Source organism: Helianthus annuus, chromosome 5 (genome assembly GCF_002127325.2).
Source record: "Helianthus annuus cultivar XRQ/B chromosome 5, HanXRQr2.0-SUNRISE, whole genome shotgun sequence".
NCBI classification, from domain to species: domain Eukaryota; kingdom Viridiplantae; phylum Streptophyta; class Magnoliopsida; order Asterales; family Asteraceae; genus Helianthus; species Helianthus annuus.
In genome coordinates, this window is record NC_035437.2 from 156,638,688 (window position 1) to 156,710,776 (window position 72,089).

At 37.7% G+C, this 72,089-nt stretch overlaps 3 protein-coding genes and 2 long non-coding RNA genes across 5 annotated transcripts; 2 read left to right on the forward strand and 3 right to left on the reverse strand.

The window, feature by feature from the left end:
* Nucleotides 1-7,075: 7,075 nt before the first annotated feature.
* On the reverse strand, nt 7,076-8,503 carry LOC118492369. The gene is made up of 2 exons (XR_004893385.1): nt 8,004-8,503; nt 7,076-7,920 (listed from the first exon to the last, which is right to left on the reverse strand). It is a non-coding gene; the product is annotated as an uncharacterized LOC118492369 (long non-coding RNA).
* A 4,330-nt stretch (nt 8,504-12,833) lies between these two features.
* LOC110941769 lies at nt 12,834-16,001 on the forward strand. The gene is made up of 4 exons (XM_035990027.1): nt 12,834-13,566; nt 13,648-14,091; nt 14,158-15,530; nt 15,603-16,001. Exons 1-4 carry the CDS (start codon nt 12,834-12,836, stop codon nt 15,930-15,932), a joined length of 2,880 nt encoding a protein of 959 aa, XP_035845920.1. The 3' UTR covers nt 15,933-16,001.
* Nucleotides 16,002-16,551: 550 nt separating this feature from the next.
* On the reverse strand, nt 16,552-21,548 carry LOC110943895. Its single transcript, XM_022185625.1, has 3 exons — nt 20,843-21,548; nt 18,759-20,528; nt 16,552-18,668 (listed from the first exon to the last, which is right to left on the reverse strand). Exons 1-3 carry the CDS (start codon nt 21,546-21,548, stop codon nt 16,552-16,554), a joined length of 4,593 nt encoding a protein of 1,530 aa, XP_022041317.1.
* Nucleotides 21,549-28,784: 7,236 nt separating this feature from the next.
* Nucleotides 28,785-31,145, forward strand: LOC110943896. Its single transcript, XM_022185626.1, has 4 exons — nt 28,785-28,938; nt 29,086-29,258; nt 29,335-29,799; nt 29,880-31,145. Exons 1-4 carry the CDS (start codon nt 28,785-28,787, stop codon nt 31,143-31,145), a joined length of 2,058 nt encoding a protein of 685 aa, XP_022041318.1.
* Nucleotides 31,146-34,100: 2,955 nt separating this feature from the next.
* LOC110943899 lies at nt 34,101-34,629 on the reverse strand. The gene is made up of 3 exons (XR_004893386.1): nt 34,415-34,629; nt 34,268-34,342; nt 34,101-34,117 (listed from the first exon to the last, which is right to left on the reverse strand). It is a non-coding gene; the product is annotated as an uncharacterized LOC110943899 (long non-coding RNA).
* Between the last annotated feature and the right edge of the window lie 37,460 nt (nt 34,630-72,089).

A 72,089-nucleotide genomic window follows, 5' to 3' on the forward strand; every position in this document is an offset into this window, starting at 1 on the left:
GCTCTTCGGGTATTGCTTGAAGTAGAAGTGCAACTGCCATGTCATCCTTTTTGGCCTCTACCTCTTCTTCACCTGGTTCTAAAGCTTCTGTATTCCATAAACCTTGAATATCGCTTTGATAAGAATCGTCCAGATGTTGTAATTAGTTTCTGTTAATATTGGACATTGTAAAGTTGTGGTACTTTGATCCTTAACCACAACCAGTGGTGGTCTATTTCCGTCCGTCATTGATTTCTGAACAACTTTTTAGAACCGAACACGTTTGCTCGCAGAAACCTGGTCACGAATACCTCTCGAAAACCGAATAACAATCAAACCTCAAATTGAACCACTTGTCCAACCCAAACAACGTTTAATGATTAAAACCCAAACTTAATTTAAACCAAAAAATAATAAGAATAACCTAACTTGTTATAATATTTTTTTTTGTTTAAGACGTTGTTCTAAAAAAACAATAAATCAATAAATCGTTTTGACTTTTAGTTTGTTTCTATTCTCCTTTAATTGCTTAAAAAAATATTCGGCTTGTTGTTTCTTTGGATTCTTGAGGCAGCCACAAAATTACACCAAAGCCCAAAGAATCAAATAGAAACTTCATGAGACCCTTTTCTTCTTGTTTAGTCGCAAAACAGAGAACAAAAAACAAAATACAGCTTCGATTGTATTTTCCGATCACAGCTTTGATCGGCTTGTTTATATTCGATGATGTCTTTGATTAGTGTTCAAGTTACGAATACCTTTCGTATAAACCGAATCCGCTGTTAACCATCAAAGATGGAAACCAACTTGTTTTCAAGTTGTCTCCGCACGAACAACCTACTCGCTGCCTGTGGTCGTAACAGTACCACGCCACTCCTCCGACGAACTAGTACCGCTAATCTTGACCTTCCTGATCGCCGACCCGTTAGACTCCTTAGTCGCCGATTAAGAACTCGAGTACCCGTTTGATAACGACGATTGAACTTAGCTCTGATACCAATTCAAGTCCCAATCGAAAATCAAACCGAAGAGTACGAACACAAATGGAATAACTCTCCAGGATCTTTTATTATTACCAAGAAAATATAACTCAAAAACTTGATTACAATAACTTATAAAACCATAACTCGGTTTATCTCTTCTCTTGTCTCTTAATAACGTCTAACCCTACCTTCGTTTATATAGGCTTACCCTAACTTAGTGACCAAGACATTACCATATAACCCTAACTTGGTGACCAAGACATTACCAAATATAAATATAATGTAATTAGGAAACTTAACCATTTATGACCAACTTGTCAACATTGATCCCTCAAGTTCACCGACTTATGACTTGAACTCCTTTGTTACCTTTAAAATCACCGACTTGTGATGAGTCGAGAATTACCGCCAACAAATAAAACTTTTTATGTCTTGGGAAGATACCAGAGTTCAATTTCTAGCATGAGATGAATTTTGTGTAATTTAGTAGTGATTATGTAACTTTTGCCGTAAAAAAAAAAAAAAAAAAAAAAAAAAAAAAAAAAAAAAAAACTTTTATGTCGTCTTTGCAAGTTTTGTTGTCGTTCAGTTGCCTACAACAAAGATCATGACGATATTCACAAACCTCAAGATTGTTGAACACTACAAAACATATAAAAGCTCATATAATATTTGTAAACAACTAAAGTTTTTATACATAACCATTTATTATAATGGGTGAAGATACAATAGAAAGTTTATTTGGCTAAGAAGGCTAGGAAGTGATCTTGACCATCCATTTAATTAATCAATGGCTAAGATTAAATGATGGAAATTTAAGGGAAGAAAAGAGGCGCGTGAGTTTGTTTAGTGGCATTCTAATCAATCTCAATCCAAGGCAATAGTTTCTCTCTCCTCCAATCCCCCCCCATTTTTTAAACGTTAATAACTCTTTCATACGACATTATCTTTTATAAAAATTGCACAAAAAAACGAGCGTTTTTTTATCCTTAAAACGAGTATACTATTGCTATATTTTCAAAAAAAAATTAAAAACCCAGTTGCGTAAAACGTAATACAAAAACCCCCAGTTACGTAAAACGCAATGAAAAAAAACCCAAAAAATGACATTTTTCTAAAACACAATGCACCAAAAACACAAAGAAATGTCTTATTTGTAAAACGCAATGGCCAGAAAACACAAAGAAATGTCGTATTTCTAAATCGCAATAGCCTAAAAACTCAAAAGAAAATGTACTTTCTAAAACGCAATGGACTAAAAACAGATAAAAATGTGTTTTACCTAAAACGCAATGCACCAAAAACACAAACAAATGTCTTATTTCTAAAACGCAATGGCTAGAAAACACTTAAAATGACTGTTTTCTAAAACGCAATGGACTGAAAACACATAAAAAAGTGTTTTACCTAAAACGCAATGCACAAAAAACACAAAGAAATGTCTTAATTGTAAAACGCAATGGCCAGAAAACACTTAAAAATGACTCATTTCTAAAACGCAATTGACTAAAAAACAAAAGAAAGTGTTCTCTGTAAAACGCAATTGACTGAAAACGCCTAAAAAATGTTTTACCTAAAACGCAATTGCCTAAAAACACCAAAGAAAACGCATTCAACCCCAGCCAGGGGCTCTGCCCCTTGGACCCCGCCAGGGGCTGCCGCCCCTGGGACCCCGCTACCAGGGGCGCTGCCCCCGGACCTCCGCCAAGATCGTAAAACGCAATGACTAAATCAAAAACCCAGATCGTAAAAATGAAATTAAAGAATTTCTTACATGGATCGAAGTGATTTCTTCAACAATTGACGAATTTTGAATGATTGAAACACTTATCAGCGCTCGAATCGAACGGATCGAGTGATTATCTTCAAAATCACCGGAAAAAAACGAGATTTTGTATGAAATTAAACTGGGTTTTCTTCAAAAAAGCTGAAGAACACGTTGATCGGGTGTTTGAATCATTGAATGGTGATGAAAATCGCATTATAATGTAGTGATTATTGAGATAGAAAGTGAAGAAATGGTTGAAGATGATGGGTTTTGAAGTTACTGGGTTTTGAAAAGGAAGAAGAAATGGTTGGATTGACTAAAATACCTTTTTTCTTTATTTTAAATGTTGTCACATGTCTTAATTCTATTGCTTCCTACACTTTCTAGCCAAAATAAACTTCCTATTTGATCCTTTCCCTTTTTATAATATCAAGCTTTTACAAAAATACTGAGCCATATATTTATAGAACGAAGAAGAATAATATTTTCGAATTACAAACTAAGTTAATAAGGTGAGCTTATCAAATGTTGAAGTGGCCAACACTTCAAGAAGAAAACGAGACTTCTTTTCTTGGTGTAAAAAAAGATGTTTTTACAAATTAAGCTATGGTTCCTCTCACATCATGCATAAAACACTGGAATACTTGACTCGGAACCAGTTCCTACCTCACCTGACCCGTGGGTACATGCCAGTTTCAGACCCGGACTTGGAAAAAAACTGAACCGGTTCCACCTCTACCCGATCAAAACCCGGACCTGCACCGGCCAAAACCCGAAAATAAAACCCAGGCCAAAGTGATCAAAACCCGGTCAAAAACCCGAACGTAGCCAGAACCGGTTCCTACCCTACCAGATTACCAGTTCTTGGAAAAACCCGTTTTGTGCACCTCTACATTATGTATCAATAATTCATCTAATGTGAATGATCAATAATTGAGGTCTAAGTTTAATCTTTTAACTAAATATAATTGTTACGTTAGATTATTAGTTTCCTGTTCACAATCACAAGCAGTATATGATAGGCCCATCAAATAGGCCACTACATATTGCAAGCCCAGTTCATGTCTTGTTTTTCAAACAGGTCCAATCAAGTAGCCAAGCCCGCATATCTTCAAGTTCAGGCTTTTTTGCTTCGATAAAACAATTGTTTCCAATCTATATAATATGACTATATATTGTTAGGGGAAGTTTCAAATAAAAACACTTTTTAACGGGAAAATTAATTAAAAAAGTCTAAAAAATATATCAATTTTTTTTACAATTTTTTATTAAAAATTGTTATTTTTTATATATAAAAAAAAATTTCTTAGATTTTTTTTTTTGTAATGCACATGTGTAGTACACATACACATGTGTACTATTACACATGTGCACTACAATTTTTTTTTTGAAAAAAAGTTTTTTATATATTCAAAAAAATAGCAAAAATTGGTTAAAAAAAATTTGGTATGTTTTTTAGGCTTTTTTAGTTAGTTTTCGAGTTTTCGCATTAACTAGTGGTTTTCATTTGAACCTTCCCCTATATTGTTATTCTCGTATATTAGCTACCTCAACATACAAAAAAAAAATAGCAAAAATTGGTAAAAAAATTGTATGTTTTTTAGGCTTTTTTAGTTAGTTTTCAAGTTTTCGCGTTAATTAGTGGTTTTCATTTGAACCTTCCCCTATATTGTTATTCTCGTATATTAGCCATCTTAGCTTAGCCATGAACACATCCATATTTGTGTTTTTATCATCTCACCAAGTCAACTCTAGTGAAAAAGTTTGGTTTAAGGGATTGTTGTGGGTTTTAATCAAGTTGTACGGGATGCAGGCTTTGCTCAGCAGTTTAGAGAGCCACTTGTTATTTTGTTCTCTTACGAGCGGTTTCAAGCGTGTGGTTTTCATGTAGCCATCGACCAAGGCTGACCCGACATTAGAAAAAAAAAATCTGAGCTTTGGTTCTTTTAATCAATCAGGGCCGACCCATCAATCAATCGGATTTTTTACTTTAATTTTTAATTTCTTTTAATTATAAGGTTCCTATGTAGTTTGTGAAGCTACATATACGTAGCTCATAAATTTATATGTATGTGTATCTCATATGTACGACATATAGTTGTTTTTTGTTTTTTTAAAGACCAGTAACATGAAAAAAGGAAAAAAAAATCTTATTTACAAGCGAATTTTTGGAACTTTTCTTATGATATCTTCTCTCTCCCTCTCTCATTACACACACATATATAAGCACACCTCAATATGCGAAGAGTAACAACAAAGTGCCTGATATATGGAACGAGGAATCTTTGAACATGATAACTCGAACATAAGAAACTCGAAAAGTAAAACATGGAGTAGGGTTTACGACAACCCGGGTTTGTGGTGGCATTGGTTGCGTTGTTCATATCTGAGTGGAAGTGAAAGTTAATATGGGCGGCATCAGGTCTAGACCAAACATGAGACGGTTTAATGGTTGTGAAGAGGTTGCAATGAAAAATCTAGAATAGGAAACACGTGGAAGCAGGTGTGGAACATGTGGTCGCAATGGTTTTATACATGCGACAACTAGGGTTTGTGTTGTACCAAGAACCTTAGCTCTGATACCATGTAAAATGAACTGAGATTAATTATAATGGAGAGGATTTACTCAATATAAACAAGAAAATAACTCTAGAAAACCCTTTCCGAATCTCGTGAATAATATAAAAAAAATCTGAATAGTAATAGTAATAGTAATAGTAATAGTAATAATAATACAATAACTATGTTTAACATGATCAAACGAGTAAATAGAAAATCTCATTTATAGTAACACTTTTTATTCGCGTCACTAATAGCTTAGTCACAAAAATGATTCTTTCTTTGTAGTGATAAACTTAAAGAATTAAAGGCTATTTAACAACATACTTTGAGCTTGTCACACTCAAATCTTTTACCATTGTAGCTCATCGTTTTATAAACCAACATCCTTTTAACCTAGAGCAAGAAGCTCTTTTCGATTTATTATCCACTCTTTAGTCTTTATCATACAAGCTTCGTGGCAAAATATCTCTTTGTGATTCAAAATCGTCGGTCCCGTATCTATTTAGATCAACCTTAAAAGATAAAGCTCAATCATGTTCGTATGGTTAATCATTTTTTATTATTAAAGTTTGATTACCAAATGAAACATATGTGAAGTTTCATGGCAGCAAATGGTTGAACAAGTGTCCATCATGTTTGATTGGCATTTCCCACTCAAAAGTTAAATACAAAGTAGAAAACATTTTCCAATTGATATAGGATATCTCAATGATTATGATTGAAACTTTCTTGTTGGAACCTTTTTTTAATCACATACTATTGTTTATTTTATATTATTATTATTAGAGAAATGCATGTCGATTTTAGCCCTGCCGGATTTCGCAATGCGGCAGTAGTTGTATTTTTTTCGACTTCGTAACCCACGATTCTAACACACAATGCTAAACATAAAAACATATCATTGAGCTATTAAAAATTACAATAGAATTACAATCAACGATTACTAAAACACATAGCGCCTAAACATACTAACCCCTATGAACGTTGTTAGGGTCTGCGCAACGATGATAAAGCACGTGATTTCAAGTTGCAGCGCGGCTTGTTTCTCACGGATCCTTGACATCCTTTTAGTTAGCTCCGCTAATTTTTCGTTTATCCTATGATCAGAATTGACTACTTCTTCGAGAATATGTCCAAGTTGTTCGAAAACTCCTCGTTCAACTTTGTCATTTATTACCTACGAATTGATGTATAAGTTAAAGTTCAATTTAATTTTTTAAATATATTAAGCCAAAATAATATAACTTATTGTTTATTAGCTCAAGTTAGGCTCATACACATCACATTAAGCATTAAGCTGGTTTGATGTTACTTGTCATCGCCCGTAAAAAAGAAAAAAAAATGATATAAAGGAGACACAATAAAACACACTATAAAACTCTGAGACAACCGTTAACGCGATTAATTTTATCATATTTACAAATTAGGCTGAGAAAATCTTACGTAAAAAGGTTACTTGTAATAAGCCCTCACAGTTTGTAAACAAAGATATAATCCATCATTGCCTTTTTACGCGTAATATTAATATACAATCAATTAACATGTTAAATGCACATGAACACGACTCAGCTGCAATATATATTGCCATGCCGTGCCATATGATGCATAACTTCATGGAGTACAAACTGAGATAATATAGTCGCTACAAAGCCACAATGACCCAAATTCCTTGTCACAAAAACATCGCAGCCAAAAAAACAATAATCCCATTCGAAAAAGCATATCGGTCTCACAAAAATATGGTACCAACTCCAAGTAAGTCCAACAGCCAGTGTCAACATGAAACAACCCAAGCCACACAAACACTTTAAATACCCAAGGAGGTTACAACACACCAAAGCCAAGTTACAACCCAATCAAACACAAACAACACAATAAGCCTACTACGCAAAAGAACCAATGCAACAATATGTTGCTTGTTAATAGTAGACAAATAACCCCAAATCCAGTACAAAGAACAAATGCACAAGCATGTTGCTAATTGATAATACATAAACAAACTATAACTAGACAAAAATAAAGCTCAACAATTTCAGTTGGTTGAATCAAAAAGTGTCGAGCCCAAACCGAAGCACCATCACAACCACACTCTTAGATGACAATCAAATCATCGTCATCGAGCAAAAATTAACTTGCATCAAACCGAAAAAACTGTTTATACACATACAAAAACTACACAAACCCTGATAAACAATAAAAGAATCATCTTCATCGACATTAAGCCTCAAATGAACATCAAACCCTAACTGTAAAAACATGAAAAAAGATGTAAATTAGAAAGCTTTGGATGAACACAAAAGCTTCATCTTCATCAGCATAATATCCCTTTTAGAAAACCAAATCTCCAAACGATCTTAAACAGAAAACTGTAACCATAAAAAGGGAATAGAAAAATAGTACATCAAGAAGCCTCGGATGAACACCAAAGTTTTATCTTCATTGGTATAAGCCCATCTTAAACAAAAAAAATCTCCAAATCATCCCAAAAAACCAACGTGAAAAAAGATCAACACTAAAAAAGAGCATGCAAGAACATCAAAGGCCCAAACACAGAACAACATCGGATAAGAAAACAGTAAACAACAAATCTCTTTGGGATTGGTAGGAAACGACGGAAAAGCAAAGCACCTGTGGACATAAACCAACAAATTCAGCCAAAGATTCCATCAAAACCCTGTCAAATAGACAATAAAATCGTCGAAGTGTATTACCAGAAAGCAACGACACGAAGGAGGGGATGTGGTACTGCTACTGCGGTGCGACGACGAAAAATGAGGGAGCCAGTGGAGAGGTGAGAGAGTGGGGTGCTTCAAAATGAAGCAACCACACACACTTACACAACTTAAATACCCAAGGAGGGTACAACACTGCAAAGAGAAGTTACATCCCAATAAACACAAACCACCCAATCAACCTAATTTACAAAGCAAAAATGCACAAACATGTTGTTAATTGATAGTATATAGATTTGTAACTCCCTTTCCTTTTGTGACAGGTCTGTTACCGGCTTCAACAGTCGCTTAGACTCTGATGGTAAATTACTTTTGCAACTATTTATGACCGGTTTTGTAACCGAAAATTTACCGACCAAATTTGTGACCGAATTGTTTTTAGACCAATTTTGCGAGCCAATTGTCATCAACCGCAATTGAGAGCAATTCAATTGTGAAAGTTCTAGAAATATCTAAGATAAATAGAAAACCCTAAATTTGAAGTTGTTATCGAGCCCAACGAGCCAGATGGCGTAAAAGCAATGGTTCCACAAAGAAATGTTCCAAAACTATTTTAGATCATGTTGGACTTACCTAATGTGTTTCAAAGTGTTCATATGTTACTTTCCTTCAAAGTGTAGGATTGGCAGTGGCGTACTCCTTCAAACTACGTCACATCCTCTTCTTTTACTTTATAAAAGTTTCTTTTTCGACCGCACAAATTAGAGCATTGTTCAAATACTCCGCACCAATTCGGTTGCGTAAATCCATCTTGATAAGCTTCATTTTAGAAAAAAAAACATCTTTAAACAGTTGCGGTTGCAGCCGGTAAAACCAACGCTAGCTTCAATGTTCGATAAACCAAAGGAAAAGTTACATTTTTTCCGGTTTTCATCATTACACGAGCAAGGTCACTCAATCCAGTCAATTTTGCAAATTTATCATCTTCTTTTATAGTGTGATAAAAGGTCAAAGGATCACCCGCAAGACACCCTCTTTCTTCTTTATTAAAGTCATTCGGATACATCTTAGAAAATGTCACTATCTTAGATATGTCAAACTTAGTAAACAAATCACAAGGATTTAAATCCGACATATTTTCTATCAAACTAGTTGAGACGTCACTAAATCGGTTTCCAAGTCCTTGAATTCGCATATCCAAAACTGTATTAAAAACTTCAACTTCAAAACAATGTTGATTAGGAATGACATACTTTCGGTTTATTTGATTACCATAACTTTCCGCCATATCTAACATCTTAATGTTGTTTTTTTTTTTCACAAAAAGATGTCACTTTTGCCAACATCTTTTCAATATGTTGCTTTTGGTTCAAGAGATATTCACATTTTTGCACCGGCTTATCATGTAAACTGTTAACTAACCCAACATGTTTTTTTAAGACACCCGGTTTACTCCAGTTACAAAAGCCTCCACTTACAAAACTCTCTCTTCCACCTTTATTAACAACACTTTTATTAAACAAGTAACAATATAAACAATATGCTTTTTCTTGTTTAGTGCTATACTCCAACCAATGATATTTATCAAACCATTGTACATTAAAACGTCTCCGACCACTATCATAGTTTGTCCATTTAAAGTCATGACCTCGTGGTTGAAAAGTCTTTTTAACATGATACGCTCTTCTTATATCGTATATTTGATTAGGATGATAACTAGCAATAGGTGGTCTATCAAAGGGATCCGAAGGAAGATCACTCAAATTGGTTTTATTTTGTGTTGAAGGACTTGAAGCCGAAGTAATATTTGGACTTGGAGTTGGACCGATATCTTCATTTTTTTGCATATCAATATCATTATTTGAACTTGGACAGATATCTTCAATTTCTTGCATATCATCAACAATATTTGAACTTGGAATTGGACCCAAATCATCATTTTCTTGGATTTTTCGTTTAAAAAGATTATTAATAAGACTTTGTTTTCTCGTCTTCCAACTTCCAAATTCCCTAATTTTACAACATACATAAAATTGAACATAAGCCCTAAATCATTGCACATAAATCCTAAAAGGCTATAACCAATCGCACATAACTATGACTAGATGAAAACAATAATCGATTGCAATTAAACAATTCCAAAATATTGCATAAGCCATAAACAATAAGAAAAAACCTAAATAAAAATAGGAAATATCCAAATTGGATGAGAGTAGAGTTGAGGAAGAATGAGGAGGAGGTGGGGTGGCGGACGACACTCACAACCCAGCAGCAGCAGCAGCGTCGTGGTGACAGTGGGCGAGGCTGGAGGTGGGGCTGCTATGCGCTGAGGATGGATGGAAGTGAATGTCGCTGCTGGCTGTGGTGCTCTTCTACTCTTTTTTTTAATTAAAATAATATGTATCTGGTTGGGTTGGGCTAATAACTAATTGCATTGGGCTTTGAAAGGGGTAATATAAATTTTCTAAAGGGGTAGCGAAATCGAAAAGAGCGTTAATTTTTTTACACTATCGTGGGAGCGTCAAGGGGCAGCGGAGACTACCCCTTGAACTATGGTATATCCGCCCCTGGGGATTGCTCTTGCCTAATTGGGGATTTTGGACTAAGGCTCATTTTCACCTTGAATGAACACTTGAATTAGTGAGAAGTTAAGGCTCATTTTCACCTTGAATGAACACTTGAATTAGTGAGAAGTGGCGGAATATGAAAGAAAATCAGTGGACCGAACTTTTAAAATCCAATATTTTATACTACAAAAAGAAAAAGTTTCAGAAATTTTTGGTAAAATTACTTACGAAGCGAAAAAACAAGGAGGCCTGGGCACCTCCTGTCCCCAATGAAGCTTCGCCCCTATTAGTGAGTCTATATTCAAAGAATTAATTTCAAACAATAATGCTTTGTTTCGTTTATATGTTTTTAAAACATTTAACTAATGGTACTTTTGCCAAAAAGATATTTTTCACACACTTTCTAAACTTATTCTTAAACCTATATCAGTGTTTATCATTATATGACTAAAACAGAAAAACCCTCAACTACATTGGAATGATTACTTTTACTACACATTTGTTACTCCTGTAATACAAACCCTTTATTTAATATATAACTTTTACCAAGTGTTGAAACAATGGTTAACACAAAGGATAACCAAGGGGGTCGTTTCACTTATAGGGTTCAACCTCTTCTCTTGCTCGTATCCAAGGCTCGAGATCTGCAAAACAGTAAACACCGTTAGTCTCGTTAAGAGGGGAAAGGGAGGTTTTCCCTCTTAACCAGGCTCCGGCGTGAGAATAAGTACTGTTCCGAGATGAATAAAACAGTGTGTGTATAGAGTGAGTAAAGAGAGCGAAGATCCTTAACCTGAATGATGAAGGGTTCTATTTATAGCCGGAGGGTGAAGAAGGAGGAAGCAGCTGTGCCAGCTGTGGATGTGCGCCAGCTGTCCGACCAAGGGGAATATCCTCTTGGTCTGCTCTGTCAGGGACGGCATAGTGGTACACGTGGCGTCCCCGCATTCGACGGTGTTGGGCACCTCGTACTGGTCATGTCAGCCCTGCTCCCTGGATTGTCGCAGGCCCATGTGGCTTCTTGTGTATGGTGCCACGTATTGTCCTTGATGTTGGGCGAGGCATCTTTGATGCCCGCCGGGCCTTATCCGGTTGTCTTCTGGAAGCTTCTAGAAGATCCAGATGATGTGGATGCCTTGTGTGCACAAAAAGTGGTGTGGTCCCTGCCATGTAGGCAGGGAATTGGGACCATACCTCTTCAAGTCCCCCCAGTCCAGTGTGCCTTCTAGTTGAGTTGATCGTCTAGGAGGGATTCTGGACTTATGAGAGTTGTGGTTTTTTATGCATCGCGTTGGAATTGGTGAATATAAATTGAGCCGAGTGGACGCATGCCGCGTGGGTCTTGGCCTTTTGAAAAAAGTGAGCCAAATGGACGCATGCCGCATGGGTTTTGGCCCTTTGAAAAAGGTGAGCCAAATGGACGCATGCCGCATGGGTTTTGGCTCTTTGAAAAAAGTGAGCCAAATGGACGCATGCCGCATGGGTTTTGGCCCTTTGAAAAAAGTGAGCCAAATGGACGCATGCCGCATGGGTTTTGGCTCTTTGGAAGAAGTGAGCCAAATGGACGCATGCCGCATGGGTTTTGGCCCTTTGAAAAAGTGAGCCAAATGGACGCATGCCGCATGGGTTTTGGCTCTTTGAAAAAAGTGAGCCAAATGGACGCATGCCGCGTGGGTCTTGGCCTTTTGAAAAAAGTGAGCCAAATGGACGCATGCCGCATGGGTTTTGGCCCTTTGAAAAAGGTGAGACAAATGGACGCATGCCGCATGGGTTTTGGCTCTTTGGAAGAAGTGAGCCAAATGGACGCATGCCGCATGGGTTTTGGCCCTTTGAAAAAGTGAGCCAAATGGACGCATGCCGCATGGGTTTTGGCTCTTTGAAAAAAGTGAGCCAAATGGACGCATGCCGCATGGGTTTTGGCCCTTTTGTGCTTTCTTCTGTTTGAAGTTTGGTGGTTATGGGGAAGCGTTTGGTGTGACCGTCTGACATCCCTGTCTTTTCGGAGGTGAACAGTTGCTTTTGCAGTGACTTTCTGTCACATCAGCAGACCCTGTTGCCCATGCTTCCCGAAAAATGAGGCGACGTCTTCTCTTTCCTCTGACGTGTCGGCCATCTATTGGTTACTTTTCCTGCCTCCTGATGTTCCACTATCTCTCGCATTTAATGCGATGAGTATAAATAGCAGAGCGGTTATTCACTTTCTTCGTTCACTTTCAAATTCTCAGGGCAATTTCTCTCTATCTTCTTCTCCTTTGTTCTATCTTTCACCTTTATTCAAGTCGTTTTCTTCTTGATTTTTATCATGGCTGATAAGAATCCTACTCAAAAGAAGAGGAAACATAAGAGTAGAGCACCTCCTGGTCCTGACCAGGCCCAGATTAACTGGAAAGAAGATGAATTCCAGAACCTCGTTAGAGGACATAACTTTCGATCTGAGTGGGGGGCTCGATATCCTCCGTCTGGATCTACTGCACTGGATGCCCCCCCTGGTTTTATCACTTTATATGCTGCTTTCTTCCGGGAAGGCAATTTTAGGTTGCCCATTACTAAGTTTGTTGCTGACGTTCTGAGAGGTTATGGTCTTCATATTTCTCAGATAAATGCTATTGGGCTCCCCCGGATTACTCACTTCGAGTTTGTTTGCCGGTCTTATCGAGTTGAACCGACGTTTCCAATGTTCAACACTTTTTATAGTGTTTCGTATTCCAGTGGGTTCTACTCTTTCCAGGCTAGGATGGGGGTCGCTCAGGTGTGTTCGGTGCCGATAAAGGGCATTCATGACTGGAAGCAAAAGTTTTTCTATATCCGTCGCGGTGTGATTCCGACGGATATGTCGTATAGGCATGTGGAACAAGGGGTTCCCAGGGTGGATGTTCTTCCCGACTATGGTGATCAAGACTGGTTTAAGAAGATAACTGCGAAGCCGACGGCTATTTCCCAACTGGATGAGATGGCCTTGGTTGGTGCAGGGATGAGTTTGTTGTGGGTTCCTAAACATCCGTTGGGTCAGCCTGCGTATAGCCACAAGGGCAGATGTATTGTTCTTTCATGTCTCATCCCTTGATTATTTCCCTTTATTTTTATTATGTGTCCTTATTTTTGTTTCCGCCTTGCAGTTGGTTATAGTTTGCTGAATGCCTTGGACCCGAAATCAGCGGGTGCCATGGTTGAAGCTATCCAAGCTGATGGGAATCCAACGTGGTTGGAGCAAATACATGACCGTTTTCTTCATCCTACCGATGCGAGTTTGAGTCGATACGCCAATGAAGTTCTTGGTGAGGATGATGAGGATGACTTGGTCGACTCTGGTCGAGAGGAAGTCGTTATCCTTTCTAGTGGAAGTTCTGACCGGGATGTTGAAGATCTAATATCTCATTCCGCGCGTGCAGGTACCACGCCTGGTGGTGTTGCTGAGCCGGTACATGGGTTTGCTGAGGATGATGACGATGCGGAGGCATCTGTTGATCCGTCTGCCCAGTTGGAGACGAGGAAGAGGGCAAGGACGGAGAAATCTGTAAGAAAGGAAGGGAAGAAAGAGGGTGGAGCTGCTGGATCTTCTCGTAAGCAACCTTCTACTCTTCCTTATCTAGATTATGTGGTAGTGTCTGATACATTGTCTGGCCTAGGCCCTGGGGAGGTGCGTCAAGGGTCTGATCCTGACGATAAAGCTACTTTAACTGAGCACATGAAGAAGAAGGCTCTTGATGATCATAAGCGTCATCTTGATGAACAAGCTGCTGCCCTTCTTGCGGCCAAGAAGGCCAAGCTTCAGAAGGATGCCCCCCCAGCCCCTTCTGAATCTGAGGTTGATTTGGGTGTATTTAGTGGGGGTCGAGGGAATTTGTTGGAGAAGATATTTGAGGCTTCTGCTCCCCGGCCTGGTAACTTAGTTTCTGTGTATGTTTTTGTCATCTTTTATTTTGTCTTTTTTGCTAATTGTAATTTTGTGGCAGAATCTAAGACTAGCAAGAAGCCACGGCCAGTGGATATTTCTCAGATTACTCCACCTACCTCTCCTCCTTCGAGGACTGTTGGCTTGACCCCTCCTCGAGATGATGCTGATGTAACTGTGAAGGGCGGTGAAGGGTTTGAAGGTATATTTGAGGGAGGTGACGCTGCTGGTGGTGATGTTGGCGGTGATGCTGGTGGAGTTGATAAGGGTAAAGGTATTGAAGTGGAGATGGAGTCTAGTGAGACTACTCCACAACAAACCATTTACACAAAACGTCCTCCCGTTGAAGGTGGAGCCACTTCTGGCTTTGTGCGGAGTCCGCACTTTGAACAGAATCCTGGTGATTCCTGGGGTAACCCGGCTTGCGATGATTTGCCGCACGTCCCCCGTTGGGGCCTTACTCAGGGCTCCCGCATGAATGACTTGCAGAACTGTCAGGAGTTCTTCTCATTATCCCTTCCCCCTGCCGAGAGGATGTTTCAGAAAAACCGCAGCCGCTTTGCCCTTATAGATGATCATGTTACGGCTGGGGTTAACTTCTTTGCCACCTCTCAGGAGATTCTTCGTGAGTGGCGTTCTATGGGAGAAGAAACTATGGCGTTTGAGGAGGCCAAGAAGGCATTTGCTGAAGAGAAGGAAAAATTTAATACAGAGCAGAAGGGTCTTCAATGGCGGGTTACTGAGGCTGAGCGGAAATTTGAAGAGCAGAAACAGTTAAACGAGCAAAAACAAAAGGATTGGGAGTCGGCCTGTGCTCGTACGAACGCGGAGATGCAGTCGCAGCGTGATGCTATTGTGCGGCTGTCTGGTGAGAAGACTGCTCTCGCGGAAGAGGCTCATCAAGCGCGTCTTGCGGCGGAGAAGAAGGAAAAGGAGTACATTGCGCGGATAGATAAGCTGGAGCTTCTTGTGCAGGCGAAGACTTCGGAGTGTGAGGCTGCTCAGCGTCTTCTTGATGAGAAGGCGGCGGAGTGCCGTGCGTCTGAGCTCCTTGCTGAGGAAGCTTCAGCTGATAGTAGGTGGCTGCTATCTCGCGGTGTTCCATTGGTAATGTTCTTTGCCTGTTCTACTTTTGTGTAGTTTTTTCTGCTATCTTATTCAACCTTGTTTTTCATGTAGCTTGCTGATCGTATCTTGAATTCTCCTGAGCTTGCCCAATACATGTTTGAGTTGGGTGGGGCAGGTTATAATAGTGGCCGCAAGAATGGATATGCTGAAGGCAGGTGTGCTGCTGCAAACAATGAGAAGGATTACAAGTTTGAGCTGTATAAGGCTGATTGCGATAATGCGTATGCGAAGAAACGGCGAGAGTTTGCAATGCTTGATTTTGCCGTAGTTAAGGCTGCTGGTAAGTTGGCCCTCAAAGCGGATGGGGTAGCTTTGTTAAAGAAGGCATTGGGAGAAGATGATGCTAGCGGTGCGGGTGGTGCTGGTTCCAGCCGCACTTAGTTTGGGATTTCCGGCCTGTGTGCCGCGTACAGCCTTGTATGGGCTTGTAATGATGTTTCAAGACAATTTCTTACTTTGTACTTTTGTGTACTTTTGGCGATTGTTTGTTGCTCTGATTGTGTTTATGCAAATTTTGAAATCGTCATAATATGTGCATGTTTTAATTACTTTGATTAGGTGTCGCGAATGAATGATGGCGCTGACAGGTGATGTTGTGTTATGACAACGTTTTTATTCTGTCGTTTAAGTATGCGCGCTTGTATGTGATATACGAAGTGATCGAGTTGCAGGTTATTGTGTGAGCTCGGCTGGGATTGCAGCCTTGGGAGCGTTACAATGTTTAGTTGCCTTGCTATCGATGTTTTCGTGTTTATGTGGGCACGAAGTTGTGTTTTTTGGCGTTTTGTAGGCTTTGGTTGTGTTTCTGACCCGGCTGTTCACTTGGTTGTGACGAGCCTTGGAGGTCTACAACGTTTCCTATGGTCGAGCCATTGATGTTTTCGTGTACGCCCGAAGTAATAAATGCAGTTGTGACAAAAAATTTGCATGAAATAGAGGTAGCCAAACACTTCTTGTATTAAGTAAATGTGTCGGCGATTCGCCTTATACGATTACATGTTTATATGTAGCATTTTCGTAACTGTTGGGCGTTCCAGGTTCGCGGGACCTCTTTGTCGTTCATGGTGCGTAGCTTGTATGCTCCCTTGCCGAGGACCGCATCAATGATGTATGGGCCTTCCCATTTGGGAGCCAGTTTCCCTGGTTTTTCTGTGTTGGATGCTTCATTGTCCCTTAAGACATAATCGCCTGGGTTGAAGGTGCAGATCCGGACTCGGGAGTTGTAATACTTTTCAAGCTTTGATTTGTACTTGGCTTCATTGATTGCAGCCATCTCTCTTCGTTCTTCTAGGAGGTCTAGATCGATCCTCCGTTCTTCTTCGTTATTGATCAGATTCATGGAGAGCATTCTTGGAGATGGGAGTCCGATTTCTGCTGGGATCACAGCTTCGGACCCATAGACCAAGCTGAAGGGTGTTTCTCCATTGCTTGTTTTGGGCATTGTTCTATGGGCCCATAATGTGCTTGGTAGCTCGTCGACCCACCCTCGTCTTTTTTCACCGAGCCTTGCTTTGATGCCATCGACGATGCTCTTGTTGACCGCTTCAACTTGACCATTCCCTTGCGGATGTGCGACCGACGAGAAGGTATGTTCGATGTTTAGTTCCTTGAACCATCGTTCGAGATCATCTGCTGCAAAGTTTGTACCATTGTCGGTGATGATTCGGAGTGGCAGGCCGAAACGGCATATGATTTGTTCCCAGATAAAGCGTTTAACGACTGCTGACGTGGTTGACGCAAGTGCTTTTGCTTCTACCCACTTGGTGAAGTAATCGACCGCGACGATGATAAACTTGACTGCCCCCGGAGCTTCTGGAAAGGGGCCCACCATGTCTATGCCCCATTGCTGAAAGGGCCATGCGGTTGTTACAGGCACCAACGCATTTTTTGGACGCATGGTTTTTGGTGCATGCCGTTGGCAGCCGCTGCATTTCCTTAGTTCTTTCACGGCATCGAGGTGCATTCCGGGCCAGTAGTACCCGGCGTTCATTACTTTAGCCACTACCATGCGTGGCCCGGCGTGGATGCCGCAGATGCCCTCATGTACTTCCCGGATCAGATAATTTGCGTCGTCGGCGTCAACACATCTCAACAGAGGGCCGAGATATGACTTTCGGTACAATATCCCATCCGCCATTTGATAATGTTCTGATTTATATTGGATTTTCCGCGCCTCGGCTTTATTTTCTGGGAGTATTCCGGACTGTAAGTACATGATGATGGGTGTCATCCATGACGTGGTTCCTGTTTGGATGACGCTGACTTCTCGGAGTGGCACAGACGGGTTGCTTAAGACTTCTATTCGTACGTCTTTGGCTAGGTGCTGAAAACTTGTTGACGCAAGCTTGCTTAAGGCGTCTGCTGGCTTGTTTTCGCTGCGGTTTATGTGGTGCACCTTGTAAGAATAGAAAGTTTGCAGCAACGTCTTTGCCTGGTTGAGATAGAGTGCCATGATGTCGCCCTTGGCTTCGTATTGACCGTTGATTTGTCCTGCCACTAGCATGGAGTCCACATGTGCCTCAATATGTCGGACTCCCATTTTGATTGCTAAGCGCAAGCCGGCCAGAAAGGCTTCATACTCTGCCTCGTTATTTGTGCTCTTGAAGTCCAGACGTATGGCGTAGGTGAACTCGTTTTTGTCTGGGCTCACTAGCCGCAACCCCGCACCTGCCCCATCTTCGTTGGACGCGCCGTCCGTATACAACATCCATGGTTCTTCGATTTGTTTTTTCTCCGCCTTCTCCATCGCCTTGCATTCTCTGTCTTTATCATCGGGGACTTCCGTCATGAAGTCTGCCAAAACTTGGCCTTTTATCGACGGTCGTGGTCTGAAGACTACGTTGAGTCCCCCTAGCTCTATCGCCCATTTGGCCAACCTTCCTGATATTTCTGGCCTTGCTAGGATATTCCCAATATTGTAATTTGTTAACACGTGGATGACGTGATTGGCGAAATATCGGCGTAGCCTTCTTGACGCGTGAATCAGTGCAAGGACAAGCTTTTCCATGATTGCGTATCTTGTTTCTGGGTCGGTTAGGGTTCTGGACACATAATACACAGGTGTTTGGACACCTTGTCGATCAACCAGCAATACGGCACCGACGGCCCTGTCGGAAGCTGAGAGGTACAAAACCAAAGGTTCTCCTTTGTTAGGTGCGGTTAGAGTTGGCAGCTTGATGAGACAGTCTTTCATCTCGCGGAACGCGCTTTCTGCTTCCGGAGTCCATTGGAATTGGGTTTTCTTCATGCAGTTTCGTAAGGTCTTGATGAATGGGAAGGATTTTGCCGCGTGATTTGCTAGGAATCGATTGAGGGCTGCCAATCGTCCTGCGAGCTTTTGCATATCTTTGATGCTTGCTGGTGAAGGCATCCTCTCTATGGCCTGGACCTTTTCTGGGTTCACCTTAAAACCGTCTTTGGTGACTATGAATCCCAGAAACTTTCCTTCCTCCATTCCAAATGAGCATTTTGCTGGATTCAGTTTGATGCTCACGCTGCGCAGCGTGTTGAAGGTTTTCTGGATATTTACCAGCATTGCGCTCTCCTCCCTGCTCATGATTACCAGATCGTCCATGTATACCTCGATGTATTTACCGATGGCGTCACTAAATGTTTCGTTCATCAATCGTTGATACGTAGCACCGGCATTCTTTAAGCCGAACGGCATCTTGGTGTAGCAGTATAGCCCCGTTGGCGTGCGGAAAGCGGTTTTATCCTCGTCTTGAACAGCCATCTGGACCTGGTGGTATCCCTTGTAGCAATCCAGAAAGCATTTCCACCGAAACGTTGCCAAAGAATCTATTTTCTCGTCTATGTCGGGCAACGCATAGCAGTCACGGGGGCATGCTTTGTTCAGATCCTTGTAGTCGACGCACATTCGCCAACTACCATTCGGTTTCTTCACCATGACTGGGCTTGCCACCCACGTTTGGTACCGGACTTCCCTGATGATTCCTGCGTTTAGCAGTTCTAACACTTGTTCCTTCATTGCATCATGTTTGATGTCCCCCAGGTGTCGTTTAGCATGCACTACTGGCTTTGCATCCTCTGAGACGTTTAACCGATGTTCCGCAATGTGTCGTGGAACGCCAACCATATCGGCTGGTGTCCAGGCGAACACATCCATGTTTTCATGCAGTAATTTCTTTAACGCCGCACGCGTTAGGTCAGACATTGCGGGTCCCAGAGTGACCGTTTGTTCTGGGTATGCACTGTTCAATACCCATTTTTCTGCCTCTCTGCGCGGTGCGGGCTTGCTTGCTTTTGCCGGCCTGATTTCGTCTGTTGCTAGCACTTCCTTGCTTGCGTATATCAACGCAACGCCTGTTTCGGTTGGAAAACCTATGGCAGAATGTGGTGCGGAACAGATCATGCTGAAATCTCCTTGGGATTCTCGTCCTAAAAGGATGTCATGTCTTGAATGTGCCGGTAGCATCATAAATGTGACTTCTTCAGTTCTTGAATTTCTCCCATCAGAAAGTAATACTGGGAAAGATATTTGTCCTAGGGGAAAGACGGCCTCATTGCAGAATCCAGTTAGTGGGTAGTCAACTGGTTCCAGGCGCGCCTTATCCTCTTGGTCGAATTGATTGAAGCACTGTTCATATATGATGTCTGCGGTGCTTCCTGGATCAATAAAGATGTAATCTGTTTGGTAGTGGCCGATCACCCCTGGAATGACTATTGGCCGCTTTTCTCTTGGACCTCCCCTGACAACTGGGAATACTACTTGCTTCTCGCGCCATGAATCATCCTGCGCGCGTTTGTTGTAGTTTTTTCTTGGTCGCCGTGGTCCTCCTTGCACCATATGGGTTTCTAGCTTTCTGAGCTTCTTGTTGTCTGGACCTTCGTCTCTTCGTTGTATCTGGCGGTAATCGCGCTTTCCTCCTTTGACTAAGTGACCGAGCTTGCCGTCTCTTAGAGCTCTTTCGATTTCTTGTTTTAAGCTGAAGCAATCATCGGTCAGGTGGCCCGTGTCTTTGTGGAATTCACAGAAGAGATTTGGGTCTTGACCCCTTTTGTTGCGCATCTGCAAAGGTGGCTTGAATTGATGGTTCTCTGTAGCTAAAACTTCAGAAGGTGTTTTAGTTAGTGGAGTCCACTGCTTTTCTCTATTTTCGCGCTTTACTTCTTTTCGATGGGCTATCTGATTGATCGTATGGCGTGCGTCGTCCCGTGGGGGACTTCTTTCTCTGTTCCCGGAAGCCCTCCAGGGTTGATTTCTACCCCTTCTGTTGTTTCGATCGTGGTGGTTGTGTGCGCGCTGACGGTGATCGTCACCGGTCAGTTGCCTATCTGTCTGCGCAAGGGTTTGGCTGCTTCAATGAAGGTTTCCCAGTCTTTGGGTCCTCCGTCACGCCCTTTGATTCTTTTAACCAGATCGTCGCATTTAACTGCTCGCATGAAGTGTGCGCGCATCATTTTTTCCGGTATGTCTCCAATTTCCAGACATTCTTTGTTGTACCTCGTAATAAAATCCTCCACGCTTTCGTAGTCTTTTCGGTATATGTTCAGACAATCACCTGGGTCTCTGGCGTGTCTTCGCTGTTGAGAAAAGTGTGCTAAGAATTTTTCTCGGAAGTCGACCCATGACTTGATTTTTCCAGCTGGTAAATTGTCGAACCAGATGCGTGCCGCACCAACGAAAGTTTGAGCAAACAAGTGACACCATGTTGGTAGGTTCCAACCACCTGTTGCTCCTGCGCCTTTGAACACCTGGAGGTGATCATCTGGATCCGTCAACCCATTGTATTTACCTACGTTGTGCGGTAACTTTGTTTTGTCGATGGCCGCGCACGCGATTTCTGGAATAAATTTTGAATTTTCAGCCATGTCCTCAGGACGATAGCTTAAGGTGAAGTCGTGTTCTGCTTTGGGGTTGTACCCCGCGCGCTTGGTTGGTTTGTAAGCCTCATGCTCTGGAGGAAGTCTGCTAAACACTGTGGATTCTGCCTTGTACGTTGGGTCGTCTTCCTCCTCTTCCCATTCTGTATTCATGTTTCGCGCGCCCAAGCGGGTTTGGATCGGTCTTCGTTGCTGATTGGAAGTTTGGACGAAGTTGCTCTCTGTTTCAGCATAGGTATCGCGCGTGTCTTGTATGCTGGGTCTTCTGACCTGTTGCACTGGTTCTCTTTCTGGTCGTAAATTCCACGCGTTTGTCTGCTGAGCCGTGTGTGTACTCAGAGACCTTGGTTGTGGAGTTACGAACGCTGATTGGTTAGCCTGTGCTTGGAGTAAGGCTTGTTGTGCGCTGAGCTGCGTATAGACAAGGTTTATAGACGCCATCTGTTCGGCATACCAGGAAGCCAGAGTTTTTCCTTCGGGTAGCCCTAAAAGTGCAGAATAGTTGAGTTGTGCTTGTTCCGATGGTGCCGAAGGGCCTGGCCCATGGCTTACAGTCTGCATCGGCGGTGGGGTTTGATGTAACATCCCCGTTGGAGGTTGGAGAGCAGCCCCGTTTGTGGTCTGAGTGATAATTCTTGTTGGTGTTTGGAAAATGGGTCCAGTTGTGGTCTGGCTAGCAGCCCTAGACGCACTTCCAAAAATGGACGGGAACTCGTTGTTCAGCTGGCTTTCCTGGATGGTCTCGTTCCTTTGACTGCGTTGGACGTGTGCCGTGTCCGAAACGAGTTCAAAAGAAGAGATTTCTCCGTCAGCTGGGTGTGAATGATTCTGGTCTGCCATTTTTACGAGTTTTTCTAAAAGAGAAAAAGAGGTGAGAGTGGTCTTGCAAAAAAGCGGATGGCGCCAATGTTGAAACAATGGTTAACACAAAGGATAACCAAGGGGGTCGTTTCACTTATAGGGTTCAACCTCTTCTCTTGCTCGTATCCAAGGCTCGAGATCTGCAAAACAGTAAACACCGTTAGTCTCGTTAAGAGGGGAAAGGGAGGTTTTCCCTCTTAACCAGGCTCCGGCGTGAGAATAAGTACTGTTCCGAGATGAATAAAACAGTGTGTGTATAGAGTGAGTAAAGAGAGCGAAGATCCTTAACCTGAATGATGAAGGGTTCTATTTATAGCCGGAGGGTGAAGAAGGAGGAAGCAGCTGTGCCAGCTGTGGATGTGCGCCAGCTGTCCGACCAAGGGGAATATCCTCTTGGTCTGCTCTGTCAGGGACGGCATAGTGGTACACGTGGCGTCCCCGCATTCGACGGTGTTGGGCACCTCGTACTGGTCATGTCAGCCCTGCTCCCTGGATTGTCGCAGGCCCATGTGGCTTCTTGTGTATGGTGCCACGTATTGTCCTTGATGTTGGGCGAGGCATCTTTGATGCCCGCCGGGCCTTATCCGGTTGTCTTCTGGAAGCTTCTAGAAGATCCAGATGATGTGGATGCCTTGTGTGCACAAAAAGTGGTGTGGTCCCTGCCATGTAGGCAGGGAATTGGGACCATACCTCTTCACCAAGAGATATCCAGCAAGAAACCCCTACAACAATTTAAATAAATTTAATGAGCTTAATGGAGAGGACTAGAGTTTTTTTTTAACCAACTAGATAAAAGAAAATTGACTAATGATCATGACTAAACGATTTTTTTTTTTTTTTTTTTATGTTTTGAGTATTGTTATGAGAATAATATAATAATGTCAATTACTACTATATATATATCAATGCTTAAAAAATCAACCATGCCTTCATCAAGGGGTAGCGACTAGAGCAGGTTTTTTTGCTGTCATTTGGCATTATTCATTAGGCTGATTTGGCAGGTGTCCTTCAAAAAATAAAGAGAAATATATTTGTGTGGAAGAGAAGAAAGATGGCTATTGGTTTAGCGGCTAGTATTCTCCCTGACCGCATTGTTTTGTCACTAATTTGAAGTCTTGATAAACCAAAGATTTGTACCTTAGGGGTATCTATCAAAGTGTGTACATGATATTGTTCCTTACTTCCTTTTAAAGGTTGATTCTTCTAGTTTCATATAACAATTGTATAAATTTAGAAGTATAATTAAAGGGTTTGTTAGTTAGCCGTTTTAAAAAATTAAAGTGATAAAACAATCCCTAAATTTACTAAAATTAATGAACCAAAAAGCCTCTTAATTTTTATACACTAGACACTATATCTTATTGCTATGATTAAGGTTTAATATTCTTAATGATGCTTTAATTAAATTTTGAATGGAGCTCAAAGAAAAAAAAAAAACAATCCAATCCAAAGACAATCTAATTGCACTAGTAGTAAAAGATACGTGATTTAAGAATGACGTTTTTTTATGCACGGTAAATTTGGATCTCTAACGGATTACTGGAGAATTATCATTGTGCCACCAGCGCCACCCGTTCATATTCATCTCCATTAGGCACTAATGCATATACACCAATTCAGGAGAAAACCTAATAAATATAGGAAAACCCTCCCTTGTGGGAATCGAACCCGAGACCTAATGATCACTAAGCTTTTTCTCACCCTCCAAGATGCCACTAAGCTATAATGCCATGGGCGATTTACGAATTACGTGGTTTTTTTTCGTCTAATAATTTAGTGTTTTGAAAGGAAACGTGTTTGTCGGTGTTTGTATACTAATTTAAACCAAAATAGTTTACCTTGGGTGTTCGTCTAATAATTTAGTGTTTGGAAAGGAAACTCACTCGTGTCGGTGTTCGTCTAATAACTAGTTTACCTTTCTAAAAAAACTATAAAACCTTGGGTGTATTCTAACTTTATTGGTGTTATTGATGATATGGCAAAGTTAACATTTTTTTCAAACCACTCCCTCCATATGTTAAAGGTATTAAAACTTCTATTGGTTATCATGTTAACTTAGGGCTTGGGGTATACTATAACCCTCCTTAATTCCACCTAAGTGCCACATCACCCATTTCCCCTCTATTTCACTATGTCTTACTCCAAGGAAATGGTTTAACCCCATTAACTTCATCTAACCCTATTTTTAGTGGTTTTTTGTTTACAAAAAGGAAAGAATAATTAATTAACTATTTTTATATCCGGTTAACATGTTAACAAATAACTCATTTAATACCTCTTAACACAAGGAGGAAGTGGTTTGCAATGTCAGTTAACATGTCATGTCATCGTTAACACCTCAAAAATTAATGTTCTTTATTATCAATGTTTATTTTAGCTAAGAAGTTAATGATATGGTATTATTATTATTATTATTATTTTGTATTTAGTTTAAATATTTAATATCAAAATAACTTAAAAATGGTGAGTGAGGTAGAGTTAACAAGGTTAAACCATATTCTTAGAATAAGGTGGAATAAAAAGGAAAAAAAAAAAAAAAAAAAAAAACAGGTGATGTGTGCTCATATAGAGGTAAGAAGAGTTAAGGTATACCTCATGACCTAAGACCTAGAATATACACGTTATGGATTGTAAAGTAGTAAATTAACCGGTAAATAGATTTAAAAAGAAAATTAAAATCCGACTCAACCACCCGGCTCACTTCACTTGTTAATTGAACCGATTTAATAGCTGTTCAAAACTTCAAACAGACTCAACCATACGAGTGTTCTGATCTAACCAGTCTAGTTATGAAAACAGTTACTTACCAAAACAGTTTGATTCACAAACGTTAGTGTGAAATGACATCCTAATGTCAATGTTCTGGTATCCAAGTCATCCTCACTAGCACCACACGACATATACAAATGCAGTGGCTCTCATCATCTTATCAACCATTGTTGATTACTATTAGAACAATGGTGTAAAGCTGTACAGTTTGATTTTCAGCTTTATTCATACGTGTTCGGTATCAAGTTTGTACGTGTCTGACGCAGTTATCCTTGTAGTTTCCGTATGTTTTGTTTGCTGGATACTTCAGTTAATCATTAATTAGACAAAATAACCAAACATGTCTTTCACTTCACATGTTTTTAATTCAGAAAAAAAAATAGTGTTTTTTAGTTTGGTTTTGTGTGTTAAGTATGCCGGACCAAATTATACATTTGTAGTAATAAAATATGTAATTTTTTACGCGGACCAAATTATACATTTGTAGTAATAAAATATGTAATTTTTTACGTATCTACTTTATGTATGTTCACGTATTATAATAAATGAGTTAATTAAAATGTATACACAAACTTATTTTTCACGTATCTATTTTAATCTTATAAAAACTGAGTTAAGTTTGTACATGGTTGTAAATTAATTTGTTACTTTAACATTGACTTAAAAATATACCAAAAAACGGTTATCAACTATAAAAATGATTATTGGGTGTTTAGATTGGCCATAATGGTGTTTTTTTTTTTTTTTTTTTTTTTTTTTTTTTTTTTTTTTTTTTTTTTTCTGTTTGCTGGGGTCTGTAATTTATTTTGGTTCATTGGTGTATGTTTTTTGGGGTTTGTTTGTTGCTGCTAGTCTCATGCTAGCATGCTTTTGAATAAAATCTTTAATTTTCAGAAAAAAAACTATAAAAATGATTTGTTTTTATTTTCATTGGTGTGAAGCTAGTAGAAGTGTGTATTTGTTTGGTTGGATTTGGTGTCAATTTTATGGTGTACCAAAGCCTACTTTAATTCATTTTGGTACGCATTGATTAATAAAAAACGCTACTTGTTTGTCGGGAAAACAAGTAACCACTTGAGGTGTAGCGAGTTTGAGATTCGCATGTCACTTCCGGCGATTATAAGTTTTTATGAATGATGACGACGTACCCAGCCTGTTGATTGACAGCAAGGACTGTTACACCCTTTTCTTATGTTGTGAGATATGGTAACTTCCGCAAATCTATGATTTTGGGCTCAGGATGTTTCAAATTATACAAAGTTAATAGCAAGAAGCCAAGAAACTTATTGATGGTTAAGTTTAAAATGATTAAAACCATCTCCAACTTTAACCAAATAAGAGTACTATTTGATTTTAGTATTTTTAAAACTCGATCAATAACTATATTGAAAACCCATATTAATTAGAAAACAATAAAAAGCATTCGTTTGTAATTACAAAATTTACTGGTTTAAAAAATCGTTTGTAATTATAAAAATATTTCTATGTTTATTTGCCGTACAAAATACTTAAGAATACGAGTTTAAAGACCCGTGTATTGCAAGAAACGTGTGTTTATATATATATATATTTCTAGACCACTTTTACTATACTTAAAAAACATGCTAATATATATTCTTAGGCCTTTCAAATCCTGTCAATGACTATACAGGAATTGATTAAGAAAGCAATCAACATAAATTACATCAGTCATGATCCTATACTAGTGTTTTGAATAAGAGTTTAGATATGTTTTACTTATTTTGTATCTCTAGTATTTATCACGTTTCTATTATACTTTGTACTATATGATATAAAACTTGTATCTTTATGATGTCTAAAAACAAACAAAAAAAGTTTAAATCACTGAATTTTCTTAAATGCATCTGTCAGTTCATCTTTATTGAATTTAAAGTATATATTTAAGAGCGATATTAAACAACTATTTTTTACGGACCATAAAACACGTATACTCTTTGCTTTAACTACAATAAATACATAAGACGATTATCTATCCGTTTATCTTACTCTCTTTCTAACTCTTATTATATCTCTCTAAGATCATGTACAAATGCATTACGTGACACTCACGGATTTTGGTTAAATTTTTTTAAATATTACTGTCACCTCAATGCAAAAGGCTGAAGGCCGGTCCACTCAAAATAATTAACTTATCATTGTATTATAATAAATTTAAATAAACTAATTTATACATATATAATCCTTCACACCCAAACCTAATTCTTAGTACCACGACTACATATTTGGGACTATTTAACGTGACAGCTAGATGCATGAAAGGATCGTGTTCATCACATTACAAAAGCAACAAGTGATGGAGATAACACGCATTATTAGTTTTTAGCGACGGCTTCCAAGTATTCGTGACACCTGTCCTTGCTAATATCACTTAAGGTGGTGGACGACGTAATCAATGTCATTAAAACTTAAAATGGGAGGCTTTTCAACCAATTCCCATCTTTACTTTTTTCTGAATGGAGCACGTTATGTATATATTTATTATCGTTTTCCTAAAGTAGGATCATAAAAGGTTTAAGGTTGAAGATGATATGAATCGAACTTAAGATATTTTTGTGAGTTTTATTTAATAATCATAAAAACCAAACCCAAAACATGCCGTGGCAAAGCTTGAAAATTTCCACCGGGAGGTCGGAAGTCACCGGACGTAAAAGTATATACCTAATTTTTTTTTATAAAATCGAGGGGTCGAAAACGTATATATCTAAAAAATTCTATACGAAACGTACATACATAACACTACTGAGTGAAAAGTTCGGCCCTCCCGGGCCCCTTCATAGCTTCGCCCCTGAGAACATGTGAGAGTTTTGGGACTCATTTTGACGATTAGATTCGATTACTTCGGTTAGATAATATGTCACGATCTCGTTTTAGTTAACCACGACGAAAGGAAGAAAATAAGATAGACGAGAACTTCAAACTCACGGCTAGTTAACATATATACAGTATGAACTAAACTAAACAACAGAATTGTATTTTTTGAAATATGGTTATAAATATGGCTCGTGTACGTCAAGATGATAGGTTTCTTGTTTCACACGGATGCTTAATCAACCTAAATTAAAGACTCTGGTTTAAAATGATTAGTTTATCAGTTAAATTAATGATATAGCAAATTTACCTGATTAGGATTAAAGCATGGGAAAATCACCAAATTGGCCACTGCAACGCCGTCTTTGCGAAAATGGCCACCGGACACCCCTTGCCGAGCCGTTTCAAAATCCTGAAACGGCACAGGAGTTTTTTTTAACGGCCGTCCACTCCCAGGTTGACACGTGTCCGACAATCCCTGAAACGGCTTGAGAAGGAAGCTGTGAACGACACGTGGCTGTTAATGTGGAAAGATCTTAGCCAAGCCGTTACAACCGGCTCATGTGGAAAGATCTTAGTCATGTTCCTTCAACGAGCCAAGCCACGTTCTTACGAGATAGCCAAGCCGTTTCCGTACGATCTGGCCAAGCCGTTACAGCTGACATCCGATCCGTTTCCGTGAACTACTTGTGCCGTTTTAGCTGGCTCCAAGCCGTTTTAGCTGGCGCCAAGCCGTTACGGAAGGTCCGTGCCGTTTCAACACACTGTTCGAGCCGTTTCAGCTGGCTCAAGCCGTTTCAAACCTTTATATTTAGTGAGTGGCCGTTAAAAATTTTTCCCTATATTTTTTGTATTTGTTTTTTCAACAGATTTGTTTAAAGTTATAAAAACATTTGGCATTTTGTAAAAGAAAGTTTCCAACTTAAAATTATGAAGATTCGTTTGGTTGTATACACTGGCGGAAAGTGGGAAATCGTTAACGGAAAGTTGGAGTATGTTGCTGATGCTGATTCAAGTAGACGTGGTTTAGAAATTGAACCCAACCTTTCATACACCGCTCTTTTAAGTAAACTGTCAAACATTTGTAGTTCTACAAACATTACGAAGTTATCTTATCGGTTGTCTTCCTTTAGTGATCCCATAGATATAATAAACGATGAAGATCTTGCAATTTTTTATAATTTTGCTATGGAAAATATTTTTGAAATTTATAAATTATATGTGATTGAAGGGTTTGGTGTTGGATCATCTGGTTTTTCAAGTCCAAAAAAATTTTTAGTTCCTGATTTAAATTTCTGTACTGATGAAGAAAATTATGATGTTGTAAACGACTCCCAACCAAATCCTGATAATTCTTTCGAAAATTGTTCGCGATCTTCATCAATTACTTTTGAACCAGGTCACGTATTTAATAACAAAGAAGACATGAAACTTGAATTGGGAAAAAAATGTTTGTTAGAACACTTTGAGTTTAAAGTAGATAGATCCTCTAAAACTCGGTACCAGGTGTCATGTTTGGTCGACGGTTGCGGTTGGCGTTTCCGTGCAAGGAGTTTTGGAGATAGTGGGGTGTTTTTTGTTAAGAGCCTTTAACGATAAACACACGTGCTCGAAGACGCTAACGTACCCACATGTTCGTCAGGCAAACCCACATGTTGTTGCTCATTATTTAAAAGAACCTTTAAAAGACAGTGGAAGAATATATCGTTGTAATGAAATAGTGAAAGATTTTAGACAGAGATTCCAAGTTGAGATAACCACTAGTCAAGCTTGGCGTGGAAAAAGTCTGGCACTAGAGCTTTTACAAGGATCAAGCAGAGAGTCGTTCGCAGAACTACCACTTTACTGTTACAATCTTGAGCGGGCAAATCCTGGTTCTGTTACACATATCAAGACTGATGACGAGCGTCGGTTTGAGATGGTCTTTGTCGCGATTGGTGCTGCGGTAAGTTATAGCATTATCTGTTTTTATTTTGTTTCGACAAACTACATGTTCTTGACTCTTTTTAAATAATTTTGTTTCAGATTCGTACCTTTATATGCAATTTAAGACCGGTGGTGATCATTGATGCTGCACACCTAAAGGGTGAATTTAAAGGGACGTTATTTTTAGCTGTAGGGATGGATGGAAACAACCAAATTTTACCAATTTCCTACGGAATAGGAAAATCAGAGGATGGTGAATGTTGGACATGGTTTCTGTCAAAGCTTAAAGAATGTATCGGTGAAATACCTGAAATGGCCATAATTTCGGATAGAGCGAATTCTATACATCTGGCTGTTAGAAACGTCTTTCCACATGTTTATCATGGGTTATGTTGTCGTCATTTAATGATGAACCTACGTTTACCCTCTGATAAAAAAAAAGAAAATGAGAAGTTGTGGTGGAAGACATGCAAATCGTACCGATTGTCTGATTTTAACGAGTCATTTAATGCTCTTTGTCTTGCCGTTCCTAGAGTGCGACACACTCTAACAAGTATTGGGTTCGGTAGATGGGCACGGGCGCATTGTCCAGGCAATCGATATCATTATATGACATCTAACAGCGCGGAGTCTATTAACGTTTTATCTAGACACTCGCGTAAAATGCCGGTAACACAACTCTTAGAGTTCTTCCGGCAATCTGTACAAAAGTGGTTTTACGATCGCCATTTGCAAGGTATACATGAAAAACATTTACTTACACAGTGGGCACAGAAGAAAATTTTTAAAAAAATTGAAGGGTCTAGAACATGGACGGTTGCTGGGATTGAGTTAAACAGTTATTCTGTTGCAGACAGTGGAAAGGGGGGTTTAGTGGACTTTGTTAATGGAACATGTAGTTGCCGAGTTTGGCAGGTTTCTGGTTTACCATGCGGGCATGTTATCGCCATTTCAAAATTTTTAGGTGAAACCGACTGCAGTAAGTATTGCTTCCCGTGTTACTCCAACGAAGTCTATAAGAAAACTTATGAAGAAGCGATTTATCCTCTCCCGCATAGATCTGAATGGGAGACTCCAGAAGACCTTATCAATCTTCAATCGCCACATATGACAAAGCGCCAGGCTGGTCGTCCTCGAGAAAACAACCGAATCTTATCCCGCGGGGAAGAACCTACTCCCCTCTATTGTTCCCGATGTAACTCATATGGTCATCATCGGGATGTATGTCGGCAGCCCATGCCGTCAGAAGTTCGTACTTGCAAACACCCAGACAAAGGGAAAGGGAAAGAAACCGATAATCCTGATGATTTTACACAATCTCCTGCTGATTATATATATCCGTCTTTCAACTTGGGAGACTTTTAATACTTTATTAATTTATTTTGTGAAATTTAATATAACTTGTCGAGTAACTAGTTGCATATTAATATTGAAAATCATTTCATTAAAATATGTTATTAATTTTTTTTATATTACATGCATACATAGAACCATTAAACATTAACAGGTGTGAAGCGCCCGGTGTAGAGTTCATCTGCCATGTACCGTCTGTATCTGAAACAAGCATCCTGAAGGTTTCCTTCGGTCCATGTTAAAGAACGATTCCAAATAAGTTTTTCCATTAGCATACATATGATGACTCCTGAATTTCTGCCAACACGATTTGTTTGAGGAGGCCACACGAAATCCCCTACTATTTGCATGGAACGCGTCTCATTTATTCCTGACTGTTGCCAGTACGATATACGTCCGAGAAACCACAAAAATAAAGACTCAAATTCTAGAACAATTTGATGTACTCTTCTGTGTACGCAAAATGAATCTCCGCAATTAATCGTGTCACAATTATTAGCAAAAAAAATTCTTAATTGTAGTGACTTTATATTTATTTTAAAAAGCAACCAATTTTGTTCGTTGTCCGGTATAGGAACGTATACCTGCAAAAAAGTGAATAATTTTAGGTTCTAAATCAACGGTGTAAATTTAAAAACAAAAATTATTAGCAAAAAAATACTTTCCCAAAAATTATATCAAACACGTACAAGTTCTTATTAAAAAAAAAACAACCCTGACATTTACTAATAACCGAAATGGTCTTCCGCTTCAGAATCATACTCTACCCCTTCTTCCATTTCCGCACGATAAGCTTCAAAACGCACTTTATCGTACAGCCTTTCGAAACAAGATTCGTCGTCTGAGTTTGAGTCTTCGTCAGCAGTAACCGCCAAATTTTCTTGTGGAATAATCTGGTCCAAAGGAAGCTGTTGTTCATCGTGATTAGGTAACGGATCAACCGCCTCACACTGAACATAACCCCTAAATGGTGCTTCACGTGTTGGCTGTTGCACCGGGTTTGGGGGGTTACGAGTTTGTGAATTATTTGGTTCGGGGTTATCTGGGGGTGGGTTTGGGTGGTTAATCGGTTGGAAAATGTTGACGTTGATATGAACGTTTACATGAATGTTGATTTCTTGATTTGCCATGAGGTAGAAAAAAGAGGTACAAAAAAAAGGGGATGCAGTTGAGCAGTGAACCAAGATGTGTTTAAATAGGTGTGGAGTAAGAGTGGGAGTCGTGTTCATTTAATAAAAAACGGATATAATAAAATAGAAAAAAAAATTGATAAAGCCTACCGTATCAATTTCCCAGAATGGAGGATATGTTGCTGTAGAACCATCTGCGTATCTGGTTGCATCAATATCTTGTTTATGTAACATGTCGAAGAAATTTGGCGGTAGAACTGTCCAACGAATATCGTTTGACGACAGCGTCCTTGCATTCTCTCGTTCACACATGAGTTTGTTACACCATGCTTGTACGTGCTAAAAAATGATGGTAATTTACTTATTACAAAAATTATGAAACAGATTTTTATTACGAAAAAATTTATTATTAAGGTACCGTTTTTTGAATAAAACCTGCTCCAGTAAATCCAAGCAGTCCCCCCCACCAATCCTTTCCTAGTGGTGTTAACCCCGTGTAAGAAGAATAGCAACTAGGATTATCCCCTTCGTAGTAAAATTCAAGAACATTTGGAGACCATTGGCGATCCCAAATCTGTAAATTGTTGGAAACGGAAGGAGGAATACTTGTCATTGGTAATGGAGGATGTCACATGTGTAATAAAGGTAGAAGGGACACATATATATATATATACATATAAAGACTAGTAGAAAAATATTTAATGTTTTTAAACCAAAAAAATACAATTACATTTCTAATACGGGATCATCATCATCATCACCAAGGTTGTTGTCAGTTGTTGTATCTGGTAACACGGAATCATAAAATAGTAAAGCAAGTTGACGTCGCATACGTTCCGCTGTTTTCTGAGTATCTTTATCATCGTTCAACGGTTTTTTATTTATCAACCTATCAAGAAATATGCAAACCCAAACCCCACAGTCTCCCAAAACTCCGGACTGCTGAGGAGCATCGGTTGCATAAATAACTCGGAAAGGGTAAGTTAACGGTAATGGTCTGTGGGCATTGTAACCATGAATTCGTAGCCAGTGGTCAAACACAAAATTTATATGACACACCACATCCGTTCTTTCCTTTTCGAAAGCATTTAAAAAGCTGAAAGAGCAACAAATTAACACAGTTAGTAACATGTATGTTGGAGTACTAATAAGTTAAATCTGCCTAATACCTGTCCTATATCGTTAGCGTGTAATTGAGAAGATTGAAAACGCCTAAAAACCAATGAGCACCTTCTATATACAACGGTACGTAAACCTATATAATTAGTAAGCAAAATATTAAATTAATTCAATACGAAATACATTTATTCAGTAATTAATAAGTTGTCGTTCAACATTACCTCGTCAACAGTATGTATTGATGGAAAAGGGTCAACCTGCCCAGTAAAGTAACCTTTACAGGTATGGTCGACGGACGTGTACCGAAAATAATTTTGAAAATATGGGGGTAGAATACTCCACCGATCACTTTCATTTCTTGAATGATACATGTGGATCATCCACCCAAATATATGCTGTCAAACATTATAAAGTTAATTACAATAAAATATACAAAAAAATATAAATTAATTTTTTATTACTTACATCATCACTTAACCAGCCTTCACCGTCCATGCCCAGCAACGACTCCCAAAATTTTGGACCGACAGAATTCCCAACTATTAGGGAAAGATGTTGACTGCCGCAATTTGGATACCACTGCTTGATAAAATCAATTTGTCTATCCTCGTTTCTTGACCTTTTGGCTTTTATATCTTTCAATCTTTTATAAGCCACATACGGGGATAGCATAGCTGCTGCGGGCTTTACAAGCCTTTCCGATCGTCTCAGTTTGACGATTTCAGGATCCTCATTCTACAAAAATTGTATATATGTATTAATTTCACTATCTAAAAAATAATTTCATTAACTTTCATTTACAAAATTAATACTAAATTTTTTTAAATTTATACTAGTAATAAAAATATGATAAGTAATTAAAATAAAAAGATTGGAAAAACTTACAAAATCTTCATTCACCATCGGGCTCATAGAGACGTGGTAGGCATTATCGTAATTGATAAATGAATCGGCAACAGCCTACAAGAAAAGCATGACAGGTAAATTAACAGTTATTGGTGGATATTGTTATTATAAAAAAATTAACCTTACATTATCACTCTGAGTGTGTGCCTCTTCTTTTGGTGTTCGTACGGTCACCGGAGTCCTGACCGTTTTTTGCTTTGGAGAACATCGATATGATTGAGAAAACTCTCCCATGAACATATTGGTAAGTCTCCGGTTGTTCTCTAGCAGCCTCTCGTCCAAGACTGATTTAAACTTTGAAATCAGGTCATTCTCGTAATTTGATCGAAACGGGGTCGGGGGGGATCAAAAATCTGTTGTGGAATCTCATCTCGATCCGTTGCCGGATTATAACCTTCATTGGTCCCATCGGGACCAAACAGAGCCCCCATTACAGACGCAAGCTGTTCTTGTGTGACGACACCTGGGGCGGCCTGCATTTCTGGTTGATTTTGACCCGTGAATCCTGTGGGCATTTGAATGGGTATTTCTGTGTGCATTTGAATGGGTATTTCTGTGGCCCTTTCAACCGGATTCTCGCCCGGCATTGCACTGGCATACATCCGACGTTCAGCGTCTAAATAATCTGAACTAGACAAATACCACGTGCTTTGCAACTCATGTTGAGTTGGCAATATAACCAAAGACGGCCTATATTCACGTTTCTGCCAAAATGTTTCAAAAAAATCCCCAATTATTAATATATATTAATATAAACAATAAAAAAGTGTATGTTTATTTTTAAAGTATATTTAAAGATAAAATGTATTACGGTTGCAGCTGTTTGTAGCAATGAATTGACACTGCTCCTCATAAACTTCTTGCCTTCTTTCCATCCCAAAAATCTTGGAATCGTCTCACCTTGATACCATTCCCTTGAATTCTTAAAATGAGGAAAAGTCTCCAACACCCACATCTACACAAGAGAATTTATTTAAGGGTTATTTATATTTAATTTTATAAGTTCTCAAAAATAACTATATTCATAAACATTTACGGGTACCTTGAACGGCCACACAAATCCAGCTAAAGAAAAACCTTTAGCTTCATCCATTTTCCGATTGGACAAATTGTATATAGCACTATAAGTACTTTCCCAAAAATAATTACCCCACGGATATTGTCTGAATTCTTCTAAGTTATCCACAAGGTCTAAAATCATATTATCAACTGCATTGGTTTTTTGCCAACCCAAAAAACCTTGACCGATTAGCATTAGAAGACATATCCTCGTGCGGTCAGCATCATCAAAATGGCTAATGTTACCGAACATGTTCATTATTTGGCCAAAATTAACAGTTGATCCAGCTCCAAAGTATTTGTTCCTAAATGAGTTCGGATGGTCTATAGGTGACCAGGAACTGTGCCCAAAACGTAGCCCCGTTATTAAACAAAACTGTTTCGGGGTGAATGTAAATAGCTGCCCTCGTAATTTATACGAAATCCCAATACGGGGAAAAGGCGTCGGTATTTGTAGTTGTGCAACGCCATATAAAAGAAGGCTATCGCATATGGTGCACCTATTATCTAAGAATGGACCGAAACAAGTTTGCCTAATAGCTGATTCAACCGCCGGAGTCATCACTTCATGCAAATTTTTTAAAACCAACCACTTCTCTCGAACTTTAATAGTTATTTGCTATATAAAAAGAGAAAAAAAATTAAAAATAGCATACGAATTCAATTAAAAAACTTATCTTTATTTTATCGGCAAACATTTTACCGGGCACAAAGGGGGGTCCATGAAAGCATCTTGCATCTCTTGGTCGTTTGGTATATTCTCGAAAGCATTCGGCATGTTCTCGTGTCGGTTGAAGTCCATAGTGGGGGCCCACAATTATTGTCGAAGAAGTCAGTGGTCCCGGAAGAGTCAACGATCTTTCGGATGTTGAAAGTTGCGGTCTTCAACTCCTTTGCTTTGCTCCAACGTGGTGAGTTGCTTTGAAAATGAGAAAATGAGGAAACGGCATTGTTGACCCGATTTGAATTTTCGTTGATGTGGGGAATAGTTGTTTATTGGAACACGCGCCGTGAAACGGCTCAACCTGACGCCGGAAACGGCACTACTTGACAGCGGAAACGGCTCGGCCTGAAATCGGAAACGGCTTAAACTGACAGCAAAACGACGCGCCTGAAACGGCTTGCTGTAGCAGAGGAAACGGCACGGCGTTGCAGCTGTAACGGCTTTAAGTTGCAGTGCAAACGGCTCGGCCTGTCGGTAACGGCATAAACAAGAAACGGAAACGGCTTGAATATTACTTTATTGAGGCACGTGCCACGAAACGGCTCGGCCAGTTATATGTAACGGCTCGGGCAGTACCTTTATTGAAAGTTGTGATGAAAACTATTAAAAAAACAATTATATAATAAATTATTTTCAAGTTAAATAAGATCAAAAAATTTTCTTAGAACGCCACTCATAGCACTTGAAACAGTCTTAAAACCAATAATGGCTGACAAAAACAACGTATACTACTCTCAACCAGTTAGTAAATCATCAACGTGGATTCTTAAGAAATGGAGAGCACCCAGACAGTCCGGTGAATCTTCCTCGTCTGAAACGGTCGTGCCGGAAGAAAACAATTTTTTAAATAACCGTCAAAGCTTGCACTTAAAGAGAGCCGGAAGATGGGCAATTCCAGACGACGAATCTGAGAATTGGTCAAAAGATGTTGCAACATTTTACAGTACTGGCGACGCCCCATTCTGTTATTCAGCTGTTTTCACTCGTTATGTGGAGTTGGACAAAACATTTTGGGGTACTTTGTTAGGCTATCGTTGTAATGGCTACCTAACAGCAACGGTAATTTCATTATAAATTTTTTATTATCAAAATTTGCATTTTTTCGTGTTTATTAATATACAAATAATCATTAAACAGCATATTGAGGGATGGACTGGACGACTAATGGCTTGGAGAAAAAGAAATTTACAAAAGGATCCGACGTTAAATTTGCGGTGGACAATTCTCCCACATCAATTCTATGACACGTTACTACAATCGGTTCCTAAAAGCGTGGTTGGTTATGGAAATGGTAAAGTAAACCCATTTCCTTCCTTTGTTGACGTGGATTTTGTGTTTTTCCCACTGTCGATTGACAATAACGAATGGATGTTAGTACGGTTAGAGTTGGCGTCCCAGGAATTAGTTTTGTACCCGTTTGAAAACTTTTATGGACGAGGAGACAAATTTAGGGCAGTTATTATTCCACGGTTGACGAAGCTTAAGGTGTATTTAACTGGGTTGCTTGTGCATTTGAAGTATTGGAAAAAGACAGGAAAACCAGAATGCTGCATAACTCATGAGCTAAACGATAACTACGTGATTTCTAACAGGTCAATCGTAGGAAATGAAGCTGTCTATCTGTGTATGCTTATGGAGCATCTGGTTACAGACAAACCCATTAACATTACTGGAGACGTTAAGCAAATATGTTTGTCATATAGACGATTCATGGCTGATAAACTGTATTTTTGGCGGTGTTTACCACGGCCAAATGTTGTTAAATAAAAAAACTGTTCTTTGTAATATATTTAATTTAATATTAAATCTTCCCATTTTACCCTTTTCAAACCTATAAATACATACATTACTCCCTCCTATTAAACAACATTCTCATCCCAAAACTTCACACTAACAAAATGGACTCTTGGACCGACGAGGAAGATATTGCTGCTGTCGTTTCGTACATTGCCGCTCGTGAACTGGGCACTTACTCAGTTTCCGATCCTGCTTTCTGGGAGCAGGTTTTCAACAATTTCTGCATTCACCTACAAGAGACGTCCCGAAGCGTCGAGGCGTTGATGACTCGTCTTTCTTTGGTACGCTTTAAATGTACACGTTTTCTAGGAAGGTGCAAAAATGTGAAAAAAAAAAATCCGAACATGGAAGAAGAAGAGATCATACAAGAGGCCCTGCTAGACTACGCAATACTTTACGACGAGGACTTTGAACACCTTTCAGTGTTTGAAATTTTAAAAATCTATCTGTAATTCACGAAAGAAGTTTGTAATATTCTATCGTGCAAGTTAATGTTTGGGCCAAAGAGCCGTTTGTCGATATGCAACGTGCAAAAATTAATTAATATTTTAATTAATTAAACTAATTAATAAAGTTAAATAAAAATAGTAAAAAACGACCCAAAAAAAGCTACATAGTTTGGGCCCAAGAACCCACAAAGTTTTAAAACAAATAATTTTAAAATTTATTAATTAATAATTTAACTTATTAAACTAATTTAAGAAAGTAAAATAATAAAAACGGATAAAAAGGGGGTTCTTCTTTAAAGAAACGGCCCCTCCGTGGTTCGAACCTGCGCCCATTGTGTGAAAGCCAAACATGTTAACCAGTTTATCCTCCTACTCGGAGCTGGTAACAATGTTAACTAATTAATTTTTATACAGTACTTTAAAACGGCCCAGTTGACAATTATTTTGAGTCCACATTTGGGCCAGGTTGGGCTTCACGTTGGGCTTAACGTGACAACTAGTTGCAGTCCACTATTTTAATTAATAAAAACGGATAAAAAGGGGGTTCTTCTTTAAAGAAACGGCCCCTCCGTGGTTCGAACCTGCGCCCTTTATGTGAAAGCAAAACATGTTAACCAGTTTATCCTCCTACTCGGAGCTGGTAACAATGTTAACTAATTTATTTTTATACAGTACTTTAAAACGGCCCAGTTGACAATTATTTTGAGTCCACATTTGGGCCAGGTTGGGCTTCACGTTGGGCTTAACGTGACAACTCGTTGCAGTCCACAATTGGCAGATAAAAAAACTTTTCGTCGCAGTTAACAAAACTTATAACTTTATAACATGCAAAACTTTAGAACATGCAAAACTTTATAACATCCAAAATATTTTTTATATAAATATTAAAATAAACATAAAAACACTAAACAAAACATACTAAAAAAAAAAAACTAAAAATAAATCCTAATAGCCTCCCACTCCGAAACATGCTTGAAATCCTGTCCCTCGTCATGACGATAGTTGATCAGCGCCACCGCCTTCTAATCATCCTCGTCAAGGTCGGGCATCTCTCTCTCCACCCTCTGGAAATACCGGTCAAACCTCTCGCATTCCAACCGGACCACACGAAACCTAGAAGATAAGGCGTCCACGCTTCGGTTATGGTCCGGACCACGAAGCTGTCCAAAAATTTGTTGAACACGGACCCAAAGGCCACCCTGTCCCCGTGGTGGAGGATTGGTCACTGCCTCCTCCCAGGCTTCGCACAAGGCGATGTCGTCAACTTCTGTCCACGAATTTGCCATTTGAACGGATGAACGGAATGTATTGTCGAAATATAAAGAGTGTTAACGGGGACGGCGTGGAGAAATGAGAAGTTTGGGGGGGTTTATATAGTTGGTAATAGGTGTGGAAGTAATAATGGTTAGCCGTTTACATGGGAAGATGGAAAGGCAACGGGTAAAAAGCCCGTTTAAAAAGCCCAAAACAGTTTATTTATTTTTTTTTCTTTTAAATTGTTACTGTATAGCCCATATAAAAAGCCCAAAGCAGTTTCGTGAACTTGTTAGTGAACAGCCCGTATAAAAAGCCCAAAACAGTTTATTTATTTTTTTCTGTTAACTTGTTAGTGAAAAGCCCAAATAAAAAGCCCAAAGCAGTTTCCTTAACTTGTTAGTGCACAGCCCGTATACATAGCCCAACACAGTTATGTATTTTTTTTCGTTAACTTGTTTTGTGAACAACCCATATAAAAAGCCCAAATCATAATTAAAAGTGAACGAAACACATAATTTTTATTACTAATTATTACAAATCACATAAAAGATATAACATGAAAAAATTACAAACAAAACTTCGTCAAACCGCTAGTAAAGTGATTCAATTTGATCCATAACATGTAAAAATTACAAACAAAATTTCTCATCGGAACCCTTTCTCATAACAGCAGAAACGGGTAGTAGAGAAAAAATCTCGGTCTCCAAGAAAGCAGTCTTCAGATAACTTGACCAAACCACTGCTTAGAACTTAGAACCTCCCCGAGAACAAATTCAAAGTTAGGAGTGAATCAAAACCCTTCTTCTGGAATTCGAGTCAAAACGCTTGTAGCAATGATAGAGATGCGTCTTTTGCTCGATAGTTCCATCCGGACTAACTGGGTAGTTAGATCCGGCATTTCTGAAGAGTAAGACACTCCAATATGATAAGCAATATCAAAACCGAATTTGATAACTAAAGCCAAGGAACACGTCACTAGCAGATACGTGTGATTTCATAAATATTTCTTGCATTTGATACACAAAAACATCTATGCTAATAACATAAAGAAACCAAGATAACATTTTATTTGAGATTTAAGTGTGTTAGATGGATTCGTTAAACAAGCACACCAAAAAACAAGTGGGTAAATATATAGTGAGAACATAAGCTCAAACGCCTTGAACAACACGTTGACCCCGGTAACGGCTTGAACAACACGTTGACCCGGCATTAGACAGCTGTACCGGCTTCAATTCAGTTCAAACGGCTTGAGCCAGCTGAAACGGCTCGAACAGTGTGTTGAAACGGCACGGACCTTCTGTAACGGCTTGGCGCCAGCTAAAACGGCTTGGAGCCAGCTAAAACGGCACAAGTAGTTCACGGAAACGGCTCGGATGTCAGCTGTAACGGCTTGGCCAGATCGTACGGAAACGGCTTGGCTATCTCGTAAGAACGTGGCTTGGCTCGTTGAAGGAACATGGCTAAGATCTTTCCACATGAGCCGGTTGTAACGGCTTGGCTAAGATCTTTCCACATTAACAGCCACGTGTCGTTCACAGCTTCCTTCTCAAGCCGTTTCAGGGATTGTCGGACACGTGTCAACCGGGGAGTGGACGGCCGTTAAAAAAAACTCATGTGCCGTTTCAGGATTTTGAACCGGCTCGGCAAGGGGTGTCCGGTGGTCATTTTCGCAAAGACGGCGTTGCAGTGGCCAATTTGGTGATTTTCCCTTAAAGCATGCACAAAGATTAGATATTTCAATACTACTTCTTCTAGGCTATAAGTTAAAGTTTAAAGTAAAACCTCAGAGACTATTTTACCATTATTGCTATATGAACCAACTACTAAATCAAACGTTAATTTTGTGAACTATATTTAAGAAGCATACAACTTACCTATATATATATATATATATATATATATATATATATATATATATATATATATATAGGATTTGGTTCAAACGTAAACAATTTCTCCAGCGTGAACTGCGTGAACTAATCTGGGCCCTTGATTTTTATGATCTTGAGATTTTAAGTGAATGGCATGATGGTAATTATTTGGTTATTTGTTACTATTTAATTAAGAGAATAAGGGTATATGTGTAATTTCCATATCATCTTGATTGCATAAATCCCACAAAAATCTCTCTACATTTATGTTTCAAAATCCCACAAAAAATCTCTCTCTCACATATAAAAATCCTTTTAAAACTTCAAACCCTATCTTCCTCATATCTTCAAACACGCACACAAGCAGACACCCACTTTTCATCTCGTTCATCTTTCTGCTTTCCCTCTTGATTACACCTCCGGCAACTAGAGTTACTCCGGCGACACCTCCGGTCGTCGCACACCCAAACAATCTTAACACCTCTTCCCCCTTATCCACTATACCCACCCCCCGTAACCCCTTTATCTCATGGTTCCCTGCCGGAGATCGGCTCCCGGCGGGGCTTATCCGACAATATACCCCCGACACCCTCTTATGTTCGTCTATCCCTCGTACCAGAACACACACCCACTTAACCTACTTGATCTAGAGAGAGAATCTGAGAAGGAAGGGAGCCACCTTGTGTGGCGACGGAACCGGAGAAACGACAGATAGAGAGAGCTGAAGCAACGCCACTGCTATGGCGGTGGTGGTGGTACTTTTATTCTTCTTCGACGAGATTTTCCGGTAAACACTCCTCCACTCTTCTTTACTTCAGATCGACAAAGTGTTGGTTTTTTTGTTTCTTTCATTTGTTTTTCCGGTGATTAAGGACGTTGAGGGTTCCGTTGATGATGACGATGATGGTTGCAGACGGCGGCAGCAGAAGAGATCTACCACCGGTGACGTCAGCGGTGGCGAATCTGAACAGATATACCGGCGAAGCTGAACAGATCCATCGTCGATTACAGGTATACCGGCTCAATCTGAATGGGTGTTTATTTTGAAGATTTAAGTGAATTAGGGTTTAACATAATTTTGAGTTAGTTGATATTTCAATTTAATATATTGTTGAGTTAATAAAGTTAACTGTTGCTGATGAGATCGCCGGTTCGATTCGGACTAATGATATCGGTCTGTTTCATGTCGGCTAGGTTCTGATTTGCTACCGGTTTTAACGACTTAACCTGTCAATTGCACACGGTTGACACCCCTGTTTCCAGACACACCCTTGATGCGCTACAGTTATCGTCCTCAAAATTACTCAGACACTAATATCAACTTTCATTTGTTGCAGGGTTGTAATGATTTCAGTTTCTTTTCAAGTCGAAACATTAAGGTTGCAATGCCTATTGGGAACTATACTACATCGAGCATGAAATTCAGGTACTAGTCTATTTCTAACCAGAACTACAGTTTTGATGTGTTATTTGAATGGACTATAACTATACACCGTCATTATTAGATGTGTCATTAGTTTTTTCACTGCTTTAAGGCGATGTACACATGTGTATTCTGATTTTGCTTGTTTTTAAGGCGATGTACACATGTGTATTCTGATTTTGCTTGTTTTTGAGGCGCTGTACACATGTGTATTCTGATTTTTGCTCTGGTTTTAAGGTGTTGTACACATGTGTATTCTGATTTTGCTCTGTTTTTAAGGCGCTGTACACATGTGTATTCTGGTTTTTCTATGTTTTTAATGCGATGTACACATGTGTATAGCGTCTGTTTTTGTGATACTCATATTTTTTTGTGTATTGAATGTGTAAAGTTGTTGATGTACACTTGTGAATTATGCAAAGTACTAATTGCTGAGTTTTTTGTGTTATTATAGGAGACGTCGTAAACGAGGAAAGTGGAGATGGAAGGTCGATAAGGATGATTCACGTATGAGGTCGATAAGGATGATTCACGTATGTTTGTTTGCTTGGTCGATAAGGATGATTCAGCATACAACGCGGTGAATAGTTGTAAAAGACTATGTCTTTTTTATTTTTCCGATTATGTTGCGTTTATTGTTTTCACGAAACTGGAACTTGTAATTGTATGGTTTTTTTTGGTTTGGCAAACATTATGGAAATTGTTATTTGCTTAATATAAAATAGGTTTACAAGTTTTGTTTATATGTATGTATTATGTAGCTAATTACACATATGTGCCATGCTGAGTACACATGTGTACTGTTCAATTCATATCAAAGTACACATGTGTATACCGTTGAAATATGAAGGTTACGTGAATATTAAAAATCATAATCCGAATTCTGGTGGTGAAATCTAAAAAATAAAAATGAAATAAAAGATAATGTGGATAATGAATTTAAAATAGGAAAGACGTAACTTAATTCAATTATTAAAATAATGATTTAAATCTAATTTTTTAAATAATTACAATCATACCCTTAACAACTAAAAAGGAAATCAATGGTCCAGATCAGTTCACGCATGGAATTAGGTTCACGCTGGAACCCTACCCTGTATATATATATACACACACATAGAGAGTATGTTCTGATAATTTTTTTTAAGAAATCTAAGAAAGATTTGTAAGATAATATTTCTCATTTAATTTATATACTCAGTAAAATACTTAAATTAGGTAGTAATAATTTATTTTATTTCTTACAACAATTAACATTAAAGTTACTTAATATTTTTTTACTTTACTTTTCTCACTCATCACTCCATGGATGTACACGCAGGGGCGGATGTAGCATGTACCGGGGGGCAACCCCCGCTACGGCTTGGCGCGGAAAAATTTGACGTTTTTAGTGTAAATTTTGGAAAAAATTGATGTTTTTTCGATTTCGTTACGGCTTATTTATAAAACGTTACGGCTTGGCGTGAATCCTAGATCCGCCACTGTGTACACGTACAGTTATTTAGATCCTCACTTATTACATTTGGGGTACAGCGATAATGACAACTTTCCTTAACATTGGCATGGAGCCACCAATGAATTGAAGACTCATCTTCGTTGAATGATTAGGAGACCCGGGGCGGTCCGTTATGGAAAGGGAACAACACGTTTTACCGCGTGATACACCACCGCCGGTGGTTTCCACAACACGTGGATTTCATAACGCGTTGAATTTGTTATGGGGTACAGCGATAATGACAACTTTCCTTAACATTGCCATGGAGCCACCAATGAATTGAAGACTTATCCTCGTTGAATGATTAGGGGACCCGGGGCGGTCCGTTATGGAGGGGGAACAACGCGTTTTACCGCGTGATACACCACCGCCGGTGGTTTCCACAACGCGTGGATTTCATAACGCGTTGAATTTATTACACGTTTTACATGTTTGAATGGTGAGTTATTTTTAAATAGAGATGGGTGTGTGGTGAGTGATGAGTATTTCTACTAAAATCCATCATTAGTGATGGAATAATACTTGATGACATGACGGAACTTGATTGAAGGTTGTTAGTGAGTGATGACCACCCCTACCCCTTTATGATTTAAGATTACCTTTTTATTTCAAAATTGTGATTTACGAAAATATCGGCTGTGAAAAAAAAAATCCTTTTGTGAATATTTTTTTTTAACATCATATCATCTATGAAAAGTAACATGAACTTTAATATTAGCTAGTTTTGTACACAGGTATTTGTGTTTTACATATAAAAAAATAACAAGGGTTGTTATATTATTTGATTAAGTGTTTTTTTTTTTTCATTTCAAAGTGTTAGTAAGCAAAACCTTATCCTATTTTATTCGAATGCTAGAGCTAAAACTCAAAAAATATGGACTTATTAAAATAGCTTTAAATGTGTGCGTCAAACTTGCATGGTTGTGAAACATCGAATCAAACTTGTGATATTGTTGTAATGACTTGCACAATATTACATACATGATACATGTGCATAAAAAAAAAATACTATATCATGGAGGCAAACCTAATAAGTTGGACGTATCATATAGGCAAAAGATCAAATACAAATAATTTTAACATACTAAACATACAAATTGAAGGAAAACCCAAAAAGACAAGGTGACATTTTTGTAATTACCACCAACTATCAAAGTTACAACCAAAAATACCTAAAAAAACACAATTTTTTTTTTAACATTTTTTATTAAAAAATCGCTACATTTCGTTAGCAAAAAAAAAAAAAAAAAAAATTGCTGCTACTAAAAGTAGCGATTTTTTAATAAAAAATGTTAAAAAAATAAAATAAAATAATTTGTGTGTTTTTTTTTATTTTTTTTAGATTTTTTTAGGTTTTTTGGGGGGTTTAGTTTTTAGCATTTTAGCTTGGGGGGGGGGGGGGTTTAGGTTTTTTTAGGTTTTTGGGGGTTGGGGGGGGGGGGTTAGGTTTTTTTTTTAGGTTTTTGGGGGGTGGGGGGTAGGTTTTTTTTAGGTTTTTGGGGGGTGGGGGGTTTAGGTTTTTTTTGGGGGTGGGGGGAGTGGTTAGGTTTTTTTAGGTATATTTGTAGAGTAACTTTGATAGTTATTGATAATTACAAAAATGTCACCTTGTCTTTTTGAGTTTTCCTTCAATTTGTATGTTTAGTATGTTAAGATTATTTGTACAAGAACTTTACCCGTATCATATAATGGGTTAGATGCGTTGCTATATGCTTGTGTGCAGGGCCGGCTCAAGGGGGAGTGAAATAAAGCAAGAGCTTTAGGTCTCCATTTTCCTAGGGCCTCAAATTCTAAAAAAATATATTATATGTTGGTAATTTTGGCTTTGAGATTGTTAACATTGAGGTTTATAATCTATAATTATGCATATACAAAGATAATATATGAATAATAGGATCTATAGCAATTTTTTTCGTTTACAAAAGAGCCCCAATTTTGCTATCCGCTTTGGGACTAGAAAAATTTAGAAAATTTTGAGCCGGCCCTGCTTGTGGGTAAAATACTAATTACAACTAGAGAGAATAGGTTAGATGCATTGTTAATATAAGTTTCTTTAAGATAGATATATCATGCTGGCCATTTAAAGGTCAATGACATTGTTTGGCGGACTCTTATATAAGATAAAGTTTTGTTCATTTGTTTTTATGTTAACAAGACCCACGAGAAAATTTAACACACTATTTTATACGATCAATAAGTCCAAATTGTTTTACATCATTGCTCTATACAAATTTGTGCACCCCTTGAAGATGTACAAACATATGCTTTGACAGTGAATTGAACTTCTTACTATATGTCTTGGTACTAACCATTTACAAACATGTGTATACTACTACTGTCTTTTTGGTAACTTCTTACATGCTTGTGTAACTCATTTAGGTTTTGAACCGTTGTATGTCTCGTTGTCTTTAAGCTCGTAAAAGAACTGTCGTTGACCCACCTGCTAAACAACGAGTGCAACTGGCATAAAGAGCGTGTCCTTTGACCCTTGCTTTTTAGACGCATCATTGTAAATAATCAAATATCATGTTAAAAGGCAAAAGGCATTAGCTTTTTTTTGGTCTAAAATGTAATATAACTATCCTCATACTAAATCAAGGGTAAATTACACTTTGCGTCCTTTATGTTCGTATCGAATTGCAATGGATGCTCTTTAACTTTAATAATTACAGTCACAGTCCTTCTTCTATTTAAAGCATTAAAACCTACGTTCTTTGATCCTAACCTGGTTAAAATTTTCAGTTAATATGGCATGTGCCTTGTACATGAGGATAGGTTAGTAATTTTACTAGTATAAAAAACAAAAAATGAAATTTACCCTATATATAACCCCCCCCCCCACCCCCACCCCTACTCTCTCTCTCAAACACCCATCACCACAACCACATGACACTAGAGCACCAATTCTACCCTTCCCTCAAATCTGAGCCACCCTCTGCAAATTTGAGCCATCCCAAGATCAAGATCTTTCTCATCTAACCTCCTACAAATCTAAACTATTTCAAGCTTTGATTCAACTTCTAAAACATAATCTTCAACATCCACATATCTGGTCTTGTTTAGTTTTCTGGCGAGAGACCTGTAACGCTTCGCATTTTTTTGTACTTTCCTTAGTTAGAAAATTGTATTCACATTTTTATTTTTAGAAACTTGTATTTGTATTTCAATTCCAATCTTGTAATCCGAGGCTTTGATCGTAATGAAAATTCATTTTTACACTTATACTTGTTATACTCTTATTGATACGCAATCACACTTTGGATACACTTTAATGACCTAAAAACGGGTTAAAATACAAGTTTAGGGCATAAAATAACATAATTACAAAGTTCAGGGGCCAAAAATGAAAATTTGCAGACTGGACTCCCAGGCGCCACGCTGGAGAATCTAGGTCCTCCCCAGCGACGATCGGGAGAGATCAATCTGCAGCGGATTGCAGCAAGCTCGCGGGTTGGTCCATTTTTGCCACCTTTTCACCTTCAATCACCTCCTAACTCATTTAACTCTAACCCTAATCAACCCCATTATAAATAGGAGACTCCATACACTCCTAAACACTTTCCAAACACTCTAAATGCTCCCAAAGCATCAAATTACCTCTAATTCTTCAAGTTCTTGGCAGATTATACTTGTGTTCAAATCAGTGAGTTTGAACACCTTTCTTCTTCATTTCATCATGTTTTCTTCCTTTATTCCACTTAGATAACCTCTAGGAAGGTTTTCACAAGTTTACCATGGTAAACTAAGTTTGAACATCACCACATTTGAGGTCCAAAGTTAGATTTAATTTCTGTTTTGTTATACTTTCAAACTCTTTTACATTTTCAACACCTTTCTTGGAAGAACATGAACCAAACCTTGTTTCCAACAAACCTACATATTGTGGGGCTTGATTTAAGGTAACATTCTATAAAGTTTGAGGTGCAACGCCTCCAATCTAATCAACCTAAGTCATCAAGTACACTTACTAGTAACAAAGTGTCCACGCTACACCAAGTCTCCAAACATTTACCATGATTGGAATGCACTAGTCTAGCTTGAGTCTCACTTGGTTACTTGATGAATTAGATGAACATCTAACTAAGTAGCTTTCAAGAATCAAAGTAAGTTAACCCCGCCTCGCCTTCAACATTTGTCATGTTGGGTATGACACGCCCGGGTTATCCTTACTTGGCTACTTAGAAAATCTACTTAATTCATTTATTTATGTTCTTATGTTTTATGACAATCTTCCAAATCATCTTTGTGATGATTTGTGTATTGGTGAACATTAGGGTTAATGAATTCATCCAACCCATGCATGACCATGTTTGACTAACCTAACACTTGGACTACTAATAAACTATATAATTATATAAATATATATACATATTTTTAAAGTAATCGAACCTAAGACACTAACCGATCCATGGTTTGATGTCAAGTGAAATATGGCTAAATTATCTTGATGTAAACTCCTTGTAATTTGGACTTCCAATAGACAAACTTGAACCTATGAAGAACACTACACTATGGTGCCCAAATTTGGGTATTTCGTCATGATAAGTTTTTATGTATTTTGCTACTAAGTAATCATCTTGCATTTTGCATTCCGATTCCAAACTCCGTCGAACTTATACGCCTCGTTCATCCATGTAGGATAACTCGACGGTCTCACTCGACTCTCAAACGCATCAACTCACGAATGCGGGATTTACTACGCAAACCGTGAGTATACTCGATCCCATTTACCGTTTTACACACTTTAGATGCAACATGTACACAATATACAAATCACATATTCACGATTAAACTTATTCTCATGAACACTCTATCCGTTAAACACATGATACTTGTTATATTCTTGTTATTACATGTTATGTTCAATATGCTCATTAACTTTGCTTGTCTCCCTTAACAATTATAACGCTATAGAATTAACAGACATCCCGTATTCTAGTGGTATTGTTAAGTAACTAATTACGACCTTGTTGTTTCGGCGACAAGGGTGCCCACGATTTTAATATAATTTGGTTTGACATATGGTTAATACATGCTAGTATGATAATGAACAATGTATGCAATTTACCATGTTGGAGATGAGACAACTTTTAGACACAATTATGCTATGTATTCAAAGTTGTATTCTCGCTAACTCTTGTTGATTTTATTTTAATATATGTTGCAGAAAACTAGTTGATGACAATTGAAGAAACGTACTTAGGGTGGATTAGAAACACACCTAGACTTTAATTTATGTACTTTTTTCATGTTGTTACGCTTATTTGTAATATGTTGTATTTCCCTTTTCAAAACAATGTACTTCACTTTAGGTTGGTGGATGAGCACGGAGTGACATAGCACTGACGTGTGGGGTGGTGGTGGTTATTTGGGTCATGACCACACCACATAGCCTTATTAAGATTATTACTTGTTAAACAACTATCTATATTCTGAATAAATTAGACTCGATGAATTAGGTTTACAATGATGGAATTCCGGTTGGGCTATAAAGATTAAAAGAATGATTAATATTGATAACTTTATAGGCAAGAAATTTGTTCATCTTATTCCCTCGGTGATTCTTAATGAGGACACCATGTGTGCTATTCATATTCCTGGACTTTTATATAAATATATGATGGCTTTGAATCTAACGGGGTTTCGTGTAACGTGTTAATGGTTTCTTGAACATGGGTTGTTTGATGCTTTAGGATGATAGGGTCGAATTTGGTACTGGTGGTGAGGGTTAGTTGGAGAAAGAGAGACAGAGATAAGGGGGGGGGGGGGGGGGGGGACTAAGATTGAGATAGAGAGATTAAGATTTGTTTATTCTTTAAGGGTAAATTACACTATTGTCCTGTATACTAGTAAATTACTAACCTACCATACTTAACTGAAAAATTTAACCAGATAGGGTGTCATAGTTTTTATAATGAAAGGATTGCGAATGTAATTATCGAAGTTAAAGGGCATCTGTTATAATCCGGTATAAAAATAAGTGACGAAAAGTGTAATTTACACTAATAAATTAAAGATGACAAAACTTATTAAAGATATTTGATATTAAAAATTTGGTACATATTCGAAAGAAAGTTGATGGGTGTGTTTAGTTATATTTGTATCTTTTTTTTTTGTCAATTCATATATTTTTAGTTTTCTAACTAATTATATGCCACCATAATAATATGTCATCATGTATCATAGATATGGTGTGAATACAATTTCTTCCTATCCTTACCAATAAACATCCATTTTTACAATAACCTGCATTTATGTATACAGATATGTCCTTGCTAATAATGAATCAATTTATATATATATATATATTGAAGGATTCAAATAAGAAGAAATTTTTTGTAAGAAGAAAAATAAGAAGATTCAACCAATAAGAATGGTTCATTTTACTTATTTAATATTTGCATCTAATTTTAATGAAAGGGTATTTTGTAAACTTACATAGATCATTAATTTCTAGTTTTTATATTTAATAGTTAACTACATTAAATTTGTAACTTATTTTCAAGATATATATGTTTTCAAAAAAAAAAATTAATTTAGAGCGTAGGACAAATTACTAGGTGTGTAGGATAAATTGCGAGTTGTGTAGGATAAATTTAAATATGTGTAGGATAATTTTCGAAATGTGTAGGAAAACTTTTTATGTGTGTAGTAAAAAAAATTAGTGTAGAGAATAACTAAAAGTAGCGATTTTTTATAAAAAATATTAAAAAAAAATTTGTGTGTGTTTTTAGGTATTTTTGGTTGTGTTCCCATTGGTTCTCGCAGTTCTCGCAATAAAGGGTGGTTCCTAACGGATCCTTCTCCTATATATATATATAGGGAGGGGCTCATGCGAGAAGCACCCTTATTGTGAGAACATTGAGAACCAATGTGAACACAACCTAAAATAGCTAAAAAAACCTAAAAAAAACCTAACCCCCCCACCCCCAAAAAAAAAAAAACCTAACCCTCCCCCCCAAAGCTAAATGCTAAAAACTAAAACCCCCAAAAAACCTAAACCCCCCCCCCCCCCTCCCCAAAAAAAACCTAACCCCCCCCCAAGCTAAAATGCTAAAAACTAAACCCCCAAAAACCTAAAAAAATCTAAATTTTTTTTTAATATTTTTTATGCTCAAATCGCTACTTTTAGTGGCCAAAAAAAAAATTCTTTTTTAAAAAAATTTTTTTTTTGGCTTCGAAAAGTAGCGATTTTTATATAAAAAATATTAAAAAAAAAATTTGTGTGATTTTTAGCTATTTATAGGCATTTTTGGTGTGTTCACATTGGTTCTCGCGGTTCTCACAATAAGAGGTGGTTCTCGCATGATCTTCTCCATATATATATATATATATATATATATATATATATATATATATAGGAGATGGTTTAAATGAGAACGCTAAATATCACGAGAACCGTAAGAACGAATGAAAAAACCACAAGAACTTTGTCCAAACAATTCACATTCAAAATTTCTTTTTACGCTTATCATGATTATTCGAATACAATATTAGAAATTAAATTTACACGTTTAAATTTACGTGAATTCGTAAATAACGAAAATTTACACATGTGTAAGTTTGTCATTTACACATGTGTAAATTTGTAAATTTACGTGAATTCGTAAATAACGAAAATCTAGTAAGAATGATTTTGAGAGGAGAAATGAATTATTTGATGTTGTGAATTCTTTTTTGATGTTGTATTTTAATTAGAATGAGGTTTGTATTAAAAGAATTCGGTTTTGATTGGTTTTCTCATTCGTTCTCACGGTTCTCGCAATATTTAGTGTTCTCAAGATAACCCTCCCCTATATATATATATAGGGATCACTCAAATGAGAACCACCACGAGTTGTGAAAACCGTGAGAACTTTTTCTTTCTGCGCGAGCTGGGCGAATTTTTTTTTGCACAAACGTAAATGAAAATATTATAAATACATCTGTAAAAAAAATTGTCGAGCCGTTAGTTTTGACTGTTGCAAGTTTTTTTACGCGTTGGTGTAAATTTTGTACGAAGATAAATATTTTTTACACCTCATGTAAATGTGGGTATGCGGCATTTTTTTTTGCTGAAAAAAGTGATTTTTTATGACTTTTGAGAAAAAAAATTTCGGAAAAACCTTTTAGATGGCCTAGTTCTCACGGTTCTCACAACTCAAGGTGGTTCTTATTTTAACCCATCTCTCTCTATATATATGGGGAAGGTTAACGTACAATAGCTACTTAACGTACAAAGCGTACGCGAGTAAATTATGCAAGTTCATCGTAAAATTACGCATGTTATAATTTACAAACCCTAATTACGCATGAACACAAATATCACACATTGTTAAAAAAACAAAATCACGCATGGTCAAAAGCCCTAATTACGCATGTTGTAACATAATCACGCACGTTAACTGCTACTCGCGTACATTTCGCACATTATTGGCTTTTGTATTTAAAACTCTCTCTCTCTCTATATATATATATATATATATATATATATAAGGGAAGGCTAGACAGAAAACCCTTAAGTTTTTAGAAAACTCTGGAAACTCAAATCTCCCCCCATTTTTACCCAACCTCCCGACATTTTTTTTTTGAAAAAAATAACACATGTAATATACGTGTTTTAAAGTGTTTTGGGCCAAAAAAAAAAAAAAACAAAAAAGCGCCGAAGGGATGTTTTAAAAAAAATAAACAAATTTCAGCAATGTCCGACTGCCTAACATGTGTTAGGCACAAAAGACAGAAACTTGCTGATTTTTTTTTTAAATCATTCCTTCGGTGCTTTTTTAATTTTTTTGGCCCAAAACTCTTAAAACATGTATATTACATGTGTTATTTAAAAAAAAGAATATCGGCAGGTTGGGTTTTCTAGGGTTTTCTATATATATATAGGGTTTTCTATATAGCCCTCCCCTATATATATATATATATATATAGGGGACCGCTAGAATGAGAACCACCTCGAGTTGTAAGAACCGCGAGAACCACACCGTACGGGGCGAGGTGGACCAAATGTTTTTTTCAAAAACGTAGATGCATGTATTATAAACAAATTCGTAAAAAAATTTTTTAAAAAAAATGTCGTGCGTGTAGTTTTTTACACTTCCTGACTCCGGAAGAAAGTAGCATGTGTGAGTTTACGTAGGTTTTACGTAAGTGTCCTTCCTGACTCCGGAAGACAGTAGTATGTAAACCTGTGGTGTAAAAAACTACACGCATGGCATTTTTAAAATTTTTTTTTTACAAATGTGTTTATAATACATGCATCTACGTTTTTGAAAAAAAAATTGGTCCACCTCGCCCCGGATCAAGTAGTTCTCGCGGTTCTTATAACTCGAGGTGGTTCTCATTCTATTACCCCCTATATATATATATATATATGAACTCGTTAACATTTTCATAAAAACACGAAATATATATAGTCCGCTCACGGGTGAATACAAGAAAACACCAATGTATAGCTTATAGAAAACTCTAGTAAATATGTTATCTCTTTTTTATCAACCTATCCACATGCCTTCTTATACTAGTCCTAAATGTACACCTTTACTTAATACCATGATACCGCTAGGCTAGAAGTCTTTAAAAATTTGTTGTATCCGTTAGTGTATATCAATTGAATACTATTAAAAATTACACAAGCATTTTAATAACGATTTTATGAAAATGTGTAGGGTTTCAAAATTATAAATTCTAAATATGATATTAAAACGCGTCTACAACACCAAAATATTTGTTTACCATCTTTACCCCACCAAACATAATGTTATATAGCACTTTTTCTTCAAAGAAATGGCATAACCGTTGGTTCATATTATAATATTTAGTTTATTCCAAATCATTCACCATCAACCATCGACAATCGACCATCAACCATCCCTTTACTGCTTTAAGCAATCTACGGTTGCAACCTTTGCATTTGAACGCACGGAAGACTAAGACCAACTTTTTTGTCAGATGTTGACGAAAAAGTGGTCAACACTACAGCTATGTAAACTTTTGGTACTAAAATGTACTAATATATATGAATCTTTAGAATATTTCGACTTCTAGCCTAATTATAAGAAACAACTAAGAGTATTACTTTATAGGTTTTGTAGCATAAAATGAGTTTAAAGTTAACTTCAATTTCGACACGAAATTTAGATAGAGCTGAATCAAGGAGGAGTGAAATAAAGGAAAGAGTTTGGGCTTCACTTCCCTAGTACCTCAAAATTCTAAAAAAAAAAATTGTATGTAGGTGAATATTGACTTTAAGATTGTTGACATTGAAGTTTATAATCTTAAATTATACATACACAAAAATAATTGATGAATGATAGAATCTAAAATATTTTTTTTCTTTATTTATACGAAAATGGCCCCAATTATGTTATCCGTTTTTTGGGGCTAAAAAAATTTAAGCCGACCTTGAATTAAGATTATTGTGCACTCTTAAGAGTAAGCGAGATGTGTGACTGTAAATGACGTCATAGTCTAATGGATCTTAAAATTTGCCATAATATGATAATGAGCCGAATAAATAAAATAAAATCATGAATGTAGGACTACATACAAAATTGGGAAATTGGGGGGGGGGGGGTCCCATGTTAATCACAAGTAAAACAATAAATATATTATGTATAATAGTTAAAACAATATATAAGTATTTGTAATTTTTTAAGATATATATATATATATATACACACTTAAAAGTAAGATTTATCCAATAGAGTTTTGATAACAAATAAATAAATGTATATAGGACTACATACAAAAAATTTGGGGGAAGTGGTTTTTTTTTTTTTTTTTTTTTTTTTTTTTTTTTTGGGGGGGGGGGGTGTATCTCAAGTAAAACAATAAATGTATATAACATCTAGAGTAAACTGCCATTTTGATTCCTGTGATTTGGGCACTTTTGGCATTTTAGTCAAAATCTCAAACTTTTTAAATCTGGGTTCCTGTGGTTTCACTTTTGTTGCCATTTTAGTCCAAAATTCAAAAACCCCTTTTTTGACTGTTGAAAGCTGCCTATTTTGTCTTCTTGTTAGGGGCAAATTGATCATTTTATAAGTTATTATAACAAATAAAAAAAACACATCTCTCTCTCTATAAAGTCTCTGCACTCTCTGTTGGTGCTCTGAATGTCTGTTTGCTGCGTCATTATCGAGTCTTAGGTCTAGATAGGTTAGATTGGAGCACGGAAATCAAGTTAGGGTTTAGTGTTTAATTTCGCTCCAAATGACATGTATGTCATTAGAAGCGAAACCAGGTTTAATGTTAATTTCGCTCCTGGTGTAATTAGTTGATTTCGTTCCTAGGATTTTTAGGTGATTTCGCTCCAAAGCTTCCTGGTGATTTCGCTCCTAATGATCACATGGGGTTTCGCTCTTAACGTTTCGAGCGAAATCAGCAACACTATAAATACTAGATGTGTGATCTCATTTCTGTAACTTTTGGAGCGAAATTAGAGTCAAGGTGCAGCCGGATTTTTGTCAGAATTTTTGTAAATGACTCAGAAAACGTTAATAGAAAAGGAAATTAAGAGGATAAAGCTGTGTAACTTCATTTACTTTGATTCCGCCTCTGTATATGAAGATGAACTGCCTTATACTAACTGTTTAGGGTCACAACACGGTCCAACAAGTGGTATCAGAGCTCAGGACGAGGAGTTCATACCATAGCAGCTTGATTCTACTGGATTTTCTCATTTCTACTCTCTTCTTCTCATACTTTTCTGATTTGAACTAGTTCCAACGGTTGAAATGGCCTGAATTTCGAGTATATTGTGTAAAACCTAGAATTAACAAACCCTAGAAAGATTCAGGTTATAATACAGATTAAAAATGGTAAAAATGATCTAAAAACCTGATATCGCTCGAAATGTTTCTCGCTGAAAAAGTTAATTCCGCTTGAAATCTCACTGGTCATTTGGAGCGAAATAGCTGATTTCGCTCGTAGAAGCACAAAAAGTTATTTTCGCTCGAGAGACACAATCTGATTCCGCTCGAAATCAGAATTCATCTGATTTCGCTCAAAACATACTTTCTAATTTCGCTCGAAATCAGAACTTGTCTGATTTCGTTCCAAACTCATTACCTGATTCCGCTCGAAATCAGATTATCTCTGGTTTCGCTCGAAACTTATCAGTTGATTTCGCTCGAAATCTGATTTCGCTCGAAATTGCTGTTTTTCAAAACTTTAAAAATTTTCTAAGTGTTTGCTGATTTTTCAGGTACGTTCAAGATGGATGATATTTTCATGAACCCGTTTACTAACATGTATGCATTTGCTGGAAATTCTGGAGACGATACTTCTTCAAGCAACACAAATGAGAATCCTCCGAATGCAAAGAAAAAGTTATCGGATGCTTTGGAAGTTGAAAGTGCTTTCGGAACCTATGACAAACCCCCGAAGTTAATGGCTATTGAAGAGTACAGTCGGTGGGCCAAACAGTTCGAAGATTGGTTGATGGCTTTTGCGTTTCCTAGCTGGAAGAGTCTCAAAAATGGATACGATGATGGAGGCAAAAAGGGAGAAACCTTATCATCATCTGAAGAAATAGAGGCATTTGTCGCTGAGCAGAAATACATTGCACTGCTATTTCAGTCTGTTCGTGAAGATATAATCTCTTTGATTGAATACTCTAGTGCTAAAGATCTCTGGAGAAAGTTAGAAACCAAATGTTTAGGAAGTACAGAAATTGTGAAAAACAAAAAGAAACTACTTAGGAAAGAATTTGATTTGTTTGGGTGTTTAAAGAATGAATCGGTTTGTAAAATGATTGAGAGGTTTGAGCACCTGAAGCTGGAACTGGCGAGACATGGAATTACCTATACTCAAGATGAGCTAGTTGATAAATTGTTCGATTCGTTGCCAAACGAGATGGATTGGCAATATTATGCGTTGATGCTGCAGAATACTATCAAACTGCCAGAAGTGTTGACTGTAGATTTGCTGATTGAGAGACTTGAAAGTCACGAGCTGGAGCTAAAGAAGACATACAAAGTCAATCACTCATCATACCAGCAGAACTTGGATTTGTATTATCCAAAGAGCATGATGCCAAAGAGTACATCTCCCAAGACAGCATTTTCTGCTGTAAATGTTTCCACCTCGAACAAAGAAAGTCAAAGCAGTGGATTTCACAGTGGATCTTCGTCATCTGCAAATCATTCTAATGCAAAGAATTTATTTCAATGCAACATTGCTGTAGACTTAAAGAACGCTCAGAATTTCAGCGAGGAGTCTGCTAAACAACATATGGTTTTTCTAGCATCTGTGTTAGAATCTTATGAAAGTCTTGTAGCAGGGAAGATAGGCAACACCAACCTGACGAAGGAAGATTATGATCAGATTGATCCTGAGGAGATGGAACTGATCGACATAAGGTGGTGTATGGCCAGTGCAGTTCGTCGTGCACAGCGTTTCATGGAGATCACAGGGAGGAAGTCAATTGGTGGACCATCTACCAAGTTGGGGTTTGACAAGTATAAGGTGACGTGCTTCAAGTGTAAGCAGAAAGGTCACTTCAAACGTGAATGCCGGAATGTGTATGCCGATGAGTCTGAGAACCCGTTCAGAGAAGATTACTACAAGAAGGCGATTTATCATCAGAATAAATCTGAACCGCCAAGATTGAAGCAGCTCGAGGAGAACAAAGAGAAGTCTAGAGGTAGATTCTAAATCCGTCTGCTGAAAATCTTGGAAAAATGGCTGACAAGGTGCTGGCAGCTAAGGCGCTTGAGGTAGATTCTAAATCCGTCTCTGAGTCTAAAAGCCAGGTCAGTTCGAACACGTCAACGACTGAGTCAGGTAAGAAAGTCAATGGTGATGTTGACTACAAAAATTGCATCAAGGAATGCAAATTTTATAGTACAGTCACTTATCTCAACGGTAAGAAAATTGAGGATCTGACTGCTAAAGTCAGAAGCGTTGAGGATCAAATTCTTGATCGTGATAAAAGGGTGAAAGCTTCAACTGAACGGTTAAAAGAATTAACTAACAAAATTGAAAATGATAAAACTGACCATGAAAAGGTTAGGCAAGAAAATGAAAGGTTAGTTTTTGAAAACCGTCAGATCACTGAAAAATTTGAGAAGCTTAAAAGCACAATGAAAGATAATGATGATAGAAACGGTAAAACTTATAAAGAAAATGTTCAACTAACAACAGTGCTTCGGTTAAAAGTGGAATCAATCAACCAACAACTGGATGAAATCGCAAAATTGAAACTTAAAGTTCAAGAAGCTGAAATTGAAAATGAGCGAATCCAGTTGAAGCTTAAGAGTTACAACTCCGCAAGCTTTGTTTTGCAACACATTGTTCCCAAACCCATCGGGAAAAACATAGCAGGCGAAGATGTTTACTCAGATGGAACCGGGGTGGGTTTTCATCAAGTTCCACCACCAGTTCTTGACAATTATTCGAAAAAGCAATCTGGGTTGGGTGAGATTGAAGAAGGAAATGAAGTAAAACTTCCGGATACCATTGATGTTACTTTTACATCTTCTGATGACGATAGTGTCCAAACTGATGTTGTAAAAAGTGTTGTTGAAAATGTTCTAAAAACGGACAGTGACACTACTGAGGAAGATGGATGTTTCTTGGACAAATACATTCCGAAACAAAAGTCCAAAAACAACTTTAATGATGAACCTACTCTTGTCATGTACAAGATGTCGGGATCGGATAAGTTGTTTTCGGATTCTGAGTTTCCCATTGAGAATGTTAATGTGAAAAAGTTAACAAATGTTTTCAAATTGGTGGAAGTTGAGTTGTCAGAAGTGAACAATTTGAGTCAAACAAAGAGACAAATGAATTTTGAGAAAGATAAAGCTTACTACAAGAACCCTGTTGTTCCACCACGTTTTTATAACAACAACCGAAACAATTGGTCGGGTGGTTATCAGGGTGGTAAGTCTTATCAGAAAAGAAATGGTCAAAACAAGAAGTTTGTCGAAAAGAAAGTGTTTGTGAACAGTTCAAGTTCACTGTCTGATGAAGAGGCAAAGATTTTTTCGAAATCGAATGAAGAATTCTTTGAGAAGAAAGCTTCACAACCTCAGTCTGAAGGCACAAGTCGGGTAGCTGACACCCGAACATGCTTCAGATGCAATCAAGTTGGGCATATTGCACGAAAGTGTACCAACGTGAAGCCTAAGACTGAAGTTGTGAAAATTCAAAAGAAGAAAGTTGATGTGAAGGAAAAAGCTCTATTAGTTGTTGAGAAAAAGAGTTTGAAAAATGACAACACCAAAGTCAAAACTGAACCCGTAACAAGAGTGGTAACTAAAAATAACAAGTTTTACAAACGGGTTAGATCATCTCAACAAACATGGAAGCCAAAAGTTGCTGAAATGAAAGCAAGTGGTTCAAAACCAAAGGTTTCTGAGACTGAAAAACAATCATCTTCTACCACACCGGTGAAGATGGATGTACCTTTGGATTATTATGAAAAACTTGAAAAATCCATGATTTCTGAAAAGAAAAATGTTCAAAAGAAAGACCAACCATCTGGTCAACCACAAAAAGATGAATTTTTCTTATATAAAAAGGTTGACGTTGGGTCTGAAGAAAGTTTGAAAATGAATGATAAGAATTTTCCGCCACTTTAGACCACAAAATCTCACATTCCAATTAAGTTACCTGAGTCAAAACAGGCTTGGGTAGCTTCCAAATCTAAATAAGTGTGTGGTGTCTGCCGGAGCTTCCTTGATCGCGAAGCATGAATCTGCATCTTTATTGAAATGTTTTAAGTCAATTTGTGATGTGTGCAGGATCTTCCAAAACTCGTTTCGAGATGGATCATGGATAGTGGAGCTTCTAGGCGTATGACAAGAAAGACTGCATTGCTGTATGATGTGAGGAATTTCAATGGAGGATATGTTGGATTCGCGGGTAATCAAGGTGGAAGGATTATTGGTGAAGGACCGTTATCCAATGGGATTGTAACGTTTGATAGAGTTAACTACATTGCTGAGCTGGAGAATAATCTGCTGAGTATCTCACAGATTTGTGACTGGATGTATACTACTCACTTCACTGACAAAGAATGTTTGATCTTGAAGCCAGGATTTGTTATCCCTGAGGAATGGATTATCACGAGGGCACCAAGAGTTAATGATCTGTACGTGTTGGACATGAGCATAGCTACTACAACCACGGGTCAGGCTCATTGTCTTGTGTCCAGAGCAACTGAGAAAGAATCGAGATTGTGGCATAGGAAAATGGGTCATATTCACCTACGGAAGATGAATCACCTGGTTCATAACGATTTAGTGTTGGGTGTTCATGTGAAAGGTTTTCATCTGGAAGGGGAGTGCATTAGCTGTGTTAAAGGCAAGCAAAAGAAAAAGTCACACCCTACAAAGCAAGTCAATTCAGTTTCAAGACCTCTGGAAAGACTTCACATGGATTTGTTTGGTCATGTGAATGTCAAAAGTATTACAGGAGACTACTACTGTTTGGTCGTTACTGATGATTATTCCAGATTTTCGTGGGTAATGTTTTTGAAGTCAAAAGATGAAACTTATGACAGTTTGATGGCGTTGTTCAAGAAGATTGAGAATCTGTACCGAAGGCGTATCAAAAGAATCAGAAGTGATAATGGTACTGAATTCAAGAACAGTAAGATGGAAGAATTTTGTGATGAAAGAGGTATATTGCATGAGTTTAGTGCTCCATACACTCCGCAGCAGAATGGAGTTGCAGAACGCAAAAACCGGACACTAATCGAGACGGCTAGAACAATGCTCGCAGATTCAAAGTTACCGATAAATTTTTGGGCTGAAGCTGTTTCTGCCGCATGCTATACGCTCAACAGAGTTCTCACTGTCAAGAAGTTCAACACAACATGCTTAGAGTTGGTCAATAACCGCAAACCTAATTTGAAGTATCTAGAACCGTTCGGGTCACCCTGTACTGTTATAAAGCCTCATGGAAAGTTTGTCCGAAGTGCATTGAGGGTATATTTGTTGGTTATGCAAGCCCTATGCGACGTGTCTTCGTTCCAAGTGAGAAGCGGATTATTGAAGCTGCAAATGTTGAATGTCAAGGTTATACAATGCCGCAGCAGAATCCAGGAGATTCATGGCGTTATCATTATGACAAATTGTGGGGTTCGTTTGACATAAGAGAAGAATCAGAGGAAGAAGAAGATTTCTTTGATGAGTTGGATATTTTGCGAGAGTATGAATCACAGCAAAGGTTCCCAGCCGAGTATTCTAGAAGACCACGGGAAACTTCGAATGACAATGAAGCAGGTCCTAGCAATGCTGGTGAACACGATGATGTCCAATAGAATGAAGTTGCTCAAAATAATCAGACGGTTCAGAATGATAACCAAGAATCTGAGAACATGCCAATATTTGACCATGGTGATACAGATTCTGAGGGGGAACAGATTCAGGATTCAAGTCAAACAAACCAAATTAGTGAACAAGGTGCAGATCAAAATGTTACTAATCTGGAAGGCGATGTGGACGTTCCAAGCGAAGTAATGCCACAAACTCTGTCATACCATCCAGAGGAGTTGATCATTGGAGAGTTGCAATCGGGCGTTCACACGAGACGTCAAATTGACCAGGGCCTTACATGTTTTTACTCTACAGTAGCACCTCTACAAACTGAACTTTCATTGAGTTGTTTTATTTCGCAGATCGAACCAAGAACTTACAAAGAGGCGCTTACTAAAGACTCTTGGGTCATTGCGATGCAAGAAGAGTTAAGTCAGTTTGAAAAGTTGGGAGTGTGGAAGCAAGTGGATTTGCCGGATGGTTACAGGAAAATCAATACGAAATCGGTATTTAAGTGTAAGAGAGATGCCAGAGGAGTTGTTGTTCGGAACAAAGCTCGACTCGTTGTTCAGGGCTTTAGTCAACAGGAGGGGATTGATTTTACTGAAGTGTATGCTCCTGTGGCATGACTAGAAGCAATCAGAATTTTCCTGGCATTTGCATCTTGGAAAACTTCAAAGTATACCAGCTAGATGTAAAATCGGCGTTTCTTTATGGGAAGGTTAAAGAGGAGGTTTATGTTGGATAACCGCCGGGCTTTACCGATCCAATCCACAAAAACAAGGTCTACTTGCTGGACAAAGCGCTGTATGGTTTACACCAGGCCCCGAGAGCCTGGTACGAGACTTTGTCTCAACACCTACTAGCCAACAGCTTTATCAGAGGGAAAGTGGATGCCACTCTCTTCACTAAAGAGGTCGACGGACATCTTCTGATCGTACAGATTATGTGGATGATATAATTTTTGGGTCAACGAATGAGAAATTGTGCAAAGATTTCGAATCAGTGATGAAGCAAAAATTTGAAATGTCATCAATGGGGGAAATGAAATTCTTTTTGGGACTACAAGTTGAACAACTACCTGAGGGAATTTTCATTCACCAGACGAAGTCTCGTGATATTCTAGAGAAATTTGGGATGTCAAGTTCTATTCCAGCTGCTACTCCTCTAGCAACAAATCATGGGATTCACCCAGATCTCACCGGAGACAGGGCTGATGAGACGTTCTATCGTTCCATGATAGGTTCTTTGATGTACTTAACTGCTTCACGTCCTGATATCATGTACCCAACGTGCCTCGCAGCAAGATATCAATCTAACCCGAGAGCTTCGCACATGATTATTGTGAAGAGGATATTACGCTACCTGAAAGGAACTCCAACATTGGGGTTGTGGTATCCTAGAAAAGGCGACTTTACGCTCGAAGGGTATTCCGACTCGGATTTCGGATGCTGCAAAGTCAATGCAAAATCAACAACTGCAGGATGCCAGTTCTTTGGACCTCGCTTGGTTACCTGGCAGTGTAAGAAACAAACGTCTGTGGCGCTATCTACATGTGAAGCGGAGTACGTGTATGCTAGCAGTTGCTGCTCTCAGATCTTGTGGATACAGCAACAGATGCGCGACTACGGTTTGCAGTTTCTTAACACACCTCTTTTTGTTGATAATGAGGCCGCTATAAATATAACTAAGAATCCAGTACATCACGCTAAAACTAAACATATAGAAATTCGACATCACTTCATTCGAGATTGCTTCAAGAAGAAGTTGATTCGAATAGAGAAAATCCACACTGACGAACAGAAAGCTGATTTACATACCAAAGCTTTTGACAAAACACGTTTTAAATATCTTTTAAAACTGAACGATATAAAGCTTCTTTCGGTGTCGGATGGCATTATTGGCGTTGATGAAGGTACTGTTGCGGATGAAGATGAGAAACAATCTGCAATGGTTTGTCGATTTTTTACTTGTTTTGGTATTTAGGGGGAGTAGATAAAAATTCAAAAATACAAAAACCGTAAAAAATTCAAAAATACAAAAACATGATAAAAATTCAAAATCCAAAAACAATAGAAATTTGAAAAAGAGCTTGTGTAAAAAGGGAAAATGAAAGTACATCGGCTTGACAGTTACAGTATGCTAAAGATTTGTAAAGTTTAAAAGAGTTTAAACAGTCTCGCTGATGATGTGTCGATAGGTTTTCGCACATTTAGTAGATTTATTTCGGGATATAAACCTAAAATTTCAAAACGAAACTTATTTCGTAGGGAATACTACTTGGATATATAGGTAACCCCTGAAATCTCGTTTGAAAGGTCCCTTATTCTGAGATACTAGGTCTTTATACTCAGTGATATCTGGGGTATTATTCCGGGACTTCTGCTGAATGGAAGTTCTGACCTAGTACCCGAATAATACTTTCCTCATTGCTTGAAATATAGCATCACCCTCAGCATAAAAAACGATGAAACATTGCAAAATGCTAATCGTGTGCTGTTGAAATTAAAAGATCCTCTAAAGGGGACACACCGAAAAGTCGAAGCCGTCATCTCTCTGTGTATACGGAAGTATCAACCAGAGCTCTCACGGCCCTCGCATCTAACCCCTAATAGCTATCATCTGTGGTATACTCACCTGTAAGACTGAATAACTGGGATTCTGGATACGGGAGTACATTCAAGAGGTGGAACACATGAATGAGTTAAGTTCCTAAAACATCTAAATCGTATCCTGAATAGATTGAAAATTGTGTGAGAATTTAAAGTGGATCAGTATATCGACAATCGACGTGAATTGTTTAATTCTGAGTATGAAATTGAAGCTTAACGGTACTTGTAACTTGTCTGATAGCTGATATGATTCCCTGACACGCTCAACAAAAATATGTTTGTAAATAGTTTAATTTCTTTACATTCTGCAATTTAAGTATCTGTATTTCATTTTCTAGTTTAGAAACTTTATTAAAAATCCAAAAAGATTTTATTTCTGCTTTATTTTCCGACAAACTAAAGTGGAGAGTTGATCGTTGGATTCTCGAAGATTGAAGCAGATGCAGGAAAAAGTTCTGAACTGGAAAATGAGGAGAGCTTATCTTGATAAAGATTGGGTTGTTCGAAAAGTCAAAACAAGTTTATTAACTTGATGCTTGTTATTTTCAGAAAAATGTTTGAGAATGTTTAACAAAGATCAGTTTGATTCGTCAATGATCAACCAAGGTTATTAAGTTGGACTTGGTAGATTAATTGAGTAATCAAGGTCATTAACTTGGACCTGAATACTTGAGTGGATTTTTAAACTGATAGAGTTTGTGATTTATTGTTAAAATCAATAGATTGTAATGTTATTGGCTGAGTAACAGGTTGTGGATTTCATTATCCCCATGGCTCAAAAAGTCAAAGTTTGAACCAGACAAAGATCCTAGATCCCAGCATACCGAGAGGGGGAGTCTGTGAAAGGGGGAGTCTGTGAAAGGGGGAGTCTGTGAAAGGGGGAGTCTAGAGTTCTGGATCAACAGTCAAAAGGGAGATAGAAGATGGAGCTAGGTTGAGCTCCTGAACCTGTGAAGAGAGAGTTGTTACAATGTGAAGACAAAGTTTGGAAAGAGACCAAGACTGAAGACTCGACGCCGAAGACTTCATCAACATCCAAGGGGGAGTCTGTTGGTGCTCTGAATGTCTGTTTACTGCGTCTTTATCGAGTCTTAGGTCTAGATAGGTTACATTGGAGCACGGAAATCAAGTTAGGGTTTTAGTGTTTAATTTCGCTCCAAATGACATGTATGTCATTAGAAGCGAAATCAGGTTTAATGTTAATTTCGCTCCTGGTGTAATTAGTTGATTTTGTTCCTAGGATTTTTAGGTGATTTCGCTCCAAAGCTTCCTGGTGATTTCGCTCCTAATGATCACACGGGGTTTCGCTCTTAACGTTTCAAGCGAAATCAGCAACACTATAAATACTAGATGTGTGATCTCATTTCTGTAACTTTTGGAGTGAAATTAGAGTCAAGGTGCTGCCGCATTTTTGTCAGAATTTTTATAAACGACTCAGAAAACGTTAATAGAAAAGGAAATTAAGAGGATACAGCTGTGTGACTTCATTTACTTTGATTCCGCCACTGTATATGAAGATGAACTGCCTTATACTGACTGTTTAGGGTCACAACACGGTCCAACACACACTCTCTCTCTCTCTAAACAAACATCTGACTCTCTCTCTTCTCTCTCTCAATAACACCACCCGATCCAAGAACTCCACCACCACAACTTTTGTTTTTGATTTAGATCTTTATTCATTCGATGAACAACAACAAAACATCGACGAAGAACGCGGTGTTTCTCTCTCTAGGTTTTGACATTTTTGAGAGGTTTCTCTCTCTAGATTGGGGGGTTTGAGGTGTTTTTCTCTCTAGGTTTTGTGGTTGTGGGAGAATGACGGAAGGTGACATGGTGTGGTTGCCGGAATGAGAACGGGAAACAACCGTCGCCGCCTGAGGCGGCGTTGCCTTTGTCTTCGCCGAAACTGAATGAGAGAGAGTTATGTGGGTGAGTGTGTGATCATTTACTGGTGAGAACAGGGGTGCCAGAACCCGGTCGGTATACGTCTCATATAGCAGACTTAGGGTGGACGGTATGGTAGCGGGGAATTGAGTTTGCCGCGTGGGAACCATTGCCACCCCTTCAGTGACATCTCTTCGGTGAATGATGAGGCATTTGATTGATGAGTTTTCACCAAGTGTTTGAAGAGGAGAGAGGTGGGAGGGTGAGGGAATTAATGGTGGGTCCAACCCCTTCCAACCAATCACAAATTTATCTTCTTTTAAAAAAAAATGTTTACCACTCTTCATGTGTTTGACCATTGCTAGTGATTGAGTGCAAAATAGGAAGTGAGGTGGGGACTTGACATGACATGACACTATTGGCTAGAAAATAGTTTAAGCACTCACCATTTGGTGACTACTCCCCCCACCATTTTGTATCACAACTAAAACACTCTGTGAATATATATATATAGAGTTAATTGCCCGGATGGTCCCTGTGATTTCACGTTTTTTCACGTTTAGTCCCCACGTTTTGGAAATAGCAGGTATGCTCCCTATGGTTTGTCATTTTGTTACTCGGATAGTCCCCTGACATTTACTCAGGAGACTATCCGAGTAACAAAATGACAAACCATAGGGAGCATACCCGCTATTTCCAAACTAACTGACATCTACTCAGGGGACTATCCGAGTAACAAAATAACAAACTATATGGAGTATACCTGTTATTTTCAAAAGGTGGGAACTAAACGTGAAACCACAAGGACCATCCGGGCAATTAACTATATATATATATATATATATATGTGTGTGTGTGAGAGTTATTTTTTTAATAACACACTTACATAATCACCTTACTTATCAATTAATACATAAGTTGTGTAATATACACATGTACCATAATTAAAACAATATATACACACCTATTAGCGTCTTTCAGAATTAATTTAGTGTATATATAATCCAGAGTGTAGGTATCTGTCAACAAGCAACACTACCAAGTGAGAAGGTCAAAGAGAAATGTATGAGAGTACAACTTAGGAATATTGTTTAAACATAACTTAATAAACTAATAAAACAAATCAATTTGAAAAGATTCATTAGAAAGTAAAACAAACTGCTTTAATTTAGAACGTGTCAAGCACCATATAAACCTAAAGTAGTCACTTTTCTCTCTTGACCTCAAACGACCACTTTATAGACTTGTAGCTCAAGAAATCTCCCACAAATTATGTAATTATTCTTAGTTGATCATGCAAAGAAAAAAAAATAGTTGTTTTTTTATTGAAAGAGAAAGTTGTAAGTTGAAGCAATTGTTTTTTGAATTTGTAGAATCTCTAGCCGGCAATCTCCACAATGTGCGGAATTTGAACCAAGAAAAAAAGGCGACTATAAAAAGTATGTGAGGAAAGCAATGGTCATGACTGAAAATTGCACGAGTGCACATAAGATTCGCATGTATATATACCATAGAAAATTGAGAACAACCTCAAGCATTTATTAAAAAAATGATATATTACTTTTAAACAAGCCTAGAAGATTTTTAATTTGCCAAACTTAAGTGTTGCAACTATCCATTGTAATTTCTGGTTTGGAACATCATTGACGTTTGAAGGCTATGTAGACAAAGAAAAGCATCATACATCACTAGAGTTATACTTCATAAACAAATTCTAAATGAGAATAAGTAAAAGTTCTTTGAAGGAAAAGGTAACAACGTAAATATAAGAGAACGGGTAGGAACATAATACTTTTCATTCGGGGGGGGGGGGGGTTACCTGGCATTGTTTGTTTACGGAATGATGATGACTTGTATTGAAAATAATCAAGCATGAAAACTTTGACGAGAGCGATGAATCACAACTTCGCTTCACTAATACGCTACAATAATTAAATGTCGTTTACATTGGAGTGTTCGTTTATGAAAAAGTTTAGAAAAAGAATGATGGCTTGTACAGAAAATAATTAAGCATAAAACTTTGATGAGAGTGTTGTTGGGTCACAACTTCGTTTCACTAATAGGCTACAATAATTATAAGGTCGTGTCATTTTTAATAAAACGACCTACCAACCTATGCATAAATGCAATATTTTAGTTTGAGTTGTGTTAACATAAAGATTGTCTATGTACATTAGTAATAATGAACTAAACCTCTCTAAATTTGATTGCGTGCTTCTTTCAATATTCTGTATATGATTGAAAAATGTTGAGATCTTGTGTACATAGGCATACACACGTGGCATCATCAAGAACAATGAACATTTATGTAGATAAAACATTTACAATCATTTAGTACCAATAATTATATAACGTTAACGTTTGTAGTACGTAGGACAAGTAATGATTTTGATCAATTATGGTATGTATTTCATCAGTATTTTTGAAACTATAATGATCTTTTAGACGCTTCTTGAAAATATTATTAATTATTAATTATTAATTATTAATTATTAATTATTATTATTAATTCATAACATTAGGATATTAGGATGAATAGTGATTTTTTTTTTTAGTTTTGTGCTTTGTGTTTTTTCTTTTGCATAATAAACTTGATGGTTTTTTGTTTTGTAATGAAAATTTGGGTTTCATTATATTGCCAAAAAAGTTAAATGATTTTATTATTTTTTTTGTTCATTTTGTTTTTGCTCTTTTGCAAATTTGGTCGTTGTTCGGTTGTTATTTAGTATGGTGTTTGGTGGTCACATGTGGTCTCTCAAGTTTTTTTTACCCCCTTGACTTTTTAATACGTGCCGATATAAATTCAACATCGTCTACGTTCTACGTCACGTGAGCCACTTGGTGTTAGAAATTCGTGTTTTTATTTCACTATTTCCCGGTTTGATCGTCATTTGGTTACTACTTTGGATAGTTTTACGCCCTCCCTGCAACGTTGATAGCATGGTTTTATGCCCCCTCACTACAATGCAGGGGGTAAACGACTAATTATTATTATTATTATTATTCATTTACAACCACTTTCGACGATCACTTGGGAGTCTTAAACTAGCCACAACTTCTTTTTGCGACCAAAATTTTTTTTGCGAGCAATATTGACTATTAGAGTTTCCATCTCGATCATTTAAGATGATAACGACGATGACAACAACCACAATAATAATAATTATTATTATTATTATCACATTTGGCTCCCTTTAGTAGTAATATCTCAAAATGTGACTCAATGATTCAAGAAATGTATAAACATGTTAGTGGATAAATTATCTTTAAATCATCAAAGCACTAGGGCAAAGGAGAGACGAAAGATTGGGTAATTGATGATACACCACAAGAAAATTATCTTGTTTTTTATGTTCAAATTTTGATCAAAAGCACTTAATCAAGACCGTAAAATGGCTGTATTGTTGTGCTGACATTGCAAGATAGTATTGGTCCAACACATCTTTTGATTTTTATGAATGAAGGCTTGTCAAGGTTACAAAATCTTGAGTGCCACCTTGGTTAAGGAACACCCACCCTAAAACTGGGAGGTGATAAGCAAGTTTCTGTTTTTAATCAAAGGTTAAGATAAGTGGATCACTAAATTTGAGCCTCAAAATGTGCAAGTATATTTGGAAGGCAATATATGGAATGTACTAAGCAAGTTTATACTTTAATCATAGGGTATAATAGTTCTAGCTTTACATGTGAGTCTTAAAATGGGCAAACTAGTATGTTTAAAGCTAATATGTTACAATTATGTTTTAGTAAATATTATAAATCTATATGCATGTTTTAACTATTTAAGATTTAGGATAAAATGTTTAGGATTCGGTTTGCTTTTATCTTTTTTGTTACTCATGTTTTTTGGTCTAGTTCCGCGGTACCATGTTCATGATTCATAGTAAATTTTCAGTGTTTGTTGGTGCTTTAATGGAATTTTTGGTTGACGTGAAAGAAAATACGCTTACATGAATCGTGTAACCCTGGGCTTATAGCTTAGTGGTTATGGAAATGAGGGAAGACTTTTGACCGAAAGGTCTCAAGTTCGATTCCTGATCCACCCGGGTTTTACCGGTTCTGCATTGTCGTGCCCTCGGGCGGGTGCAGGGTCGGGTTTTCCCCGGAACTGGTGGCATGGTGGGCTAGGGGCTCCGTGCGTGCAGGTTGGGCTGCCGCGGGCTACCTTTCGGCCAATGGGTGCCGCGTACGGAGTACCCGGCGATTCTTATGTTGGACGTTCAAAAAAAAACATGAATCGTGTTAGTTACTATACATGTCGATAGTAGACACAAAGTAACAATATTCCACGGGTTAAATTAAATATAGTCTAAAAATCTAATATTTTGTTGTCTGTTTAATAGTTGTTAATGAAACATTTATTATTGTGCACATCATTTACTATAAACGGATACAGGTTAAACTTTGAAATTGTTTAGAGAGGTGGGGTTGCTTCTTTCATTTACTTTATAACCCATTAATTATTCACTCTCATCTTGTTTTTACCTTCAACTACCCTAATAGGTACAACTAAATCATTAACATTCATCTCAACAACCATAGAACATATTTATATTTTTAAATAAAAATAAGTTAAACACAAAAAAATAAATAAACTTCATATTTAATTAAAAAATACATAAATCAAATAAAACAACATCAAAACAAGAAAAAATAAAAATAAAATACATGGGCATAAAATTAAACTATTCCTTGTCCAACTCAAGGAAGTATGGTAGATCCTTGCAAGATGTTTCACAAGATTAAATCGACGTTGGAAATACGTATTTTCATCCATCAACCCGATAAGGACATTATCGCCATTAACGGGCTCGACCAGAGGATCCCTGACACGTATCTTTATTAAATTTTTTCGTGTATTCATCTTCGACTTGGTCAATAAGATCCTTTAAAATTTTTATGCTACCATCGTTTGAGAAAGTATCATTACCGGAATTGTTGAATAGGATGAATAAAGCGAACTCATCATTTGAGAAATTATCCATGTTGTAGTATAAATACAAATGGGGTATATAATTGAGTAGAAAGGTCAATATGTAGGAGAATATGGTTTGTATTTTGGGTGAATAAAAATGGTAAAAGGTTCGGTATTATTTATATGTAATTATTAAAAACTTTTATTTTTTTAGGAAAAGGGCTCCCTAACGCGCTTTTCAAACGGTAAAAAAGATAGATATCAACATACGGTGAATGATGCCTGTTTTGGGTACTCACTTGGCCTACCCAAAGGGACGGCAACGGTGTCACCAATTCAGGAGTTATGTCGGTATTGATATGGTAATGGCATTCGTTACATGTGGGAGTTATGTCGGTATCAATATGGTAATGGCATTTGATATAGTAAGCGAAAGAGAAAACCCAAAAAAGTAAAGTTTCAATATACCTAAAAGGATTTCAACATATGTTTACATCGATTGCAAAACCATAAAGACTATACCAATACTAGTTCAGATAATAATGACACCGGTATCAACTCGGTTCATCAATAACGTACATATTCGGATTCGTATTTCTAATATTCGAAGTTGATCATTAACCGGACCGAACAACTCGTTTACGAATCAAATGCAAACCTATGAACTTTGAACCTAACACTATATCCAAAACTTTATAAAACATTATAAATGAAATTTACAAAGGAATAATGAAATCTTATTGGAAAATAAAGAACAAAAAAAATCAATTATATTTAACCCATTCAATTTTGAATAACACTTTTTATCAATTCAGTTCAAATAAAACTTATATCAACATGTACATAACAATAAGTAGATCGCAATGTTATACTCATAATCTTATAAACAATCATATTCTAAAAATTACAAGAGAAAACCAGTTATGTTCAAAACTAATTAGGATAATAAAAAAAAACATGTGCTTCTAAGCTTGTACCATATACTTTCTTTAGCCATAAATCAGCATTATAACAACAACAAAATAATAACTCTTTCAAAGGTTGTACCCCCTAACTT

Coding starts and splice junctions, on each gene's coding strand:
- LOC110941769 (XM_035990027.1), top strand. CDS start 12,834: ATGGCTGATAAGAATCCTACTCAAAAGAAGAGGAAACATAAGAGTAGA. Junction 14,092..14,157: donor TGGAGCTGCTGGATCTTCTC/GTAAGCAACCTT, acceptor TGTCTGGCCTAG/GCCCTGGGGAGGTGCGTCAA. Junction 15,531..15,602: donor TATCTCGCGGTGTTCCATTG/GTAATGTTCTTT, acceptor TTTTTCATGTAG/CTTGCTGATCGTATCTTGAA.
- LOC110943895 (XM_022185625.1), bottom strand. CDS start 21,548: ATGAATACAGAATGGGAAGAGGAGGAAGACGACCCAACGTACAAGGCA. Junction 20,529..20,842: donor ACCCTTGCGCAGACAGATAG/GCAACTGACCGG, acceptor AATTCCACAAAG/ACACGGGCCACCTGACCGAT. Junction 18,669..18,758: donor ATGGACTCCGGAAGCAGAAA/GCGCGTTCCGCG, acceptor TGTACCTCTCAG/CTTCCGACAGGGCCGTCGGT.
- LOC110943896 (XM_022185626.1), top strand. CDS start 28,785: ATGAAGATTCGTTTGGTTGTATACACTGGCGGAAAGTGGGAAATCGTT. Junction 29,259..29,334: donor TTACTTTTGAACCAGGTCAC/GTATTTAATAAC, acceptor AGTTTAAAGTAG/ATAGATCCTCTAAAACTCGG. Junction 29,800..29,879: donor TTGTCGCGATTGGTGCTGCG/GTAAGTTATAGC, acceptor ATTTTGTTTCAG/ATTCGTACCTTTATATGCAA.